The following is a 72,089-nucleotide window of genomic DNA, read 5'->3' on the forward strand; positions in this document are numbered from 1 at the left end:
TGTCAATTTCCAGGTCACGGCTATTATGCACTTGATTCAGATAGCCCGAGACTATATCACCAATGCTTAAGTGAGTATAATCAGTAATGTCCTGCTTGGCTTTTCGGTGTTCGGCAAGTTCTTCCTTGGCGGTACATTTGGCAAGGACGGTAGGCCGCCCTGGTTCAACAAACTGAGACCTCACAATCTCAACTTTCGGTTCATTTGTCTTGACCGGGCTAGGAGTCTCCGGGTCATTTATGTTGAGAGTATCTTCGGCGGGCGGATCAGAGGTTGGCACTGGAATATCAGAAGCCGGATTAGGCAGCGGCTGATGGGTAGAGCTGTCTGGAGCAGACGCATTAATCACTGGTTCAGTTACAATCAGGTCTTGGGACGGCTTATTCTTCTTCGCCCTCTTGCTGGGTTTCACTTGCATGCTGTTAACAAAGGAAGAAGGATGAATATGCAAGCATGGGTAAAGTAAAGTTCAAGGTACATAAGGTTACATTACCTGGGAGCAGTTTTGAAAGCCGGCATGTTTGACTGCATGGATTCACCGGAAGAAGGAGAGGTATCCTGATAGTTGGAGTCACACGAATTGAGAGGATGACGAATTAAGCCCGCTAAAGGTAAAACAGAACGTAAATTGGAGATAACCTCAGCCTGACGCTTCCTGGTTACGTCAGGTAAGCCGGAGGAGAGTTCCGCATCCTTGTTGTTCCGGGTCTGCCTCCGGTTCTCAAGTTGTTGTTGCTTCAAAAGAAATTGAGGATCTTGATAAGCAAGAGCATGTGAAAATCTTACTTTCCGGGTCACCCTTCGGATCTTTTGCTTTGGCAAAGGCTCTGAGTCGGAGGAGATTATAGTTACCTCTTCATTGGTTGCTTGACTATTCCCCGTATCCTCCTGAAGGGATAGAATGTCAGACAGATAATGACAAGGGAATTAAGAAAATTTAAAGATTACCTCTTCATCATCCAAAGAACTATCATCCAATTTGAGTAAGTCGGAGGCGCTGGGTTTCTTATTCTTTGAGGTTCCCATCTTGGCGGCTTTCCTTTCGGTTTTCTTGGTCGTCCTGGCTTGTTTGGCAGCCTCATGGTCATATTTGGCCTTCCAGAAGTTATCATCAGCCTGTGGAAAGGATAAGGAATTATGAGTACCAAAAAAGGTATAACATAGCGAAGAGTATTTATTAAGATTGATAACTTACTGCAGGTGCCGGGTTCTTCTTGCAAAAGGGAAGTAAGCCGAAGGTGTTACTCGTCACAGTGCCCTCCTTCAGCAGTGACTGGGTCGTAGCATCCACCACATCATCTGGTAAGTCGTCAGGGCTATGGCGTAACGGGTTATCCTTTTCGCCTGTGTAAGTACACATTAAACCGGAACGGCGGCTTAATGGAAGTATTCGCCATGTGACCCAGACTCGGACCAGATCGACGCTGTTTAAACCATTTCCCAAGAGAGCTTTGATCTTCTTGATGGTGGGATTGAGAGGCAGACGCTCAACGGCCGTTAGTTTGTCTGTTAGCGGATGGTTGGACTCAAGGCGTAGGGCGCGAAAGCCGGGTAGAGGCTTCTCATCAGCTGGAGAAGTGTCCTGACAGTAGAACCACGTTTGGTTCCAAGATTTTGGGTGACTCGGCAGCTCAGCATAAGGAAAAAGGCAGTCTCTCCCTCACTGGATCGAGATGCCGCCAAGCTCAAGACTGGGCCCGTTGGCACGTTCATTTTGCCGGTTCAAGTAGAAAAGTTCCCTGAACAATAGCAGACTTGGCTCCTCTCCAAGGTACACCTCGCAGAAGACTTGGAAATTGCAAATATTTGACACGGAATTGGGTCTGATGTCTTGAGGTCTAAGGTCAAAGAAATTCAAAACCACCCTGAAGAATTTTGAGCCGGGAAGGGAAAATCCCCCGCTCATGTGATCCGTAAAAACTATCACCTCCCCTTCTTTGGGTTGAGGCTTCTCTTCAGACGGGTCAGGGGCACGATAAGACATGACCTCCTTCTTAGGCAAATGGCCAGACTTAACAAATTCAGCAAGTTTACTCCTGGTAACTATGGATGGGACCCAATTGCAGGTTACAGGGGCCTTGGCCGCCTTAGGAGCCATGACAACAGTTGGCCTATGACAAAATAAGAAGATCCGGTTCAATTTTAACTCGGGAGAAAAATCCTAATTATTCAAGGTGGCGGCTTAATGAGGGGCCTAATGATATAAGGATGATTGTGCAACAATATTTAAGCCGCTACAAGTATCAAGAGCAGTTCAAAATTCTTTAGGTCATGAGGAGCAACTAAGGTTCTGTGTCATTTATTTAAGCCGGACACCTGGACAGTTGTGTTTAAAGGCATTTAACAGAAGGAATTTTCCGGGTGATAAAAACAGGTTTCATAATCTTCTGCTGATATTTAAGATCAAAGGTCTATTCTGATAAGAAAATTTTCTAGACCTAAAAACTGACGCAGATGTGTTCATAGGCTCGAATGAGGCTTTTATACAGAGAAAGAGATCTGCTTTTTATCCAAAACAAGTGCGAAAACAACTATAGCAGCCATATTATATCAGTCTCAGATCAGAAGAGGAGTCTAAGAGGAAAACTAACAAGGGTTTGGCTCTAATGGTGATGAACTCTGACGAACTCGAAGAAGCCCTAATGCGGATCTAAGCAAGGAACGGAAGGGAACTTACGGATCTGGATGGGCTGCGGAGGTTCGTCACATTTCTCTGGTCCAACCAGGTCAATGCAGCGGCCTGAGACGGTGAAGACAGGAAGCTCTACAGCGGCGGCGGCGGAGCTCGAGAGGAGGCGGGAGGAAGAAGACGACTGAAAGAGGGCAGAATGGAAGACCAGGGTCGCTCCTATTTATAAGAGAAGGATAACTGAGGCGGCGCGAGAAACAAGGAGATAAAATTTATTATCCAGCAGCCCTGACGCCTCGATTCTCGGGATGGTCAGTAAAGGCAAAGATTCGTTGGAAGATATGATGGAGTAAAAATAAGTTTTATTGAAGATGACATCACGGTGATTTAACCCGGATCCAGATGATGACGTCACGGCGGGTTAAAATCTTCGCGCAAGACAAAAGACTGAAGGACAGTTCCATAAGGTATTTTAAGATTGACATGAACAGGTTCAAATCAATCTGGGGCCTAATGTTGGGGATATAACTATTTGTGTAAGCCGCCCAGGAGGGGCCGGGTTACGCAAAGAAGACTTACTAAAGAGAAGCCCAAGACCAAAGGTGAAAATGGCGGTTCATAGAGGGCTTAAGGCCCGCATGCGACTTAAGGCCCGTTGTAATAAACCGCCATAGTAATATGACTTGTATCATAAGGTAGACTTAACTAGTCACCGAGCCGGACACTGTTTATAAGCCGGCCGGGACTCTGTAAGCCGCAGGGCGTCAACCCGTGTATATAAGGGGACAACCTGCTGGCGACTTAGGGTAAGAAACAACTCATCGAGAACCGGGAATAGCGTATCTCACTCCCTGGTCATCGAAACATCAATACCAACCCAACTAGACGTAGGCCTTACCTTCACCGTAAGGGGCCGAACTAGTATAAAACCTCTCGTGTCCTTTGTCCCGATCAACCCCTTCAAGCTTCCTAGTTGCGATGGCTCCACAACTAAGTCATTTCACGAGGACATCTGACGTGACAATTCCACGACAGGTGGCCATATATCGAGTTTTCGGGTGCGTTGGAAAGCTACCGGTGGGCCGCATCAGATGGCGGCGGTGGCGAGGCCGGGGACGCAGCGTAGCAACGGCGACGAGCACAATGGCGCACGGCTGGAACCGGTCGCGAGAGGAAAACGGTGAAGCGGGCGCATTCGAACTAAACGGTTAGGCCAGGCAGCATCTACGCGCGCGGGCGAGCATGATGAGCAGTTGTGCCTGACCATTTGGTCGTCGGACGGCTGCCGGCGACGAGGTTGCGTAGCGGCGAGCTCAGGCGAGTCAGGATCAGGCACTAACAATTGAAATCGATGGCGAGGAAAATGAGGAGAGGGAGGCGGAGCTCACTGTGAGAGCGTAGGGTCTGGGCAGCGGGTGCGGGGAGAACCGGTGGAGCAAATCGACGACGAGGTCGCGTGATGGTCGTAGATGAGGAAGAGGAAGAATGCAACGGTGGTGGCGCTCCTGGTCCCGATTCAGTGTCGAGGAAGAAGAGGCGGACCACGACGGAGCTCCCGGACTTGTCGGGGCGGCGAACGGGCGACGATGGTCGCGGGCGTCATGGCGGCGAGGCCATGGCGGAGAGGAGAAGCAGCAGCGCATGGGGGAAGGGGATCTGAGTGGGGAGGCAGAGAGGGAGGGCAAGGGGGAGTGGGCGAGTGGGGAGGGAGACCGAGGACGCGGGGTTGCTAGTGGCCTTATCTTCTCGTTGACGTGGCCGGCAAGGTGGTCGGGCGGGGACGCGACTCGGGCGTGCACTGGGTCGGGTGAACAGATAAGATGACCGGGGGAAGAAGATGGGCTGGGCCTGGTGGGGTGGACCGAAGCCCGGGGGGTGCGGGGTCTTTTCTTTTATTCTTTTGTTATAGCCTTTTTCTTATTGCCTCTGTTTTCCATTTATTTTAGGGTAGTAAAACACTTTATAAAAAAAAGTTGGGTCATCACCATAATTAGCTATGGAAAATATGCAACACTTCGAACATTTTGGTTTTGACATCTGAAAACTTTATTTGTTTGACTCTGTTTTAAATTTGAACTTGAATCGGAAGGGAACAATGCGGGACCTAGCAATAGTAAAAGTGATGACCTGGAGCTATTAACGGGGGATTACTATAGCTTAATTATCCGGGCATCACAAATCTCCTCCACTACAAGAAATCTCGTCCCGAGATTTACGGGGTGAAGTAAGGGGGAAAGACTCGAGAAGGACGAAGCTTAACACAAGATAGGTACCTGGGGGCTATCTCAGTGAACGTGGCATATGTGCATCTCTCGAGTTGAAACTCAAGAAAGTCATCGAGAGCAAGGTAAGAAGTTGCAATAAGAAGCTTCAAGTGGTTAGGCAATCGTTCGATGTCTAAAATAGAGTCTGAAAGGGGCTCAGAGCATCGAGAATAAGTATTGCATTTGATACTAGAACAGATCACAAGGAATGTGGCTGGGGAATTACATACGAAGCCAAATGCGAGGGATGACTTGGAAAACAGGGATGTAGAGGAGAGTCTGGTTTCGATCCTGTGGAACTATGGGTTATGGGCCCACCATGTGGGTTAAAAGCAGGAAGGCGCTAACATTTTGCACGGTCATGATAGCAAGGCAGGTCAGAGGATAGCTTGTCAATTATGTTGGCAACAGCGTTGGTACCAAGTGCGAGGGACGAGGAGAGCCATTTTCCTGCTCGTTAAGATCAGGCGCACCAATAGGCAAAGTTCTCGTCCATCGGTGGCTACCGGAATGTCATCAACAATAGTAACAAGGTCTTACTAACAAAGTTTGTACACCGATGTGTTTACATAAGTAGGGAATTATCACTTCTGAGATATGTTAGGTTACAAGAAAGGTTTAAGCAAAGCAATGGAGACTTGAATCAGTTATCGGTGTTCTCAAGTGTCTAACAACTCAGAACCCGTGGAAAGTTTGAATCGGCGAGAATAATAGTTGATGAAGAACTCATAAGAAGGTACATAGTTCCGTGATATTCTCAATATACCAAAGGGTAATGCTCGAAGGTAGATCATGATAGAGGTTTGACAGGTGAAAATATCTGCAGAAGACAAGTACTCAACTTGTCCAAGAAATGGGATCAAAGAAGAACAATATGGTTGAAACCACGGTTACAAAGGACCAATTCATAGATACCGTAAGATATTATATCAAGGAAATAGTTATTATTACAAGAAGCTTCCATGATAAGTTCCACATTGGGTCCATGGGCATGAACATAAAGGTTCAAGGTCGACTCCCACTTCTCTAATGCACAACTTCCATTCACTCCTCGCATTTGAAGAAGTTGTAGCGTTGAAATTTTACCTAGCGAAAAGCCAGTAGTGGATAACCCGCATAATTTCCGAGTTCACGCGGATTTAGGGAAGACATAGATTCAACCCATAGGGGCATATTAGGATCATATACCACAAACTTTAGTAATAAATAACTCAAGCTCGGAAGCAGAGCATAGTTGACAAGAGCGGGGGATACAATTTACCAAAGGCATTATGTATCCGGGAAAGGCTCACAAGGTTATTGAATATGAAGGATGATGTCCGATAAAAGCCAACAAAGGATCTGGTGGTCCACGAGGGATCTAATGTGAGCAACGGTACTCAACCAGAAGAAGAAAGGATGCAAGGAGATCAGGTTATAGAAGCAACTGACTAATTCAGAGTACAAATACGAAGGAATTATGAACCCAAATCAAGGAATCAGAAGCAAACGCTCTGATAAAAAAATGGATAAGTTGAATAGACTTAGGGCACAATCAATGGCAATCTGATTGGCCGAGAACCAGCTCATGTTCAGGAAGACGTCTGAGCCAGAAAGATAATCTATAAGGATCAACTGATGACTGTGACACAAACATATCAAATCGAAAGACTCAAGATGATAATGACAAAGGATGTCAATGGATACTGCTAGGCATATGGAATTGACCAAAGTGTAGGCATGTAAGACCTTCTATAGCAATAGGCGACATAGGTCCTCGAAAGCTCGGATTGTATTACAAAGTATCTTATCAAGCATAAGAATAACTGGATGAATGGATACTCGATAAGAGTGAGTAATTATCTGTAGGGGTATTCACGCGGCAAGGAACTGCAGGTCAGTAAGCAAAAAAGGATTCCCGGAACATTAGAGAATATTTTAGGACATCTTGTAATAACAAGAGTAAGAAGGTATGAACGACAATGTAGGTAGTTATCCAAAAGGATTATCGGTGGTAGGGATCGCAATGGCGAAGGGTACAAGGGTCTCAGGAAAACATCAAAGAGTATCTTCAGAATCTTCTAGTGTACCAAGCAATCATCGAAAGTGAGGGGCTCTCCCGAAGAAAGTATTTACGAGAACCTAGAGTTAGATTTAACAAAATCTTTTAACCCGAATAGTAGAGAGATTAGAGTCCCAGAGTAAAGGTCGAGGAGTAAAAGATCCTAGTACCACCCAATGGCGACATGGGCCCGTAAGCCACACAGCCATGTTAGTAAAATAGTTTTTCAAAGACTAGACTCAACTTTGGCCAAGGAGTTGGAAAGGGGGATCCTATAGGCAGTCGTCTCTGATACCAACTTGTGACACCCCCGATTCAATCGTACTCTAAACATACATGCAAATGTGTACGATCAAGATCAGGGACTCACGGGAAGATATCACAACACAACTCTAGACATAAATAAAATAATGCAAGCTTTATATTACAAGCCAGGGGCCTCGAGGGCTCAAATACAAGCTTGATACACAAGGGTCAGTGGAAGCAACAATATCTGAGTATAGACATAAGTTAAACAAGGATGCCTTAAGAAGGCTAGCACAAAAGCAACATGATCGAAGAGGCAAGGCCTCCTGCCTGGGACCTCCTAACTGCTCATGGTCATCGACAGACTTCACGTAGTAGCATCCATCGGCGGTGGCATCTGGCTCCAGGGATCCACCATCTGGTTGCATCAACCGAAAAGAAGAAAGAAGGGGGAAAGGGGTAGCAAAGCAATCGTGAGTACTCATCCAAAGTACTCCCAAGTATTAGATCTATACTAAGTATGCACTGGTATGAAATGGAAGGTTTGTATCTCTGGACTGAACTGCAGAATGCCAGAATAGAGGGGAAGGCCTAGCCTATCAAAGACTAGCATCTTCAAGCATCTCCAAGCATCTTGCAGCATGTAGAAGAGTAAAGAGTAGCATTTTAATTTAACAAACATATTGTAACATCAACGCCCAGAGATCCTTCCCCGACTTCCTGCAAGAAAGCAATCTCGGAGCCACATATCCATCACATATCTCAGGTATCCATTTCTAGTAATATAAGATCAGGATATAAGTCTGAACGTCCATTACTGTGGACACGGTATTCGAATATATATCTTCCCTGCAGGGGTGCACCACGTTACCCAACACGCTCGATCACTCTGGCCAAACACACTTTTCTGGGTCAATGCCCGGCCTCGGAAGATCAACACGTCACAGCCCTACCTAGGCTCAGCAGAGAGGTCCCCGCCAGTCTACATCCTAAGCACTCCGGGGTCTTGGGCCCATCGCTTGCAGCACTCCGGGTCATTGTGCGCAAGGGGATACCAGCACCACCCGTGAAGTGGATGGCATGATCCGGCCGGACCACGATGCTGAACTGGACGTCTGACAAAGCTTCGGCTGATACTGCAACGTCGAGGCCCATAACTATTCTCGTCTGGTTGTTAGTGCGTAAAGGCCAAGGGCCAACTCAGAACAAATACCCAAACCATTAGTGCATTGGGGGCTCGCGGAGACGAGCAGAGACTCACGATAAGGTGACCCCGTCGCCCCGTCTCGTGGACTTACGTCAAGGGCCCAGACTGCCCGGCCGTGCCACGTGGAAAACTCGCGAGTGCTCTCCGGGCCCACTCGACTTTCACATCAACTCGCGGGTACCCCTCAGGGACGACCCGACTTCATCAATGGTCTCAAGTAAATTCAAGGTAATCGTGTGTCCAAACATCAAGGGGAAAACCCGAGTAATCACCCTCGGTGAATTCCACTCGATGTAATCATCAAGGTGAACATAAGAGGAACCACCCTCGAGGTTCAAACTTGAGGGGTTGCATGACAGAGCCGTGTCAGGAATGGTGAAGGAGGAACCACCCTTGTTGACCACGACCAAATAGCTACACTACAGAGATCTCATTAGGAGTGATGTATGAGGTGTCACCCTCGGCACTCGATGGTAACTCTGGAGTCGAGCAACAAAAGGGGCGTGATGTGATGTGAGGTGTCGGGCTATGGTCGTCGATCACATCGATCGAGTCGTCAATGATGAAGCAGCGACAACAAGGACAAGGTGGGGGTCACTGATGGATCACTAACCAACCTATACTAAGCAGTTGAGGGTAAGCAGGTACAGTACAATAGCAGGTACAAAAGCAGACTATGCATCAGAATAGGAACAATCGATTAGAGTAGCAAAATCTAATTCAAGCATGAGAGAATGGAATGGGAGATATCGGTATGATCAAAGGGGGGGCTTGCCTAGAAGCTCTGCTGAAAAGTACTGATCGTCAGGGCGTAGTCGTACTCGGCGGCAGCATCAGTCTTGAGGTCTACCGGAGAGAAGAGGGGGAAGAAACAGTAAATACAGAGCAAACATATGCACAACATGACAATAAGTGAGGCTAGAGGTGTCTAACGCAGCGTTGGGCGATACTGGTAAGGGGGGAAACATCCGGGAAAGTTTTCCCGGTTCCGGACGTCTGTCAAACAGATGAACCAGAGGGGAAAGGTTCGATGTTTGCTATGATAGGGACGTGTGGCGGACAAACGGACGGTGTATTCGGATTCATCTCGTCATTCTGAGCAACTTTCATGTATAAAACTTTTTCATCCGAGTTACGGTTAATTTTCTATGAATTTTCAAAGGTTAAAACATTTTCTGGAATTATTTTAAATTAACAGAAAAGGTTTATTGTGTCAGCATGACATCACAGTGACATCAACAGTCAGCATGGCAGCTGACCAGGTCAAACCTGACCAGTGGCTCCCACCTGCCAGCCTCTGTTACTTAACAAAGCTTATTTTAAACTAAACTGAGGTTAATTAGTTGTTGGGCCCCACATGTTAGTGGATGATTAGCTAAACTAATTACTTTTAATTATAAAACCATTTTAATTAGTTGTATAAGCGGTGGGACCGGCTTGTCAGTGGCACTATACTGCCACATCAGCGTGTTGACTAGGTCAACTGGGCCAAGTGGGACCCAGGGTCAGTGGCTGAGCGGTGGGGTCCGTGGCGCCATGTCAGCACCGAGTCAACGCGGCCACTGGAGTGCACCGACGAGGTCGAACGGCGATGAAAACTGCGGCGAGCCTGGATCTCGCGTACGGGTGTCCATATACCGCGTTTTTGGGTGCGTTGGAAAGCTGGCGGTGGGCCGCATCGGATGGCCGTGGTGGCGAGGTCGGGGATGCAATGTAGCGAAGGCGGTGAGCACAACGGCGCACGGCTGGAACCGGTCGCGAGAGGAAAACGGCAAAGCGGGCGCGTTCGAACTAAACGGCTAGGCCAGGCAGCATCTACGCGCGCGGGCGAGCACAATGAGCAGCTGTGCATGACCATTTGGTCGCCAGCCGGCTGCCGGCGATGAGGTTACGCAGTGGCAGGCTCGGGCGAGTCAGAATTGGGCACTAACGGTCGAAATCGACGGCGAGGAAAAGGAGGAGAGGGAGGCGGAGCTCACTGTGAGAGGGTAGGGTCTGGGCAGCGGGCGTGGGGAGAACCGGTGGAGCAGATCCACGACGAGGTCGCGTGATGGTCGTAGATGGGGAAGAGGAAGAATGCGACGATGGTGGCACTCTCGGTCCTGATTCAGTGTCGAGGAAGAAGAGGCGGACCACGACGAAGCTCCCGGACTTGTTAGGGCGGCGAACAGGTGACGATGGTCGCGGGCTTCATGATGGCGAGGCCATGGCGGAGAGGAGAAGCAGCAGCTCGTGGGGGAAGGGGATCTGAGTGGGGAGGCAGAGAGAGAGGGCAAGGGGGGGTGGGTGAGTGGGGAGGGAGCCTGAGGACGCGGGGTTGCTGGCAGCCTTATCTTCTCATCGACATGGTCGGCGAGGTGGTCGGGCGGGGAGACGACTTGAGCGCGCACTGGGTCGGGTGAACAGAGAAGATGACCAGGGGAAGAAGATGGGTTGGGCCTGGTGGGGTGGACCGAGACCCGGGGGGTGCGGGGGCTTTTCTTTTATTCTTTTGCTATAGCCTTTTTTTTATTGCCTCTGTTTTCCATTTATTTTAGGGTAGTAAAACACTTTATAAAAAAAGTTGGGTCATCACCATAATTAGCTATGGAAAATATGCAACACTTTGAACATTTTGGTTTTGACATCTGAAAACTTTATTTGTTTGACTTTGTTTTAAATTTGAACTTGAATCGGATGGGATCAATGCGGGACCTAGCAACAGTAAAAGTGATGACCTGGCGCTATTAACAGGGGGTTACTATAGCTTAATTATCCGGGCGTCATAGACGCTGCCCTTCCTCTCTCTCATAGTCCTTCTTCTTCTCCGCTGGGCTTGGCGAAGCCCTGCTGAGATTTCTCCACCACCGCCGTTGCCATGCCTTCGTGCTGCCGAAGAACTCGAGCTACTACTTCACCATCACTTGCTGGATCGAGGAGGTGAAGGTGTCATAAATCCATACGTGTATTGAACACGGAGGTGTCGTTCATTTCACACTTGATCGAGAGTTCTTGGACGGATCGTGATTTGATCACGAAGACGTTCGACTACATCAACCGCATTTCTTAACGCTTCCGGTTAGCGATCTACAATGGTATGTGGATCCAATCTCTCCTCTCGTAGATGTGCATCATGAGCTAGATCTTTGCATAGATGACATCACGAGTAGAACACAAAGGAGTTTTTGGGCGTTGATATTCAGATTGCTTCCTTCATTGGTCTTATCTTGATTCAGCGATATTGTGGGATGAAGCGGCCCGGACCAACTTTACATGTCCACGTACATGAGACCGGTTCCATCAGTTAACATGCAACTTGTTGCATAAAGATGGATGGCGGTTGTCTCTCTCTCTCTCACCTTAGTTGAACCGGATTCGACAAAGGGGGTCATTGTAGAAGGTTAAATAGCAACTTCAATATCACCGTTGTGGCTTTGAGTAGGTGAGAATGGTTCTTACTAATCACCCATAGCAGCCACGTAAAACATGCAACAACAAAGTAGAGGACGTCTAACTTGTTTTTGCAGGGTATGTTGTGATATGATATGGCCAAAGAAATGATGAGATATATTCGATGTATGAGTTGATCATGTTTTGTATAGATTATCACGACTTGCATGTCGATGAATACGGCAACCGACAAGAGCCATAGGGTTGTCTTTAATTGTTGTATGACCTGCGTGTCAATCATTAAGTGATATGTAATGCTTTACTTTATCGCTAAGTGGTAGCAATAGTTGTAGAAGCATGGTTTGCGTGACAACCCTGATGGAGACACGGTGATGGAGATCATGGTGTCATGTCCGTGACAATGGAGATTATACCGGTGCTTAGAAGATGGAGATCAAAAGCACAAGATGATGGTCATATCATGTCACTTATGATTTGCATCCATCTTGTTTTGCTTAGGTCGACGATAGCATTATAAGGTGACCCATCACTAAAATTTCAAGATAAATTTGTGTTCTCTCCGAGTGTGCATAATTGTGAAAGTTCGTAGTTTCGAAGCACCACGTGATGATCGGGTGTGATAGACTCTACGTTCACATACAACGGGTACAAGCCAGTTTTGCACATGCGGAACACTTGGGTTAAACTTGACAAGCCTAGCATGTACATACATGGCCTCGGAACAAGAGACCGAAAGTTCAAACATGAGTCATATAGTATGATCAACATGGAGATGTTCACCATTGAAACCACCTCATCTCACGTGATGATCGGACTTGGGTTGGTGAATTTGATCATGTTACACTCAGACAACCGGATGGATGTTGATTTGAGTGGGAGTTCTTAAGTAATATGATTAATTGAACTCATTATCTTGAACAATAGTCTAAGTTATCTTTGCAAATTATGTTGTAGATCAGTGGCTCGTGCAGTAGCTCCCCTGAATTTCAATGCATTCCTAATTTTGAATTGTGCACCTAAAATGCCTAGAAAACCAAGTTAATGTACAAAAATGTCCAAACAAGCCCTGAATAATTCCAATTTGTTGACGACACGCCTATAGTTGCATGTTCACTGCAGATGCAAGTTCTACCAATTCAAACACCATCCTTTGCAGCTGTGACCCCATTATGTAATTCAAATCAAGACAAAAAATCAAGTAGACCGCACTCAGTTTATTATCACCAACCGTGTGAGATGCGGTACAAAATATCCTGGAGCACGGTCAGTGTATAGTACGCATACGGCTTGCGCGAGAAGGTGCGTCGGCTACAGTCCACAGCCGGCGTGTCAAGCACACTAGCTCGCTCCCCAAATATCATTTCACTATTCAATTATCGTCGGTGAAAGATGGGGACGTGAACCCGCTTCGTGAGGGCAACTTAGGCGGTCCACTCCGGGGAGAGCGCGGATGTAGCCACCAGGTGCGTGCTAACAAGCTTCATGAGCGCGATCGCAATCTGCGACCGGGCGGCCAAGGCAGCCCAAACGGCCGTTCTTGCTTCTCAGGTGGCGGCAGCAACATCTGGCTCGGGGATAGCAACTGGCGATAGCGGCACGGAAGTTGTCCGCTTTGCAGCAGGGGCCTTAGCCCTGTTGGAGGCCGCCCACGGCAATGTCGAGGCCACCCACGCCCACCTCATGGCGGTCACCACACAAATAGAATGAAGCTTCTCCTACAACGGTCGGCAACCCGCGACCGGAGACTTTGCAATCGCCGAGAATGTTCAAGCAGCCATCCGTTCCTGCATGGCATACCTTGCCACGACGGGGCCTGCCCAAACCAAGATCGCGGCCGCCCACGCCAAGCTCGTGGCGGCCTATTCCAAAGATATGGCGGATGCGGATGGCGAGATGCTTGTTGAGTATGGTGCGATGGATGCCATGGAGCCCCTTCCCCAGGAGATCATTGGGCGTGAGCTGGACATGGAGGAGGCGTAGATCGATGAGAACCAGTCGTAGTAGTACTCTTTGTTTTGTTTAATTAAGAGTGTCGGTCTTTAATTTGTTAGAGTAATGTTTAGGTCAACCAGCTCTGTTTAATTGGTCAAATTGCTCGATTAAGAAGTGTGGGTGTGCTATAGTCTCCTTTGTGTATGCAAATTATGCAATGACGTGGATGACCACTATAACCAGGGAAATTCGAACCAAAATTTTTGACGTTCAAACTCATGTTACTCATCACACGCGGGTTAAGCTATCTGAATTGTTTGTGACATTCACATATCATACACAGTGCTGAATAAGGGACCGTGTCTGATGACACTTTGCGCGCCAGTTTTTTCGCTAAACCGATTCAAAATTTTCGGCTTTCACGGAAATATCTACCTCCTCGCCCCTCCCCTTACCAAAAGCCACATTTCCCCTGTTTCCACCTTCCTTTCCAAGTTAAATCTTCACTCCTTGCTTCCAGCGCCGCCTCGTTGCCGGCGACCCTCCTTCATGCTGCTCGGCCTTGTCTATCCAGGCAGGTAATCCACACCCAACCCCCATCCTCCTCCTCCTTCGACATCCCACATGCCCCGCCGCCGGCACGACACCTTCCACCCAAATCACCGACCCCCTCCACCAAATAAGCGCCACCATAAGCCATGGTGCACGCCATATAGCCAGGATCTCAAGGAGCATTTGGCAGCGGAGAAGCAAATCGTGGTCGCACGCGTGGATGAGGTCCCGATGGCTGCCATTCATGCCGACCCCCAGATCTTGGAGGAGCACCTCGCCGTCGAGGTCACCGTCGACACCTCGCGCACCAACGCCGCAACGCGGTTGGCTGCTTTAAACGATAGTTCGTGGTGTTTTCTCGAGGCCACCCTCGGTGCCTTCGACGAAGACTACGAGGTGTTTTCTCAGCATACACATGGTTACCTCAACTCGAGAGCCAGCAGGTTGGTGCCCGGAGCGGCTCAGGCAACTCACCACTACGACGAGGGCACCCACGATGCGGAGGCCTCGCCCTCTTCCATGTCCAAGGAGCCAATCGTCATCGATATCTCCGACAATGAGTAGCTTGTCTTATTAGATAACTATAAGGACCCATGTTCAGTTTGCTAGCTACTGCCTTTCCTTAACAAATTCTAGTGAATTGTGCTATCTACTTTTACCATGCAATATGTTGCTCTAGTGTATATGTTCTATATGTCGTGCAATGTGGTGCTCACTATTAACTGTTTGGTTAATTAGTTGTTGTGTTTAGTTAACTGTTTGGTTCGATTCTGCAAATGTGATGTTCAGTTCTTGAGGGTGCAATTTTGCATTGTCTTCCATGTGAAAAATAAATCAAAAATTTCTTTACAAAATACATGAGAAACAAATACAATTGCTATATTTCCAAGTTGTCAAGCATGCTTGGTTTGGTTAACTGTCTGATCTTCTTGTATGTTATACATTGTGGAATGTGGTGCTCAGTTAACATTTCGTTCATTTGTTATGGTGTTTAGTTAACTATTTGGTTCAATTCTGCAATGCGATGTTCAATTGTTGTGGGTGCATTCTGTTATTGTATACCATGTGAGAAATAAATCAAATTTGTTTGTACTAAATACATGAGAAACAAATACAATTGCTATATTTCCAAGTTGTTAAGCATGCTTGGTTTGGTTAACTATCTGATCTTCTACTAGGAGTATGTTATATCGTGCAATGTGGTCCTCAGTTAATGTTTGGTTCATTTGTTGTGGTGTTTAGTCAACTGCTTGGTTCAATTCTGAAATGCGATGTCCAATTGTCGTGCGTAGAATTTTGTATTGTTGTGCTGTGAGGAACAATTGAATTTGGCTGCACTTAATACATGAGAAACATATACAGTTGCTATATTATCCTAGTTCTTAATCATGCTTGGTTTGGATAAAAGGGTTTTCCACGTGGCTTGAATTAATCTAATGAATCTGCAATGTGCTTATTTTTCATCAACATATTTTACTAATATCATGCGAACCCTCACTTAACCTGATCACTAACTACCTTATATGGGTTGCTGAGAAACAATGGGAAGCACTGAGGTTTACAATCGAGGTTTGCACATGCATGGTCCTTTATCTAATAGCACATTATTGTGCAATTGCAGGAACCATTCTAATATTTAATTTTTAACAATTTGGTCTTGCACATGTAGGTCCTGCTGTCAGAGGTATTGACCCACTATTCGACCCTTTTTACATATGGGGAAATGAGTTATCCATGAATATCAGTCAAGTCAAGAAACTCAAAAAGATTGTTAGGATAAAGAAATTAGTGACAAAAAACAACAATATCTTTGTCTACACAATGAAGAAGACAGCAGTTCACTACAGGATGGCACTAACTATTATACCTTGCCATTTTATTCCTTTGCCCCATTTTCAATATAGAGAAGATATTTATGCATATCCTTGTTTTCAGGCCTTTCCAAAGCAGTTCACTGATGATTACCTATCAAACCACCTATATGGTCAGGAGGAGAGGAAGGTATTCATACAACACTCACGGTTCAATATTGAAGTGTTCGTGAAGAGCACGAAGGATGGACGGTCAATCATCCACAGGCACTGGCCTAAAGTTGCAAAGGCCTTCAACATCAATGAAGGCTCAATATTCGCCTTCTGCTTCATTTGTTTTGTATATGAGGTACATGTGTCTATGTATCATCTATGATGCTAATTTCAAAAGGTTATAGATGTTGCATGTGAAACTTGGTGGCGGTGCACTTGTGTAATGGGGTAGTTGAGTGCTGAAGCTATATGATGTTGTACTCTGATGTATTTTTTCAATTATGAAAATGTAATATATTATGTGCTTAATATGAAATGTCAATTATATTAATAAATGGATTATTAGTAATGGGATAATTAGCCTGCTAATTGGGGTTTTCTATTGCCAATGGTTATTGAGAAAACACTGTGGGCGATGACCTCAGGCAACGCACACAGTTTCCAGGAATAAACCGTATTGGATTAATGAACAATCACACACGACATCCTCTTGAAAACTGTTTGTGTTAGGCCACCTAGCGCAAACGTTTACCACATAAAAATTGTGTGTGATGGACAGCCTTTGCCACACAGTTTCTTCTACGCGCCGTTTGTGATGCATTCAATAAGGCAAACGATAAAATTGTTAATATGCAATGGAAATGCTATCACAAACGATTTAACAGGGAAAATTGTGTGTGATGTACTTGCGAACAGAAACATTTTCCTTGGAGCGACTCTGTAGGATGTATATATCAGCGGAAACGTTTAGCATGGAATGACTGTGTCGGATTAACTTACGACCGGAAACGATTTCGCCTGTATAATTGATTTTTTAGTAATACTATACGTATAACCGTATTTGATTGCTCGCCGGTCGCACACGACCTCATTTTGCCGAGCGTGTGTGCCAGGAGGGCATATCCCCGATGGTTTCTGGGTCGTCTCGGAAGGACCCCCCTATCGCAGTCACTCACTAGGCGACAGTTCCAAATGTTGTCGCGAAAGGGGTTAAAAAAACCATTTGTATATCACCTCGTTGTACTAGTGGAGGGTCCAATGGGAGTCACAAGGGGCATGCATATGGAGACACACCTGCTGAACAGCATACTGAAGATCCGGCCGGGTGAGAGTCAAATACTAAAGAGCACCAACAATGGACCGATAGAATGGAGCATCCGACGCGGGTGAGCCCTCGAGAGCAGAAACCTTGGCCTTAGTGTCAACAGGAGTAGCGACAGGGTGACACTTGAGAATGCCGGCACACTCAAGTAGCTCATGCACATACTTTTGCTGATGAAGAAAGAAGCCATCAGGTCGCCGAACAACCTCAATGCCAAGGAAATAATGTAGAGCGCCCAAGTCCTTGATGGCAAACTCATCACGCAGCCGGAGAGTAATCTGCTGAACAAGGGCTGCAGAGGAGGCCGTCAGGATGATGTAGTCGACATAGAGGAGCAAATATGCAGTCGTGTCGCCGCAGTGATAGACAAACAACGAGACATCTGAGCGAGTGACGCTGAAGCCCAGTGTCTGAAGAAACCCAACGATACGATGGTACTAGGCGCGAGGTGCTTGCTTGAGCCCGTAGAGAGAGCGGGACAGCAAACACACATGCCCAGGAAGAGATGCGTCGACGAAGCCGGCCAGCTGCTCACAGTAAACCAGCTCCTCAAGTTGGCCGTGAAGGAAGGCGTTGGAGACATCCATCTGATGAACCGGCCAACCTCGAAAAAATGCGAGCTGGAGAACAGTGTGGATCGTGCCCGGTTTGACAAACGGTGCAAATTTCTCAGTGAAGTCGACACCAGCACGCTGCCAAAAACCACGGGCCATCCAGCGGGCCTTGTAGCGCTCAAGTGTACCATTTGAGTGGGTCTTATGGCGAAAGACCCACTTGCCGCTGATGACATTGGTGCGAGAAGGCCGAGGAACCAGTGTCCATGTACGGTTCCGCTGAAGAGCATCAAACTCTTCCTACATCACGGCAAGCTAGTGAGGATCACGAAGGGCTGCTTCGGCGGACGCAGGGATCGGGGACGACTCAGTGGTGGAGGTGGCGAGGAGATACTCGTCGCTGGAGTACCGTAAACCCGGGCGATGAATGTTGGCTCGAGCTCGAGTGACAGGGCGATACGGCAACTCCGGGACAGCCGGCGAAGGGACAACCGGCAAGCCGGCTGGCAAGGCGGGCGAGGTAGTCAGCGAAGGGGCAGCCAGAGCCGGCGAGGCGGCCGGCGAGCCGACAACCGGTGAGGGGGCAGCCGGCAAGGAGGCAGCCAGAGAGGGTGCAGCAGCCAGAGAGGGCGTGGGCGATGAAGTCGGCGTGGGGGCGCGAGGTGCAGCTCGTCCCACGACGTGAGGACCACCAAAGTTAGGCGCGGTCCAAGAGCCGCACGGGGCCTGACGGGGTCGCCGAAGGGCCGCCGGTAGCCGGCGACGACAAGAGGTACCTACTGCTGAAACGGGAACATCTTCTCATCAAAATAAACATGTCGGGAGGTGAACACACGGTGTGAGACAGGATCGTAGAAGCGGTAGCCTTTGGTGTTCTCAAACCACAAAGCACAAGATCAGCCAAATCTCTCTCTGTTATCACCAATCTATAGCACCGGTTTTTCGTATCCCTAAATCTTTTGATATAATCGGAGACCGATTCATCATACTTTTGCTTAACCGATGTAAGATGCGATAGTTTAAGCTCATTGTCACCACTGTAGAAGTGATCATGAAACTTTTGCTCCAATTGAAACCATGTAGTAATAGAACCAGGTGGTAATGCAGAAAACCACGAGAAAGCAGTACCAGTTAAAGATAAAGGAAAATAACGTACTTTCCACTCGTCTCATGAACTTGCCTCACCTAATTGTGCCAAGTATTGACTAACATACTCCCATGTAGTCTTTGTTCCCTCCTCGCTAAATTTAACAAAATCTGGAACTTTATATCCGGGAGGACATGGCACGGCATCAAAAATTTCTAGATATGGTTTCCTGGAAATTCGTGGTTTAGGTAGTTCAATCCCACAATGCTCTCGGAACACCCTAGACATTTCCTCTCTGTCATTAGCCAAAATATCACTTGTATTGAGTGATGTTGCGTGTGGTTGTGGAGCATGGTGAATATGATTTCTAATAGTTGGTACAGTGCTAGTCGAAAGAGATGGTGGTGTGTATGCCTTGAGATCCTATGTGCCCACAAAGCTTCGGACAATAGCTCATGCCATCTCCTTGGATTATCCTCAATCTTCTTCTTGATGAGCTTGATTAATATTCTATTACTAGACTCAGCTTGTCCATTGGCTTGGGCATAATATGGAGAGGAATTGAGCAACTTTATCTTATATGATTCGGCAAATTCTCTGACTTGATGTGACATAAAGGATGAATCTTGGTCCATAGTTAATGTTTGCGGAATGTCGAATCTATGAATAATATGCTCAGTTATGAATTGAATTACCTCTGTATGCGTCGTGTTTTTCAGTGGTATTGCTTCAGACCATTTAGTGAAATAATCAGTTGCCACCAACACGAACCGATGCCCCTTTGAAGAAGAAGGATGAATCTCTCCAATAAAGTCCAATCCCCAACCTCTAAAAGGCCACGGCTTGATAATAGGATGTAACATAGCAGCGGGAGCTAACTGAATATCATCAAACTTTTGACAAGCTTCACAACCTTTATAGTACCGGAAGCAATCATTAACCATCGTCGGCCAATAAAACCTAGCACGTCGTAATAGTCATTTCATCTTGGGAGCCAACTGATGAGTGCCACAAATACCTTCATGGACCTCTTCCATAGCAACTCTCGATTGGTCCTCGTCCAAGCACTTTGAAGAACATCATCAATCGTTCGGCGATAGAGACCATCATCTCTCATTGTGTATTTGAAAGCCATACGCCGAACAGTCCTGTCCACCCTTTTACTAGGATCACACAAATAATCAATAATGGGTTTCCTCCAGTCTTGATTTTCTCTTGCATTAAATATTTCATTAGTGGCCGAGACGGTGGGCTCCGGTTCGGCCTCCCCTATGTTGGCAAGACTAGATATCGGCCTTTGAGAAAAATGAAACATGCCACGATCAACATGATAGCCGGATGCTTGTTGTGCCAACTCATTTGCTCTCCAATTGTCATGTCTAGATATATGAGCAATGCTAAAATAATCCAAATTGGAAATTATATCTAGACATTTATCAAGATAAACATTAAGTGGTTCGTCAAAACATTGAAAGACTTTGGATATTTGTTGCACTACTAATAACGAATCACCAAAAGCCTCAATATGTGTGGCACCTATGGCAAGCAACATCTCTAAGCCGAATAACAATGCTTCATATTCGGCTTGATTATGTGTGCAAAAGTATTCTAAGCGGCATGAGGCTTCAAAAACAGCACCATGAGGAGATATATAAACAATACCAACACCTTGGCCATTGCTACAAACTGAACCATCAAAATATAATCTCCATGGTACTAATGAGACAAGGTTTATATCAATATCATGCTTGTCATCAATTCAATGCTCAACAATAAAATTAGCAGGATTTCAGAGATTCATAAGACAAATCATATTCAATTAAAGCATAAGCCCACTTGCCAATTCTACCACTAAGAATTGGCCTATGCAACATGTATTTGATGACATCGGTTTGACAAGCTATAATGCAAGTACTAGGCACTAGATAATGTCTCAATTTTGTGCAAGCATAATATAAGCATAAGCATAATTTCTCAATAAATGTATACCTTGTCTCGGCGTCCAATAATCGTTGGCTCAAATAAGTAATAGCATGCTCCTTTCCTTCGGTCTCTTGAGTCAAGACAGCACCAGTAACACCTTACTCCGCTGCAACATAAAGTCTAAATGGCTCCCTGTGCCTGGGCGCTTTCATAACCGGAGGAGTGCACAGATATTTCTTAATCATATCAAATGCCTCTTGCTGTTTTGCCCCCCAAGTAAAATTAACATCATTCTTTAATCGAAGGATAGGAGTAAATGCATCAACCTTCCCTGATAGATTGGCTATGGACCTCCTCAAATAATTGACCTTGCCAAGGAATTTTTGCATATATCTCTTGCATGTTGGAGCCTCTACTTTCTGTATAGCTTCTATATTTTTGGGATCAATTTCCACACCATCTTCATGAATAATGAAACCCAGAAACTTCCCAGCCGATACACCAAAGGCACACTTCAAAGGATTCATTTTCAGCCCATATTTCTTCATTCTTTCAAAAGCCAAACGCAAATCGGCTAAGTGAGATTCAAAAGCATCCGATTTGACAACAATATCATCAATATAAACCTCAAGTATAACACCAAGTAAATCATGAAAAATTAAATTCATAGCCCTTTGATATGTGGCACCGGCATTTTTTAATCCAAAGGTCATCACTGTCCACTCAAATAAACCAAGGAAACCAGGACATCAAAAAGCCGTTTTGGACATGTCCTCTTCGGCCATAAAAATCTGGTTATACCCCGCATTACCATCAAGAAAGCTAATGACCTTATGTCCAGAAGCATCATTAATAAGCATATCGGCTATTGGCATAGGATACTCATCTTTAGGTGTAGCTCTATTCAAATCTCTGAAATCAATGCACACCCTCAACTTGCCGGAGCCTTTCTTCTCTACTGGTACAATGTTAGAAATCCACTCGGCATACCTGCAAGGTCTAATAAAATTAGCTTTAAGCAAACGACCGATCTCTTCCTTGATCCGGACATACGTTTTTGGATTAAACTTTTTGGCCGATTGCTTGTATGGTCTAAAACCGGCCTTTATAGGTAACCGATGCTCCACTAGATCTCGGCTTAAACCCGGCATCTCACGATATTCCCATGCAAAGCAACAAATATATTCTTTCAATAGCTCGATCAACTTAGCCTTATGATCGGCTCTTAAATTTTCGTTTACAAATGTCGGCCTAGGAATTGAACCATCTCCTATATCTATCTCTTCTAATGGATCGGCCGATGTAAAACCTTGTCCTAATTTATCCATATCATCTAACTCTTCTATGGACTCATACATATCGTTCTCATTGGACTGATATTCTACAAGACGCTTTTGTAACCACTCTGAGTTAGGATTCATTTAAATACATCATACCTTGGAGCCGATTATCGCCAACCGGCTTTACAGAAATGGGCACGAAACCACTTTTTGTGGCGCTAAGAAAATCATATTCTAATAAGTCGCGCCCCGTCAAGCAAGTAGCATTGGGATGTTGCCAATCCACCGATGCATCGGCCAAAGCAACACAAGCCGAATTATCCGCATGAATGACTTCTACTTCATCATCAACCCATTGAATCAAAAACTGGTGCATAGTAGATGGCACGCATTGGTTCGCATGAACCCAATCGCGGCCTAATATCACATTGTAGTTACCTTGCACATCGGCGACAAAGAATGTGGTAGCCAAAGTTTTGCTTCCCACCGTAAGCTCCACATACATCACACCTTTGGCTTCAATTTTCTCTTTGCCTTCAAATCCATTAAGCACCATGTTGGTCTTTATTAACTCTTCATCATGCAGCCCCAATTTTTTGAAGACCGAATATGGCATAAGATTCACCACAGCACTACCATCGACAAGCATTCTAGCAACCGGCGATCCATTAATATGACCTTTAAGGAACAATGGATTCAAGTGCGTCATTGGTTCTTTTGGCTTCTCGAATATAGCATTTTTAGGACCAAAATCTAGCTGAGCTACTTCCCCTTCTTCATCTATAGCACGAAATTCAGCGGGTAAGTAATACACCATATTAATATCCATACCTTCATGAACTGGTGTAGACTCATAATCAAGCATTTCATCTCCTTCCGCAAGCATGTCCACTGACTCCGAAATATCTTCAAGGGAAGAGGAAGTAGTAGGCAAAGTGGACGATGTAATAGTAGCTGCATCATCCTCTGTTGGTGGTGTAGGTGTTGCTATGATCAATGCAGAAGCTGCAATGTTTTCCTTTTGCTTTGGCCTCCACACTTGTTTTGGGGGTACCATGGGACGGCTTTCATTGAATAATTTATCCCTTAGCTTTTCTGCTTCTTGTTCCTCCTTCTCATGACTCCTCATGCACTGCAATCTCCTTTTTTGCGCCTTGGTCAGACCGGAAGGACACCACTTAGGCTGAGTATATTTTGGATCCCTCGACTTGGCCTTGCTTGTGTTAGCTTCATGATCATTAGCCATGGGGCTTTGCTGGACCGCAGCCACATCTTTATTAGAATAAGTCGGATTATCAACAATAATCGGCTCTTTGATTATTAATTCTTTAGTGCCTATCATAATAGTTTCACCACTAGCATTCTTCTCCATTTGCTTGCTAGGCTCTGAAATTTCAGCACTTGGTGATTTGGCACGCCACACTTGCCGGTTGACCCTTTTTTGATTATCTTGCATTGGCCAATTGACACCATTGTTCAAACGGCCTCGTGTGGGATAAGAAAGCCTCTCATGAACAGGCCTCCTTGGTTCTGCCCAACCCGGATGAAAAGCATAAGGGGCCATTGGGGGCTGCCCCCATCCTCCATTGAAGCCTCCCATGTAGTATGGCACATAGGGGGGCGGCGCCATCCATGGTCCTGGTGCCCATGACCCATATGGCCTTGCGTGATGCTGAAATTCTTCCCTCGGAGGTGATATTGAGCACTTCAAATTTGATGACCGGTTAGAGCTAGAACCGGCCGCTTGATTGGCATACTTGGACAACAGCATATCAAAAGTTGGCTTGATTCTCTTGCGCTGCACTTTAGCTTCATTTGCCTTCCACTTGCCAACCTCTGGACTCTTGGGCTTAACAAATTTGACATGAGTGTTCTCTTGCACTTGTGGTTGCCCCCCGAGTGTAGGATTCTTGATGGTGATCTTGATTACCTCCTTGCCACCGGGTTGCTTGTCAAGCACCACTTGTCTCCCCAAGACCTTGTTGCTCTCCTCATTTTTCCTGGGCTCACCAATGACAATATTATTTTTATTAGCTGATTCGGCTATGTTGGGCCGAATTAACATCTTCTTCCCCTCCAAATCCATGGTGTTCATTGGGAAAGGCTGCTTATCAACTTGCATCTCAGAAAAATTCAACCGTCCGTCATTAATGGCCGATTGTATCTGTCGTCGAAAAACATTACAATCATTAGTAGCATGAGAAAAGGAATTATGATACTTGCAATAAGCACGTCGTTTCAGCTCTTCGAACGGCGGTAAAGTATGAGATATTCTAATAATCTTGGCTTGCAACAAAGCATCAAATATTTTATCACACTTAGCAATGTTGAAAGTAAATTTCATCTCTTCATCACGATTCTTATGAATCGGCTTTAAATCATTGCAAGTAAACGGTTTGGCCTTAGATGGCCAAACAAATTCAGCAGCATAAATATCACTCTCATCGTCCGAGTGGTCACTATCATACTCAACCATATTCACCTTGGGATGATCAGTTTTATATCTATGCACCTCTTTAAGATCTTTGCTTCGGCTTTCTTGAGCCAAAGCCCTTTGCAAGACTTGGTTGATATTTAAAAACTCGTATCCTTCTAGCCTTTCTCTGATGTGAGTTCTCAAACCACTAAGCACAAGATCAGCCAAATCTCTCTCGGTTATCACCAAACTATATCACCTTTTTTTGTATCCCTAAATCTTTTGATATAATCGGAGACCGATTCATCATACTTTTGCTTAACCGATGTAAGATGGGATAGTTTAAGCTCATTGTCACCACTGTAGAAGTGATCATGAAACTTTTACTCCAATTGAAACCATGTAGTAATAGAACCGGGTGGTAATGCAGAAAACCACGAGAAAGCAGTACCAGTTAAAGATAAAGGAAAATAACGTACTTTCCACTCGTCTCGTGAACTTGCCTCACCTAATTGTGCCAAGTATTGACTAACATGCTCCCATGTAGTCTTTGTTCCCTCCCCGCTAAATTTAACAAAATCTGGAACTTTATATCCGGGAGGACATGGCACGGCATCAAAAATTTCTAGATATGGTTTCCTGGAAATTCGTGGTTTAGGTAGTTCAATCCCACAATGCTCTTGGAACACCCTAGACATTTCCTCTCTGACATTAGCCAAAATATCACTCGTATTGAGTGATGTTGCGTGTGGTTGTGGAGCATGGTGAATATGATTTCTAATAGTTGGTACAGTGCTAGTCGAAAGAGATGGTGGTGTGTATGTTGTACCATAGTTCGGCAGCAATCCACTTGGACTTGCCGAACCATAACCTAGAAATGCAGTTGGATTCACTGAACTTGGTGCGTTCATGGCAGGATTAAAGGGTGGAGCAACAAGTTGGTTTGTCTGACTTGGATAAGAATTCAACGGCACGGGCGGCGCCGATAAAATAGGTAAAGTTGGACTAAAGTTTTCCACACCAGCAGACATACTACCACTACCATTATATGATTGAGGAGTATTATTTCGAGTAGTATTATTGTCTATGATAGCTTGGTAAATAAGATCATTATTCCGACCAATAAGAGTAGTAATTTCAGCCGACTGTTCAGGAGAGAAGATTTTGCTTACAGCTGGTTCTACCTGCTCATTGTGAAGAGGAGGAAACTCGATTTCTTCAATTGAAGTGATGTTGCCTTGGCGATCCTTTTTGAACTTAGCAAGGAACTCCCGCATCTCCTTCTCCTCACGCGCCTTCTTGTACTCCTCAAAAGCTTGGCGATGCTCTGCCGATAATTCCTCAAAATTGGGCTTGATGATGTTATCGGCATCCACTTCAGATGGCTTGGGAAGATCGACCATGATGGATGATGATGATTGCTCTTTGGTCCCCAGCGGAGTCGCCAAAAAGTGTGTTCGCACAAGAACACGTCACGTGTAACCTCGACGCCGGGAGTGATGCACCGCAGCTCACGTCGAAGGAGTCTCACCGGAAGCGCGATTCGCAAGTCGATCGACGAGAGCTTTTGAGGACCCGAAACCCCACACTCCCTGGAGGGACCCCGTCGGGGAGTGCGGCGGCTATGGGCTGCCCTAGGTCGGTCAAGCCGCCCCTAGAGCCTCGTTATTCGCAGCTCTCCAACACGAAGAACAATGAAGAACGAGGGAGCAAGAACGAGGGAGAGACAAAACGTAGATGAAAAAGTATTATATGTGTTTTTTGCGATTGTGTGTTATTCAACTGGCCGTCACCTCTCATCTATTTATGAGGCGGCTGGACTTCCCGTACAAGAAAAGGACTAAAAAGTCCATCCAAAACGTCAAAAACCCTAACCTAACTCGGACAGGAATCTTTGAGAATTTTTCGGATCAACTCGGTCTCACCGATTGGTTTTCTTTGGTCCCACCGAGTGAACGTGGCCAACTCTTTGTAAATTTCTGTAATTTCCTGATCAACTCGGACTCACCGATTAGTTTGCTTTGGTCCCACCGAGTGAGCGTTGCCAACTTTCTGTAACTTCCTGTAATTTTCCGGATCAACTCGGTCTCACCGAGTCAATCAACTCGGTCGGTCCGAAATATCTGTGCAGCTTCTGTTTCTGACCTTGTTTTGCCTCCATAGGTTGCATACGACCTCGGATTAAGACGATTTTTATATCAAAATCAACCGATTCGAAGAGACACACAACTTTCATGTTGAAACGTTTTCCATCAGAGGCCATCTTAATTGAGTATCATGTCATTCTTTAATCTGGTATCAACATAAGCATCTCCAAACTTGTCATAACTATTACATCTGAGCTCCGCTATAGACCATCTTCATATCCATCTCAATCTTTTTAAAGAGAGTCATTTAGGGGTGACCTCCAATAATAAGTTTGAATTAGTCTTGATGCAGCCTATGTTAATTTTATGACTGTGCCACTTTTAAGCGTCAACACCATCGACCTATTCACCGACGGTATGCGGGCCTCGCTGCCGCCGCCTCTTCCGACTGTGGTAGCCAGCAAGATCTTACCATTCTGACGACGCCGTTCGTGAGCGATCCGACTGTCCAAATGGTGGTCATCTTCAAGCTCCAGCAGGCAGCGGCGATCTTCACCAACACGGCCAGGAACCACGCATCTTAAGGTGCGTGTCGACCATGGACGCCGACAAGTCCCCGGTCCACTGACGCCTAAGTGCACCTATTCCGCACGCATCCTCTCACAATCCTCCAACTGCTCTCTATCTACACCTTCCAACTTTGCCCTGGTTCCCAACTGTCGGATGAGTTACGCCGCCGGCAGGAGCGGATGCTTCGTGGGTCCTGTTAGACTCATAGACTTGTACGTATTGTAATCTTAGTACATGTTGTATTTGTACCCGATGAGGTACCCTCTTGTTATATATATGTTACAGAGGCCGACCCCTAGAGGTGTCGAAGCCTATAACCCCAAAACCCTTTGTCTATCATGGTAACAGATGCGATCTAACGATCCTGACCTAGCCATGTCGTCTTCCGCTGCTTCTTCCGAGGCCGCCGCCGCCGCCGCTCTCTCCGGCGCGGCCACCCTCGCTGCCCTCTCCGACATGGCGACTCTCTCCGCCACCACCAACTTGCTCGCCGAATCCTATTCGGCCCCTGCGGCGCTCACCGATCCGATCGGGACGGGATCTTCCGTCTTCGCGCCGCCGTTCCTGTCTACCCTTCTCCCAGGAGGACGATCGACGGGACCCCTATTTTCCGGGGCGCCGTCCGCAGCTCTCCCCGGCTCGCCGGCCTTGCGCCCCAACTACGCCGTGCTCGCCCCCTACGCGCCACCGCCGCCGTACGCCTACGACCCGGCTGCCTACGGGGCCTACTATGGCGCTCCCAATGGTGCGATCTACGGCGCTCCCTACGCTGGCCATGGCGCTGGCTATGGTGCTCCTCCTGCTGCTGGATACGGCCCTGCCTACGCGGGGATCCCGCGGCCTGTGCTTCACGGTGCGCCACCACAGGCGCCCCCGGTTGCGCCCCAGTCCTCGCCTGCGGGGGATATCGTCCCCTCCGGCGCGGTCCCTGTGCCGCCGCCCTATGACTTCGCCCTCGACGTCATCTCGACTCCACCGTTCTACTTCAGCAACCTTCTCCCGGTGAAACTGAAGATGGACAACTATCTGTTTTGGCACGCACAGATTCTTCCCCTCCTTCGTAGTCACTACTTGGAGGGTTTTGTCGATGGTACTCTGCCATGTCCCCCGCCGGATCATCACATGCACTGGTAGAAAAAGAGGCTTCCGTCCAGCCCCATTAGTCGCGAAACTGTAGGAACCGCGACTAATGAAGTCTTTAGTCGCGGTTCGGCAGACGAACCGCGACCAAAGGCCTGGGCCCAGGGCGCTCGGTGGCCAGCTGGTGCACGTGAGGGGATTTAGTCGCGGTTGGCCAGGCCAACCGCGACTAAAGGTGCCCAAAGGCCTTTAGTCGCGGTTGGCCAGGCCAACCGCGACTAAAGCTCCTCCCCTATATATACCAGTTCAGCACGCTCACTTAGCCATTTGGTGCCACTTCTCTTCACAAGCTTCACAAGGGGGTGTAGGTTTGCTTTTGGTTCCTCTTATGCACACAAGGTGTTTGATGAAATGCCCCAAGAGGGTGAAACAAACATGATATGAAGTGTTGGAGCCACACTTGAGGTTCCTCATTTATTTTTTCCTCCTCGATCGCGGTTAGCAACTTGAACCTTTCATGCATGTGTGTCATTGATAAAATATGCATGTGTGTTGTTCATTGTTTAATTTCTATTGTTTATAGCTAGTTAGTTTAACAAATGCATGATGGTTAATTATATATTTTATATTATAATAATGCAGATGAATCGGCAATGGATGTACGGTAACCGACTATCCCGCGAGTTCACTACGGGTTTGAAAGATTTCCTCGTAGTGGCTAATGCGAACAAGCAGAAGGGTTTTGTTATCTGTCCATGTGTTGACTGTAAGAATCAGAAGGGTTACTCTTCCTCAAGAGAAGTTCACCTGCACCTGCTTCGGCACGGTTTCATGCCAAGCTATAATTGTTGGACCAAGCATGGAGAAAGAGGGGTTATAATGGAAGAAGATGAAGAAGGGGATGATTTCATCGATGAAAGCTATCTTGCTCATTTCGGTGATACTTTCATGGAGGATGCTGAAGGTGAAGGGGAAGGTGAAGGGGAAGGTGAAGGTGAAGAAGAGGCACGTGATGAGACCGTTGATGATCTTGGTCGGACCATTGCTGATGCACGGAGACGCTGCGAAACTGAAAAGGAGAGGGAGAATTTGGATCGCATGTTAGAGGATCACAGAAAGTCGTTGTACCCCGGATGCGATGATGGTCTGAAAAAGCTGGGCTGCACACTGGATTTGCTGAAATGGAAGGCACAGGCAGGTGTAGCTGACTCGGCATTTGAAAACTTGCTGAAAATGTTGAAGAATATGTTTCCAAAGAATAACGAGTTGCCCGCCAGTACGTACGAAGCAAAGAAGGTTGTCTGCCCTCTAGGTTTAGAGGTTCTGAAGATACATGCATGCATCAACGACTGCATCCTCTACCGCGGTGAATACGAGAATTTGAATGAATGCCCGGTATGCACTGCATTGCGTTATAAGATCAGAGGCGATGACCCTGGTGACGATGTTGAGGGCGAGAAACCCAGGAAGAGGGTTCCCGCCAAGGTGATGTGGTATGCTCCTATAATACCACGGTTGAAACGTCTGTTCAGGAACAAAGAGCATGCCAAGTTGTTGCGATGGCACAAAGAGGACCGTAAGTCGGACGGGGAGTTGAGACACACCGCAGATGGAACGCAATGGAGAAAGATCGACAGAGAGTTCAAAGATTTTGCAGCTGACGCAAGGAACATAAGATTTGGTCTAAGTACAGATGGCATGAATCCTTTTGGCGAGCAGAGCTCCAGCCATAGCACCTGGCCCGTGACTCTATGCATCTACAACCTTCCTCCTTGGTTGTGCATGAAGCGGAAGTTCATTATGATGCCAGTGCTCATCCAAGGTCCGAAGCAACCCGGCAACGACATCGATGTGTACCTAAGGCCATTAGTTGATGAACTTTTACAGCTGTGGGGCAGACCTGGTGTCCGTGTGTGGGATGAGCACAAAAAAGAGGAATTTAACCTACGAGCGTTGCTTTTCGTAACCATCAACGATTGGCCTGCTCTTAGTAACCTTTCGGGACTGTCAAATAAGGGATACAATGCATGCACGCACTGCTTACATGAGACTGAAAGTGTACATTTGCCAAATTGTAAGAAGAACGTGTACCTTGGGCATCGTCGATTTCTTCCGAAAATTCATCCAGTAAGAAAGAAAGGCAAGCATTACAACGGCAAGGCAGATCACCGGCCGAAGCCTGCGGAACGCACTGGTGCTGAGGTATTTGATATGGTCAAGGATTTGAAAGTCATCTTTGGAAAGGGTCCTGGCGGACAATCAGTTCCGAAGGGAGCTGACGGGCACGCAGCCATGTGGAAGAAGAAATCTATATTCTGGGAGCTAGAATATTGGAAAGTCCTAGAAGTCCGCTCTGCAATCGACGTGATGCACGTTACGAAGAATATTTGCGTGAACCTCCTAAGCTTCTTGGGCGTGTATGGGAAGACAAATGATACAAAGGAAGCACGGCAGGACCAGCAACGTTTGAAAGACCCTGATGACCGGCATCCGGAATGGTTTCAAGGTCGTGCCAGCTACGCTCTGACCAAAGAAGAGAAGGTCATCTTTTTTGAATGCCTGAGCAGTATGAAGGTCCCGTCTGGATTCTCGTCCAATATAAAGGGAATAATAAACATGGCGGAGAAAAAGTTCCAAAATCTGAAGTCTCACGACTGCCACGTGATTATGACGCAATTGCTTCCGATTGCTTTGAGGGGGCTCCTGCCGGAAAATGTTCGAGTAGCCATTGTGAAGCTATGTGCATTCCTCAATGCAATCTCTCAGAAGGTAATCAATCCAGAAGATCTACCACGGTTACAGAACGATGTGATCCAATGTCTTGTCAGTTTCGAGTTGGTGTTCCCGCCATCCTTCTTCAATATTATGACGCACCTCTTGGTTCACCTAGTCGAAGAGATTTTCATTCTCGGTCCTGTATTTCTACACAATATGTTCCCCTTCGAGAGGTTCATGGGAGTATTAAAGAAATATGTTCGTAACCGTGCTAGGCCAGAAGGAAGCATCGCCAAGGGCTATGGAAATGAGGAGGTAATTGAGTTTTGTGTTGACTTTGTTCCTGACCTTAAGCCGATTGGTCTTCCTCGATCGCGGCACGAGGGGAGACTAAGTGGAAAAGGCACGATCGGAAGGAAATCAACGATATGTATGGACGGCCATTCTCTGACTGAAGCACACCACACTGTACTGACCAATTCCAGCTTGGTGGCTCCGTACTTTGAGAAACACAAGAATATTTTACGCTCGGACAACCCGGGGAAGCCTGAATCCTGGATTAGGAAGGCCCACATGGAGACTTTCGGCAGTTGGTTGAGAAAACATTTAATGAATGACAATGATGTTGTAGATCAGCTGTACATGTTGGCCAAGACACCATCTTCGACTATAACGACTTTCCAAGGGTACGAGATAAATGGGAATACATTTTACACGATCGCCCAAGATAAAAAGAGCACCAACCAAAACAGTGGTGTCCGCTTTGATGCAGCAACCGAGAATGGGCAAAAGGTCACATATTATGGTTACATAGAGGAGATATGGGAACTTGACTATGGACCCTCCTTTAAGGTCCCTTTGTTCCGGTGCAAATGGTTCAAGCTAACAGGAGGTGGGGTAAAGGTGGACCAGCAATACGGAATGACAATGGTGGATTTCAACAATCTTGGTTACCTTGACGAACCATTCGTCCTAGCGAAAGATGTCGCTCAGGTTTTCTATGTGAAGGACATGAGTAGCAAACCGAGGAAACGGAAAGATAAGAAAACGATCAGTACATCATGCGATGATCCAAAGCGCCACATTGTTCTTTCAGGGAAAAGAAACATCGTGGGAGTGGAGGACAAGACAGACATGTCAGAAGATTATAATATGTTTGCTGAAATTCCGCCCTTCAAAGTGAACACCGACCCAAGCATTAAGTTAAATGATGAGGATGCTCCATGGATACGGCACAATCGTAAGCAAGCAGGGACACAAGGGAAGAAATGATGTGTAATAATTTATTGTACCAAACTTTGTTGAATGGATCATGTGAATTATATTACCCGTGATGTGTTTGGTGTCCATTTTCGAATGATTCGAGATACCACTGATGATACATGAAATTTGGAGTGATTTAGTCATACTCCTGCCTAGGCGTATAATATGCATACTCGTAGTCTTCATAGCCGCCGCCGTTGTACTGGTAGTCGTCGCCTTCTAAGTTGCCGCCGTCGTCGTCGCTGCTGTCGTCGCTGTCGTCGGGCGGCGCTCGTGGCTCGAACTGAGGGTAGCGCAGGCGGGGGATATCGCCGGCCGTGATGTAGTCCATGACGCTCTGCAGAGTCCGGCCGTACCACCATAGCCGACGGCCGGCCTCTGGTATATTATTTTGAATTGAATTAGTTTTATTTTTCTTAATTTTTTGATATATTATTTGTATTTTTAGAATTTTGAATTGAATTAGTTTTATTTTTCTGAATTTTTTGATATAATATTTGTGTTTTTAACATATTGAATTGAATTAGTTCTATTTTTCTGAATTTTTTGATATATTATTTGTATTTTTAACATATTGAATTGAATTAGTTTTATTTTTCTTAATTTTTTGATATATTATTTGTATTTTTAAGATTTTGAATTGAATTAGTTTTATTTTTCTGAATTTTTTGATATATTATTTGTATTTTTAACATTTTGAATTGAATTAGTTTTATTTTTCTTAATTTTTTGATATATTATTTGTATTTTTAGAATTTTGAATTGAATTAGTTTTATTTTTCTGAATTTTTTGATATAATATTTGTGTTTTTAACATATTGAATTGAATTAGTTTTATTTTTCTGAATTTTTTGATATATTATTTGTATTTTTAAGATTTTGAAAAAGAAAAAGTATTTTGAAAAATACCTTTAGTCGCGGTTGGCCTGCCCAACCGCGACTAAAGGTCGTTGCGCGCGGGAACGCAAAAACCCGCCAAAAACCCCTTTAGTCGCGGTTGGTCTGGCCAACCGCGACTAAAGGTTACCCTTTAGTCGCGGGTCGCCTCCCCAACCGCGACTAAAGGGGGGGGCTATAAATACAAGGGCCCGAACCGTCGCCTCCATTTCTCGTCTTCTCTGCCGCGCCGAAGACCTGCCGCCGTCGACCTCGCCCTCGACGCCGCCCGCCGTCGCCCTCGCCCTCGACGCCGCCCGCCGTCGCCCTCGCCCTCGACGCCGCCCGCCGTCGCCCTCGCCCTCGACGCCGCCCGCCGTCGCCCGCCGCCCCCTCTCGCCCACGTACGGCGCCCGCCGCCCCCTCTCGCCCTCGTACGCCGCCCGCCGGCCTCCCTCGCCCACCGCGCCGCCTCTCGCCCGCCCTCAACGCCGCCGGCCGGCCTCGCTGCCGCGCGCGCACGCGCGCGCCTCTCTACAGAGAGCGAGATCGTGGAGAGAGAGAGAATTTTTTTCTTTTTTTTCTTTTTTTGTTCTTTTTAATTTTAACTAGTTAATTAGTTTAACAAAAATGGTAAAATAACTTAAAACTTGATAATTAACAAAAAAACCGTAAAATTTGATAATTAACAAAAAAAACGTATATACGGAGAGGGGGCGGCGAGGGGGGCGGCGATGCGCGCGGTGTTTTTTTAGGGATCGAGAGGGGGCGGCGAGGGTTATACATGTGTGTTGTCCTCGCCTCCCTCTCCGTGACGCCGTCGTCTGCCGCCCCGTCTCGCGCTCTACCGCGACACCCTCTCCCACCCCTTCCTCGCCCCCTCCTTTTGCCACCGCCCTTTCGCCACCGCCACCGCCACCGCCCCCCTTCTTCACTTAATTAATTTGTTTTTACTACATGTTTTCAGGACTGACATAATGGCGGACGATAGAGCTGACCCGATTATGGACAACTATGATCCGGACGGTGAAGCACATATGTTCGGCATCATAAACGGCGATATTCTATATGTGCCGACCGGACAAGAAGAAGATGATATCTCTTCTTATCTGAACCTTGACGGTGAAGATGAAGGGCGCCGTCAGCAAGATGATGCCGAACAAACGTCGATAAACGACGATCTTCAAATGGAAGTAGCAACCACCTCCGGCGCCGAGGTATATATATACATTGAGCCTCTGGTGATACAAACTAACTGATTTGAATAAATATGTGTGTACTAACGCGCGCGACTCTCTTTCTTATTTTAGCCCTCGGCCGGATCGTCGAAACAATCGAGTACGTCGTCAAAGCGTGGCGCAACCAAGACGATGAAACAAGGAGAAACATGCACCATCGAGGTTGTCGACAGTGCAACCGGCAGGCCGCTGGAGCCCCGCAAGAACGCCACCAAGTTTGTCAACCAATGCGGAGCCATTGTTAGAGACAACGTCTCGATCACCGTCCAGGAGTGGAATAAGCCAAAGAAGGCACGAATTGCTGGTTTCACTTTTGTCGATAAGAGAACAAAAAAAGATTGCTTCAAGAAGCTTATGGAACATTTCGTTCTACCTCCGGAATACAACAAATTCGATGAGGAGGGTAACAAGATTGAGGAAAACAAGGAGAGGAGGAGGCTAGTCAAACAGTTCGCTCTTCATAAGATGGCCGACGCATTCCGGAAATTCAAGCAAAATCTAGCCCATGACTTTGTCAAGCAGAACAAGACTCCGGATTTCAAAGGACAATATGAGAAACTGAAACATGATTGGCCAGAATTTGTGAAGCAAAAGAAATCGGAGCAGTTCATTCAAATATCGAAAAAAATAAGGAAAATGCGGCTAAGAAGGAGTACAATCATATTATGGGGCCAGGAGGGTATCGCCTTTGGGAGCCTAGGTGGGAGAAGATGGAGAACGAGCTGAGGGCGCGAGGAATCCGTCCAGGTACGGAGGGATGGGACCCAAGGGCCAAAAGCTGGTGGTACGGGCATGGGGGAACGCTGAACCCGGAGACAGGGGAGTGTGTTTACCGGGGCAAAATAATTAAACCCACCCAAGCCCTTATTGACGCAATGAGGGATGCTCAAGAGGGGAAGATCAAGTTCAACAGAGAGAACGACGCGCTGACAAAAGCCCTCGGGAATCCTGAACACGGAGGACGTGTACGAGGCATGGGGCACATTCCGTGGAAAATAGGGTTCCCCCAGAACGATGACCCGTACGGTTACAGAAGCCGGAAGAGAAAGATGGATCGGGAAGCAGATGTTGTGGCGCGGTTGGCATCGGAAATGGATGTGATGAAGAAAACCGTGAGTGTACTAGTAGCCGAAAGAGATGCAGCTCGGGCGCAGCATGAAGATCATCCAGCGGATCTCAGAAGCCAGCAGCGGAGAAGCAGTGTGGCTTCCACGGAGGCCCCATCGGCTGGTGCAGATGCACCGACGATCGAAATTACTGCACCGGAGCCTCTGGTGGTCGAAATTACTGCACCGGAGCCTCTGGTGGTCGAAATTACTGCACCGGAGCCTCCTCGCTACCCCGTGGACGATATAAAGGAGATGAAAGAATGTCATCTGTATTATCCTATCGGGAACATGTCCATGAAGGTAGCCATCGGCAGTGCTTTACCATGTTTACCTGGAGCACTCCACCACAACAACCCCATTCAAGATGGCTATGCTCGTGTCACGGTGGAGGACATAGTCCAAGGGTTTGAGGACCTGGAGATTGACATTGCTACACCTGAAGGGGAGAAAAGACTTGGAGATGTCAAGCGCCATTTCATTCTATGGCAAAAGAAGTTTATCAAGTTTCCAGGCGAGGCGCCAAGGACAACAAGTCCACCCCCCTACGGTGGTGGTGGCGGTGGCGGTGGTGGTGGTGGTGGTGGCGGTTCACCTACACCTCCGTCACGTCAGCCGACGCCCCCCAGTCCACAACGTCCGGCGGGTGATCAGACGCCGCCCCCCAGTCCTCGTCCGGCGGGTGATCAGACGCCGCCCCCCAATCCACCTCCGGCAAAGAAGCAGAAGCAGTCCTGGATTATTAACCCGGACCCTTATGTACCTAAGACCACAAAGGTACCGGAGCCATCACTGAAGCCTCTCCCCACAAGGCCTTGGGAACGTAGTGCCGAGGAAACTGCCGCGGCCGCGGCTGCTGATCATGAGAAATGGAAGGCGGACTGCAAGAAGAAAAGAGAGCCCGAGCCCAAGCCAGTATTTTCTGATGAGCAAAAGAAGTGGGCTAAGTCATTTTTGAGCACACCGTCCCAAGCCGCGAAGAATCTGCCTGACGACTATGCACGTGAACTTCGTAGGCAGGCACTCATGTTGAAGGAGAAGAAAGAGCGGGCGGAGAACCAGGAGAACAAAGCCTTGGAGGAGGCCGAGAAAACGGAATTAGAAAGTAAAAAAAGCGGGAAACGAGTTGCCCAGCTCGGGGAACAAAGTAAACAATCGATTGCCCCGCTTATAGTGAAAGCCGCCGGTCCGGATGACCCCGATATCATAGCAGCTGCGGCAGCACATGGATTGACTGTAACGAGTGCCAGAGAACAAGCGGCCAACTTAGGTATTACTCTTCGTGAACTGTTAGGCCTTGATGAGGCGCCAGTGAAGGAGGTAGTAATTACATATGTGAAGAATGGGCCTCTCGTCGAGCCTGCGCAGGAAGAGGATCTACCTCCACAAATGAAAGGTCTGCTGAAATGGTACAAGGGTTACATAAAAAATAAAAACGCCAAAGAATATATTTATGCGGAAGTTAGATATGAGCATCACTTCAAACATTACTATGTACAAATTCATCTGAGTGAATTGTTCCAGCTTTTCAATCTGCGCGAGCTCGACAAATCTATCATCAGTTGCTACGTTCTGTAAGTGATTTATTTCTACCCCATCTCGTTCATATTGCCTGCACTATATATATGTCCTAACTATATTGTTGTGTCCGCTATTATACATGCAGAATGAAGATTAAGGAATGCAGAGTAAGGAACATCCATGATGTTGGGTTCATTGACCCACACATCGTTAATGGATATGTGTTGGAGCATCACCCCGCCGACATGGAGGCAGACCTGTGGCAGTTTCTTACAAAGCAGGAACTCAAAAGTGATATTCTATTTCCTTACCATTTTGGGTGAGTGTTTCTGTCTTGAGCACATTCTCTTTTGTTTACTCCATGCATGGTATGTGGCCGGCTAATCGATGAGTTATGCATGACGTACTGTGCATGTATCGTGTCCGCAGGTTCCACTGGATTCTGCTAGTAATTAAAGTTGACACCTCAGAATGTCTCGTCCACGACTCTCTGAATAAGGATCCAAAGCTTTGGGGCGGCATGAGAAGAATGCTGCAGAAGTAATTATTTTCATTCATTTGCGCTCTATATCGATCGGCCTATTTCGTTCATTTCCTAATATCAAGTAACTAATAACTCTCTTGTTCATTTAATTTTCTTTGCCTCGTAGGGTTTGGAGACGGTTCGTAGATACAAAGGTCGGTGAATTCAAAAAAGAGCTAGAATTCAAAAGGTCAAAGGCTAAGAATGGTGAGGATATTCAGCCAGCGGGGACCAATCTATGTGCATACTATGTCTGTGAGATGATCCGGAGATACACCTCTGAGCGGCGGGTTCCGAGTGATACCAATGCTCAGAGGAATAACCTCCGGATGATGCTTAGTCCAGAAGCTCGCTTCCGACCACTTCAAGAGGAACTAGCTGGATGGTTCAGGAGGGAAGTCCTCCATCCTAAAGGAGAACACCATTACGAGGACGTAGAACTTTATATGCATTAAATTATGTATGGAAACTTGTTCAAAATTGTATATGGTCATCCGATGATATTGAATATATATTGTATATTCCTCTTGAATTCTTTTTGGTTCTAATTTCAAATTTGTTTGAAATTGTACATTCATATGCATGTATGTAGTACCGTAGAATATGTGAAACTCCTTCAAAATTAAAATAAAGCACAAAAGAAATAAAACAATACAAATTAAACAGAAAACAGGTTTAGGGGGGGGGGCTAAAACCCTAAACCTGCGGCGGCCTTTAGTCGCGGTTGGCCAGAAGAACCGCGACTAAAGGTCCTCCGCCCCGACGGCCGCCTGGCGCCCACGTGGACGGGCCTTTAGTCGCGGTTCTTAAGCAACCGCGACTAAAGGGGGGGGGCCTTTAGTCGCGCCTGTTTGGTCGCGGTTGCGCAACCGCGACTAATGGCAGTTGCGAACCGCGACCAAAGGCCCTTTTTCCACCAGTGATGTACCGGCCATGGATTGCTCAAGATCAAGCAATCCTCTCGGCGATTCAGTCCTCTCTCACCGAGGGCGTCGCCGGCTTGGTGTTATTTGCTACCACGTCTCATGAAGTATGGGATGCGTTGGAGTCCAGTTTCTCCGCACAATCCTCGTCGCAGCACATGTCTCTTCGTGCACAACTCAATGAGACTCGCAAGGATCATCACTCTGTCACCGTCTTCTTCAACAAGATCAAACGCCTCGCCGACAGGCTAGCCTCCATCGGCGAGCCACTTTGTGACACAGAGTTCACCACATATGTTCTCCAAGGTCTCGATGCCGAGTATGACTCTCTTGTGGAGGTGATCCAGGAACGCAAGGTTCCCATCAAGCCGCAAGAACTCTTCCAGCGCCTCCTCTCAACAGAGCAACGCCTTGCCAGTCGTCATCCAGATGAGCCCCCCTCGGCTAACGCTGCTGTTCGTGGTGGGAAGGGGCGTTCTGGTGCTCGCCCTGCTGCTCCTTCGCCTGTTTCAACTCCTCCTATGGGAGGCAAGGGTGGTGCTCCTACGGCTGCTTCCTCCCAATCGCGTCCTACTATTGTCGTCGAGAACGGGCGCCCATGTGCTTGCTGTGCTGCTTGTGGAGCTGTTGCCCCTTGTCAGCTATGTGGAATTCCTCACCATGTTGCATCTCGCTGTCACCGTCGTTTTCAGCCTGAGTTTCTCGGTCTTGGCAACAACGGCAAGGGCAATGAGCGACAAGTCAACATGACGCAGCATCAAGGAAAGACTCAATCGTATAATGTTGATCCCACTTGGTACATGGACACTGGCGCCACAGAGCACGTGACGAATGAACTGGACAAGCTTGCTATTCGGGAGGCCTACCATGGTCCTGACAAGGTTCACACAGCAAATGGGGCAGGTATGCACATCTCTCATATTGGTCAGGCATCTCTCCTCACACATACATCTCGACAGTTGCGTCTTAAAAATGTTCTTCGAGTTCCTACTGTTGCCCGAAACTTACTCTCCGTACCTAAACTTACTTATGACAATAATGTGTTTTGTGAGTTTCACCCGTTTCATCTTTTTATCAAGGACCGGGCCACACAGGACGTACTTCTTAGAGGGCGTCTTCGTCATGGACTATATGCTCTTGATGTGCCGCGATCTGTCTCCCCAGTTGTCCCTCAAGTCTTCAGTGCTATTCGAGTATCTCCCGCACAATGGCACTCTCGTCTTGGTCATCCAGCTACACCCATTGTTCGACATATTCTTCACCGCCATGAGTTACCGTCAGTTTCTAGTAATAAAGATGTCTCAGTTTGTGATGCTTGTCAGCAGGGAAAAAGTCATCAGCTACCTTTTTCTGTTTCTAGTCATGTAGTGAAAACTCCTCTTGAGATTGTGTTTTCAGATGTTTGGGGTCCTGCTCAGATGTCTGTTAGTGGTCATGAGTACTATGTTAGTTTTATTGATGCTTATAGTCGCTTTACCTGGATTTATCTTCTTAAACATAAGTCTGATGTGTTCGATGTTTTTCTTAAGTTCCAAACACACGTTGAGCGTCTCCTACAACACAAAATTCTTCATGTACAATCAGATTGGGGGGGTGAGTACCGCAATTTGAATTCCTTCTTTGAGAAACTTGGGATCTCGCATCGTGTGTCTTGTCCTCATACACATCAGCAGAATGGTTCAGCTGAACGTAAGCATCGTCATCTTGTTGAGACCGGCTTAACCTTATTAGCTCATGCCTCTGTTCCTTTTCGTTTTTGGAGTGATGCTTTCACTACTGCCTGTTTTCTCATCAACAGACTTCCGTCGCGACTTCTTGGCATGAAAACTCCACTAGAACTCTTGCTTAATGAGACTCCTGACTACACTTTTCTCAAAGTTTTTGGTTGTGCGTGTTGGCCGCATCTCCGTCCTTACAATAATCGAAAGCTTGAGTTTCGCTCTAAAAAATGTGTCTTTCTTGGGTATAGTCCGTTGCACAAAGGTTATAAATGCCCTCACATTCCAACAAATCGTGTATATATTTCACGTGATGTTGTTTTTGATGAGCATGTTTTTCCTTTCTCTAATCTTCCAACTCCTGTGATCACACCAACTGAACCTGTGCATTCATCTCCTTTATTGCCTGATCAATTTGTAGATGCTGCACACTCGCCTCTTTTGTTGTCTAACCATGGTGCAGGAACTGGTAGAGGTGCTCGGCTTGTTCTCCTTGAGGATTCATCCCCTGCTCCGATGGCTTCTTCATCGGATCACGTCGATCCGGCCACTGTGCCCTCTTGCATGGCGCATGCAGGGTCTCCTGCACCCGCGCCCGCCAGCCACCCGGATCCCGCTTCGGTCGCAGTGGAGCCGCACTCCCCGGATCGCATTGATCCTGCGCCCGCTTCCCCCTGCATGGGTCATGCAGGGTCGGGTTTCATCACACCCGCTCCGCGCCCGGCCCTGGCTCGGCTGGAGCTCCCTTCGTCGCCGGTTTTCGCCTCGCCTGCCACCGGGTCGGCTTCGCCTGCATCGCCCGCGCCTACGGACGCGTCTGGCTCCTCCTGTTCGGCGACGCCCGCACCTACTGCCTCGCCTCCTGGCGGTTCGTCAGTGTCGCGGGCACCATCTCCTGTAATACCTTCTTCTCAGGAGACGCAGGCCACTTCATCGACGGTTCCTGAGATCTCCGTCGCGCCAACTGCTCAGGTTGCTCCGCGACCACACACTCACAGCAAGAGTGGTATATTCAAACTGCTTCAACGCACCGATGGCACGGTTGCCTGGCTCGCGGCCTGTATAGCTCACTCTGCAACTGATCCTTCTGCTGAACCCCGTCATTATCAAGCAGCTCTGGGTATTCCTCACTGGCGATCTGCAATGGAACAAGAGTATCAAGCATTGCTCAAAAATGGTACGTGGCGTCTTGTTCCTCCGCACAGTGGTGTCAATATAATTGATTCTAAATGGGTATTCAAAGTTAAGCGACATGCTGATGGCTCTATTGAACGGTATAAGGCTCGGCTTGTTGCTCGTGGGTTCAAACAACGTCAAGGTCTTGATTATGATGATACCTTCAGTCCTGTGATCAAGCCGACGACTATTCGCATGCTCTTGTCTCTTGCAGTTACTCGTGGGTGGTCACTTCGACAGCTCGATGTTCAGAATGCCTTTTTGCATGATGTTCTTGATGAAGAGGTCTATATGCGTCAGCCACCTGGGTTTGTTGATCCTACTCATCCACAGCATTTGTGTCGTTTGGTCAAGGCTCTCTATGGTCTCAAACAGGCGCCACGTGCTTGGCATGCACGTCTTGCTTCTGCTCTCCGTGCACATGGTTTTGTTCCATCGACAGCTGATACTTCCTTGTTCATGCTACAACGCCCTACGGTCACTATGTACCTGTTGGTGTATGTTGATGACATCATCTTGATCAGTTCGTCGGTTCTTGCTGCCGATCGGCTTGTTTCTGCTTTGAGTGATGATTTTGCCATTACAGATCTTGGTCGGCTCCATTATTTTCTTGGCTTAGAGGTTTCTCATTCGGATGCCGGTCTGACTCTTACTCAGCATAAGTACTCTCTGGATTTGCTTCGTCGTGCTGGTATGCTTCAGTGTAAGCCTGCTTCCACTCCCATGACAGCTTCTGATAGACTCTCTGCACTTGATGGTACTCTTCTTCCTTCGGATGAGGCTACAACGTATCGCAGCATTGTTGGTGGCTTACAGTACTTGACGATTACTCGTCCTGATATCTCTTATGCGGTGAACAGCGTCTGCCAGTTTCTTCATGCTCCTCGGGACACTCACTGGACTGCTGTGAAACGTATTCTGCGCTATGTTCGGTTGACTGCTGTTTTGGGTCTGCACCTTCGGCCTGCCCCTTCCGGTAGTCTTTTCGCGTTCTCTGATGCAGATTGGGCTGGTAGCCCTGATGACAGGCGATCCACGGGGGGATATGCAGTGTTCTATGGTCCTAACTTGATCGCCTGGAGTGCTCATAAACAAGCTACAGTGTCTCGTAGTAGTACTGAAGCTGAATACAAAGCAGTTGCCAATGCCACTGTTGAACTTATCTGGGTTCAGGCCTTGCTTCGAGAGTTGAGAGTCCCTCAGCGTCATCCACCTGTTCTTTGGTGTGACAACATCGGTGCTACGTACCTTTCTTCAAATCCGGTATTTCATACTCGAACGAAACACATTGGAGTTGACTATCACTTTGTCAGAGAACGAGTTTCACAGAAGTTGCTTCAGATCAAGTTCATTCCATCAAAGGACCAGCTTGCCGACATCTTCACGAAGCCATTGCCATTACCTCAGTTTGAGGGTTGTCGTCGCAATCTTAATCTTCTGAATTCTTCAGACCATGGTTAAGATTGAGGGAGGGTGTTAGACTCATAGACTTGTACGTATTGTAATCTTAGTACATGTTGTATTTGTACCCGATGAGGTACCCTCTTGTTATATATATGTTACAGAGGCCGACCCCTAGAGGTGTCGAAGCCTATAACCCCAAAACCCTTTGTCTATCAGGTCCCGTGATCGATGCTATCGGGAAGGCTTCTGTTGAGCAGCGGATTACAGATCTCCATTGATCTGAGCAAGAAAGATGGCAAGCCTTGACAAGGGATATTATCAATGCGATACGCCGATGCCCATTCTTCATCTATTTTCTGCGAAATTTATCGTCCAAGTGCATTTGTTTCGCTGCTGTATGGCTTAGCAATGCTCAGTGTGGTGCTTTGGCTGTAGAAACCTCATTCAAATGGAAAAACTTAGCATTTCCTGATTTGGTATTGCAACAACCAAGTACACCCATGCCACATACGTAAGGCCATTCGCCAAAATCAGAAAGAAAGATAGAACAAGCGATCATTTACTTCATACAGTAACCAAATCTGCACAGACAACATTTCCATCATCACTTGTAACAAAGCAACATGAATAAACGCATCTAAATCGGCTACACAGTGTGAATCGGTTTGATCTGTGCCACCCCTCATAGAAGCACTAGTAGGTAGGTAAGAAACAGTTAGCAGATGAGCTAAATTAGTCATTTTGTTTAGCTACAACCTGACCTTGTCACTCAGGATAGTGACACCTGACCCTGTAAAAATTCTAAAAACTTATGAAATCCGTGCCATTCTTTTCTTTAGATGGCACTCCCGTCCCGTGCCCCCTCCACGTCTAGCTAAGCCTGCTACATCTATGTACACTTTGTTATTCGGTTAGCGAAGCCGCGGTGGTGGTCTGGAGCCGCTCAACAAGGGACTGACCCATCAGCACCGTCCTGCGCAGGAAGGTTGAGATCTGGTAGCGCGAAGCTGTCATGTGGGGACTGCTGCTGCTGCTGATCAAGCTGCTGCTTTCCCTTCTGCTCCTTCAATGTGGCTTCATTCCGTGAGTTGGATTGCTCTATTCTTATCTGCACAATGCCAAGATTCTTTTTTTTGTTAGATGTGCCTATATCACAGCACAGACAAAATTATTAGGATGGAAGGGGAGAAAGCATGTTTACATGTATCTTTCACACCTGTTGCATATATAGTACATAAGAATTCATAAACAGCGACGTGAGAATAAAATAGCAAAGGAAATTGGGGCCATTCATTGACTACCATTGACTAATTTTTACTAGAAAAGCATTGGTCCCATGATTTCAAATCTACAAGACCAGCACAAGGATAAACCACAGCTTCCTTGGATGTATATGCATTGAGTGCTTTGATAATGTGTAGCCATTACTTTTCCTATTACAAATACCGCGTCTGCTCGTGTACTAGGGAAAGGCCAAGCCAGCTACAACATACCAAACAAACGTGGCTCGTGTACTAGGGATAGGGATGGAGACCACACCTACCACACATGCCACAGATGAGAAAATAAGATGGTCACTGGACACCCCCCAAGATCACCACGCAAGGTCTAGGAATTAATCAGCATGAAATACACATCAATAGGCCCAAAAAGTTTTTTTTTACTAAGAGAACTTATGACGATACGCATGAAAAGGGGTAACTTATTCAAGAGAACAAGTTACTATCAAGGTTTCTCCTGGAGAGTCTCTCTTCCACTATCAATTTTCTTTTTACCAGTTTTCTCTTATTGTAAAGAGGGACCAGCACCAACTCCTATTTAAAATGGCCGAAATACCCTTAAATCCAAGTTGCAGAGTTGGTTGCAACTACAGTTGAACTGAATCAAATGGAGTTAAGTGGGCTCTGGTATCTTAAAAACGTAAAAGAAGTAGTTCCTTTTGTTGGTAGTGTGTTGTATGCACAAACACCCTAAAACAATGCCACTGTTGAATGATTACCGTTTTTAGAATTTGTGGCTTCTACATGTGCGACATAGTTGGTTATGTTTTGCATAAGTTACAGCGACTTAAGCGCACACAAGTCCTTCCAACGTTATGAATCCAGCTATCAAATGCGGCCACTGTCTCAAAAGGGGACCGCTGAAAAACATTATTTTAAGGACATTTCGCTATGACTGTTCAGTCATCACTTAGCTAGGCATTTTTTGTTTGCAAGGGTACAATTTTTTTATTCCAAATAAGAAAAATCCCGATTTGGTTTTGGGGACTCCCTGTTTTGGGGAATTAAACCCTCAAGATCAGCCCCGACTTTGAGATGACTTACAGTCAAGTCCTGTAAAGTTAGTCGCTAACAATTTGATCAGGCATTATCTATCACTTAGGATGCGCATTAATAGCCAAAAGAAGGCATCCACTTCTACTAGCAAGGACTGGTCATGGTTCATCGGTGCCTTGCTCACAGCAAGGCACTGGATCTCATTCCCTGGTCATGAATGTAGGCAAAGAAAGAAAGAGACAGTGAAAAGACCAGGACGTGTTTGGTACAAAAAAAAGAATCATTGGAGTGAATGGAAATGACAGCGCCATTTTAATCAGAAATCGGACACTTGTCTAGCCAGGTAATCATGGCATTTAAACAAAGATCTGTGGTTGCCTCTATTGAGTTACTGTTGGCTGGATATGAAGTTATTAACTGAACAGGTCATTGCCTACAGTACAGTAGTACCAAAAGTTATTCAGAAAATTTCAAAAAAAAGTTATTCAGAAAGAAAATAGAGAAATCTCCACCAAATAACAATGTAAAATTCCCATTAGCCATATGATCGAGCCGTGAAAAAGATTCAACAAAAGACAGAAACAAATGGCCAATGAAATGAAAAAAAGACACTAGCCACCAAACCAACACCCTGTACACCCTACAGCATCTTTAGGCGGGGATAGCCTACAAACTAAAGCGCTTACAAAACGATCAACGGGAACCATATGGACCACTAACTTGGGAGGCATACAAAGCTCCCATGCCATAACAATATAAAACTCCAGACTTATGCTTTAAGCTAGAGCTAGAACAAAACAGGATGCATTTTTCATAAGCCGTTCCGCCGGAAAGATACCCGTTCGTTGGCGGCCCACGCACCCTATCTGGGACAGAAAAAGAAGAGCGCAAACAGATAAGAAAGTTCACCTCAAGCTTGTCATTTTCTTTCGACAGCGCGGAGCAAGCCCTCTGCAGTTCCCGCATCTCCTGCTCAAAATCCAAAAACAAATTCCAACGCTCTGTTTAGTAATCCGGCTGTAGCGAGCTCAGACAAAAGGCGTAAATTTTTAGAAAGATCAGTAAATCTTATCATCACCTCGTGTAGGCTCTCGTTCTCCACGGCGAGCGACCGCACCAGCTGCTGGACCTCCGGCAGCCTCTGCAAATCACGGCAGTAACCAATCATCAGTGCTGCTACAAATTAAGCCACTGAAACAGACCCAAAATGATGTATTTCTGGCGCTATATTCCTGTGCTTTTTGGTCACGGGGCTATCTTGGTGATGAAGCAGGTCTTTTTGGCTAGTACGTACAGCTTTTGTGGCTTTGGCCCTAAGATTCCCCCTTTCTTATTCGGCCCTCATCACACCCTTTCGGGCGGCAGGCCGAGATGTGCTGCTGCTCTGCTGCTTTATTCTAAAATCTAAACTAGTAGTACGTACACAGATGTAGTTCAACCACCACTACGACGGCCTTTTTCCTTGTGACGACTAGTGGCGTGGCACTCGCCGCCGGGTCAAGGCCAGCCCCTCTCTCTTTTTGCCGAGCGAGACCGGTAAAACAAGGCGCGTACCTACGTACGTACACAGTCGTAATACTTTTCCACTGCGAGTGCAGGACACCACGCATGATATGCATGTACACCATGAAATAATTTACCACGTAATCCGGTACGGTAATTGTTACGTATTTGATGAAGGAGCTCACCATTTTCTTCCGTTGCCTCTGACCTGCGGGCCGTGGAGGCGGGGCCTGGAAGGTCAACTGCGGCCGTCGGATGGAGCCCACCTGCAGAGAGGGGTAGTGAGCAGTTGTAAGCAACCAAACCAAACCAATCAATGAGCAGCGAATCACACTCCAACTTGGAGGATGGAACGACAGGCCACAGCTGCCTCGACCCAACACATCACGGACGGACACGAGACCGATTCACGCATCACAGGGGAGACACACACACACACAACACAACACAAAGCATGCTTAGGAGTAAAGATATTGCTATTTTTTCGATTGAAATGAATAGTTCGAAGACACTTCCTTTCTGACAAAAAAATGTTTAAGATATTGCTCCCGTTCCAAAAAAAAAATTACCCCCGCTCGCCAATCAGGCAACAGCAGATTTTTTTTTTTTTGAACCGACGCAACAGCATGATGAGGCACGCGAATGAGTGACGAACCATCACAAAAAATATATTTTTTAAATACGGCCACTTCTTCTTCGACCGTATCGACCGACGTTACCACATCTACATGGCCCATTTCTGGTCAGGCAGGGAACGCCATCGGCCGGCGCAACCAGCCACCACACGACGCAAACGCCATAACAGAAGTCGCCGTCCCTATTCGGGAATCGGCATCCATCCAGGAAGCCCACTGCCACGGCGGGCCCTCGCTCCCCGCAAAAGGCAAACAGGAGAAAACTACCCGACGGGACGCCCCGTCGATCACAAGCACGGCGGCGCCGGCCGGCCACGGGGGTAGCAGCGGCGTGGCCTATGCTATGCACGCCATCGATCCTGCCACCCACTTGGATCCCGGGTTTTAACTCGGCGCTTTTGACTCTGCGTACACTCAACACCAGAGAAGGGGGGTGGCGGGTGGGGACCACACCCTGCAGGCTCCCACCACACGAGCAATTGCACCGGGGGATAAAGGACATGGGAAAATGACCACGCTGCCCCCCACGAGGCCCCTCGCTTTAATGCCCCCACGCTGTAGGGAGCCGAGGGGTAGCTCGGGGATACGGAAGGGCATGGTCGCGTGGAGAAATGCCGAATTGAAGCCCCGGCCGCACCCACCGGCTGCACCGCGAGTTCCCCGAACTGCCCCCCCTTCGCCCGTACTAGGAGTCAACTGCTGCGTGCATCACTCCAGCATAAGCAAATCCGCACGCACTTATGGGAAAAAGATGCTGAATTTCGGTTTCTTCTTTTATGGCTTTTTTTTGTCCTGGAACTGGCAATGGTTTTGCAACTGAAGTAGTAGGAATTCGGGAGGAGGAAGAACCGAGGTGATAGGCGCGAACCAATGCGGATCCCCGGAGCAGAACGTGGCCAAGCGAGAGGGGATTGAAATGGTGTGAAATGAGGAGGAGGAGATGAGATGGAGACGGTGGAAAAGGCGGTGTTCAAATCACGAAGACGGGAAGGGATCTTTGCTGGTTGCTGCAGCTGCTGACCAGTAGTAGGGGCAGTTTCGTCATGCGGCAGGGTAAAAAATCGAAAAGGGCAAAAAGAAACCAAAGAAAGGAAAGCGCAGAGATAGGAGAGAGAGACGCTGGTGGTGGGGGAGGGAGAAGAACCCAAAGCAAAGCGGGGGGCGGCGGCAGGGACGTGGGAGACGTGGGCGTGGATGGATGGATGGATATGAACGCACGCACCTTCGTCGCCTTCGTCGTAGTCGCCGGCGCGGTGGCCGCGCGGCGGTGCCACGGCGAGCAGAAGGCGCCGTCCTCGCCGCCGCTGGTGGACGCGCCGGAACGGAGGGAGGCGGAGCCGGCGCTGTAGTCCAGCGGCGACGCCGGGCTGGACCGGGCGCACCTCGCCTTCCCCGCCGCCGTCGCCGACGACGACGCCGGAGAGCGGCGGCGCGAGCGCTTCCCGCGCGCCACGGCCGGCCAGGACAGCTCACCCTCCATCGGCCTCGCGCGCTTGCTCCACGGCGGCGTCCACCCGGCCAGGTCGGCCCCGCGCAGCGAGCAGATGATGTCGGCGGCGACCGCGTCGTCGGCGGCAGCTGCGGCGGCCATGTCGCGCGTGCGTGCGTCCTAGCCCGGGAAGAAAGAAAACCACGACGGCCGGACGGAGACGGAGACACCCCCGATGCGCCGGTGGAGTGGATGGAGAGGGAGGAGGAGGAGGGTGGAGGTGGAGATGTGGGTGGGAGCAGGGCAGGGAAAGGAATGGGAAATATGGGGGGCGTGGAGACGAACCAAGGCCACGGCGTGGTGGCCGGGCCTTTTAAATGCCGGAATAAAACCGCGGACTAAAATAATCCCCACCCCCGCCCCGCACACACGACACACACACACCTCGCCTGCCCCCGCCCCGCACCGCCACATCGCAGCACATAACTTGCCCTCCCACCGACCGACGGGCCCCACGGTCAGCAGGACCCACTCGTCATTGACTAACCGCGGTGAGCGGGGTGAGGTGGCCGCCGTCCGACCAAGGACAGGATGGGAGCCGAAGCCGAGCCTTTCTTCCGTCCGCGCACAGTGGCCACCGCGGAAATGACGGGCGCGCCCCCGGTGGGCCCGCCCGTCAGGGACCGGAGCGCACCGGGGTGGAACTGGAAGAGGCGCCAGGCGTAGGACGCAAGCCAGGAAGGGGGGGGGGGAGCGGAATGGGAGTTTGAGCTCCGGGCGGGGGCAGCGTGTCAGTGACCCGCTCCGGGTTCGGTGTGACGAGGAGAAGCACGATGGATGGAAAGCGCCTGAGCCTCGGAGAGGAAATTCTTTTTTCTTTTCTTCGGATGAAAAGAATAGGAGCTTGCTTCTGGAGCTGCCCCTCCTCTCTCTTTCTCTCTCGTTCTGCTGGCCGCTGCTGACTGTGAAGTTACTGCGCACATTCCCACGCACGCAACGCAAGCCAGCAGGCAACAGTGTTGGTCGCCGGCGGATGGTTCTTCTCTGCCTTTCTCTCGCTGACACCAGGGGCCCATTTGGCAGCGCCAGCGCACCAATTCTCATTTTAAATTCCAGTAGGGACTTTGGAGAGCACACATGTTTCTCCCTCCATGCAGGTTGGATTTTCCCCCCTGATTCAGTCACTGCAGATAGGTTGTGTTCAGGGTAGAAGAATTATTCGATACCGTAACCCAACTCGTACTGAAATCTCAAAGAAAAACACGTAAAAACACGGCTCTGTATTTGCCGCTGGGCCTCTGGAGTCTCCTCTAGTTCCTGCGCAAGCAAGCTAGCTGGCGACTCCAGTCCTGATCTACTAGGCTACGACGAAGAATCTGAAACCAGTCCAATGTTTGGATATATAAATAAGTAAAATCGAGCTAATGTGGGTCGCACTCGCCGCTGGTCTTTTCCGTTTTCACCCTCCGCAGCTGGCGTTCTAGGACTGAACGAAACTGCCCTGCCCGGTCTCCACCGCGTGGAACGACTTCCCGATCGCCATCGCTGCTTCTTCTGACCAGTTCTTCCCGGCCTCGAAGTGGAAGCGCCGCCGCTGGCCACAGATGGGCACGCACGCTCGCAGCATCCAGTTCCAGCCGCTCGGTAGGTCCGCCCATGTCTTATACGGATGTACTAGTACATATATGCTGCGCTGCTTTCTCCGGTGAACGAACAAAACAGCCAAGCTAGAAGGAGATGTTCATGCTTTCACCTGTACTGGCTTAATATACTTTTTGTTGTCTCAAGAAAGAATACTCTTTGTGAGTGAAGTTGGGTTAGGTTAGGAGACGTTGACAGTGCTGCTGCACACACTGCAATTCAGGCACGAATTCAAGGTGTTTTGTTTCGTCGGAATTGAACTTTATTCAGGTGTCCAATTCATTTGTGTGATTAGTCCATAGCTCCATGAATATCAACTCAAGTTAGTATTTGCTGTTACAGTACGCGCATGGGCATGGCTCGGGGTGGCTCGCAGCCATGCAGTATGGGCATGGAAATATTCATGGCGACCAATCACGCATAGTGTGGACGTACTCGTACAACTGTAGCTGTAGGAGGCGTGGGTGAGAAGACAGGAGTCGTCAGATGGTCGGTCGAGAACGAGTGGCCGCCGGCCACATGCACCAGGGCAACTGGGCAAGGGAGCTGAGGTGACTCGTAAAAACCTCGGTAGATGCGATGCGATGCGATGCAGGATGAGTAAGGCCATCTCCAGCGGCGCTTCCAGGAAGGCCTCTTCAGACGTTTTTTTCGTGCCGGCGTCGAAAAACGGTCCAGTCGCGTTCCCAGGAGCTGGATTTTCGCCGGCTTGGGCCGAAAACAGCGCCGGCGGACCCAGCCCGAACCCGGCGCGTTGGGGGACGCCCGGGGGTTGGCGCGAAAAAGCCGCGGGCCCGCCGCGTCAACGACACGGCTCTCTTCTCGGCCCTTCGTCGTCCTCATCGCCTCGTTTCCCGCGGCAAATCAATGCCAAAGCTGCCACGCGCTGCCGCGCCGGTCAGCCTGCATTATTGATGCCTCACGGGGCGGCGCAGTGAAGACCGGACGACGCGCGTCCCTCGCCCTCCCTCGCCCGCCACGCGTACACACGGTGGCACGCGCGCCTCGGCCTATATATGACGCGCCCCGGCGACTCACACTCTCCCGCCCTCGTCGTTCCTCCCTCTCCTCTCCTCTCTTTCGCCGTCTCCAGTTCACACCCATGGCCGAGCGCTTTCCAAGCGACGGCGCGGCGGCGAACGGCTTCGTCCGCCGCCATCTTCATGAAGACGAGGCTCGCCTCCTTTATGAGGCCGAGTACCCGGTCCCGCCGGACATGCGGGTGCCCGGGGCGTGGAGGATCAGCGCGGGCGGCGTGCCGGTGCCCCCGGTACCCACCGGCGCGGCGCGGCGTGCGGAGATCGCACGCATCCGCTCGAACCTGCCGCGTGCGGCGAGGGAGGGGCCACGGTACGTCCCCGACAGCCCGCTCTGGGACCCTTACTTCCGCCTTCGTCACGCCCAGCGGCTCGAGGCCACCAACGGCGTCGTGCCCTCCGGCAGGCTCAACGCCGCCGGCCGGCGTCGGTGGTGGGGCGTGCCCGGGCGCACGTTGGAGGCCGTCCTCGAGTACATCGAGGGCGGCAACACGCCGCGCCTCGAGTACCCCGCTCCCCCTTCCTTCTCAGGCCGCCGGGGAAGCTCCTGGACCCCGAGGCGCATGGAGACCGGGGGGTCCTCCTTCTCGTCCGGCGGCTCGCCCTGCCTCCGCCCCGTCAAGCCGGAGCCCCAGGGCACGCCGGTCAGCGCGCGCACCCGCAGCTCCGGCGTCCGCATCGACGCCAACGCCTCTCCACCCACCGGCCGCTTCGTCCTTGTCGAGCCCAAGCCGGAGCCCGGTCTTCCCACGGAGTACGAGGAGATAGCCCGGCGCGGCTTCTCCGACGAGGACGCCATGCGGTGCGCGCGGGACGACTACCTCCGCGACGAGATGGTCCAGCAGCGCCGGGCCCTGGAGGAGATCGCCGCCCGCAAGCGTGGGCGCGAGGACGAGCACGACGTCGTGGTCCTCGACAGCGACGACGACGACGACGCCCCGGGACCGTCCAACCCGCCGCGCCAAGCGGGGGAGGGATGCAGCAGGGACGACGGAGGCGTAGGCGGGGGCGGTGACGACGACGACGACGACGACGACGACGGCGGTGACTACACGCGGTTCTACAGCCTCCTCGGCATGTAGAACCGCGTGGGCGGGCGGCGAGGCAGGCGGCGAGGGAGACGGCGGGGGTAGCCCGCGGTAGTTTTTTTTCTTTTTGTTGTAAAATATATTTAAGTTTGAACGAGCTCGCCGATGTTTGCGTTAAATTTGAGTCGTTTTTGCGCCGTATTTGACTTTTTTGACTAACCGTGGGCGCCGCGACTGGGGGCATCACGCCCCCAGTGCGCGGTTTAGCGCCGGTGCGCCCCCAGGGGGGGCATCTCCAGCCGTTGAGCCCCCACGAGGCATTTTTTCGCCGCCTGGAAGGCTACCGATGATAACTTTTGCCTGGGTGTCAAAAAGTTTCCACTCGTTGCCCCCCCCCACCACACACACATCTGTCTCTCCCCCGCTCGGCCATGGAGGTGGAGGCGGCATGACCCTGCTCCTCCTTCTCTCTACCTAGCAGCAGGACGCCACCAAAGAGCACGCGCAGCTCCCGCCCGCCCAGTAGCAGCCGCAGCTCCTCCAGGTAGCCCGAGTCCATGGACACGTCCCGCTCGATGACCTTCACGTCGTGGGCCTTGATTGCGGCGCACACCGCGTTGCACTCCTCGAACGTCTTGCGGATGCCGCGGAGGGTGGTGGTGTAGAGCACGACCGCGTCCGCACCGCCGGGCGGGCACTTGCCCTCTGCCACGATCGCCGGAATCACCTTCGGCTGCTTGCAGACCCGTCGCGTTCGACGCCGCCCCGGCCACGCAGAGGCGGGCGCGAACTCCGCCCCGGCCACGGGCGCGGGCGAGCTCCGCCACACACAGGCGGGCGCGGGCGCGGGCGAGCTTCGTGTCTGCTCTGCCCGTGCGTCCGCCTCGAGCGCGGCTCCGCCCCGCTCAACCGCGCCGATGCCGCACCGATCTTGTCGTCCCTGCTCGCGCGCTGCTCCGCCCCGCCTCGGGCGCGTCCGACCTCCTACACACGGCTCCGCGGCGCTCCCGGCCGTCCCTGGCCTGGCCGCGCCCGGCCCTCCGCCCGCCTGCGTCGTCGCGCCTCCTTCGCGCGGCTCCGCCAGTTCCAGCCCAGTGCCCCGCCGCTGGACCGCGCCCCGATGGCTCCCTGCGCCCGTTGCCGCGGCGGGCCCGGCCGGCTCCCATTCGCCCCGCGGTCGGCTCGCCGCTAGCCGGCCGCGCCGCCTCGGGCCGGCTCCGCCTCTACACGCGGCCGGGTTCTACGCCTCACCTCCGCCTGCTTCGCGCCTCGCCGGGCCGCCTCGCCTCCGCCTGCTTCACGCCGGCCGGCTCCCGCCGTAGCCAGCTGCCCGTCGCGGCCGACTGCCTAAGTCCCGTTGGGGGCGCGAACGAGCTCTTCCTCGGGGCGAGTGAGGGAGAGAGAAGAGAGTTTGTTTTTTCTTGCATGTTGCATGTGGTGGGCCTATGCAGGAGAAGGAAGGAGAGAAGATGGCAGTGGGCCTTGCAACAGCTAAAAATAGCGCCGGCGCCCCCAGCTGACGCTCAGTTTTCCGTGTTTCGCTTGCCAGCGTCAGCCGTAGTTTTCGCTACTACCAGCGCAAAATGAGTCCGTGGGGGTGCGGCTGGGACCATTTTTGACCGCCGGTGCAGAAAAAATGCTCCCGAGGGGCTTCCTGGAGCCCTAGTGGAGATGCTCTAAAGTTCGTGGTACTTCCTGAGAACCCACCAACACTCGAGTGATGATGGTACTACTAGCGTTCAAGTAAGCTCACACGCAGACCGGCAAACCGATCGAGGTCGTGATCACTGATAACTAAATGAGTTCATCAGCTCAGACTTTGACTCGTTTTATATCGTTGATGGGTATTGTTGCGCCGTCTAAGGGCCTCTTTGATTTATAGGATTTTAAAAACATATGAATAGGAAAAGTATAGGATTGAAGTGTCATGTCCACTTGAATCCTATATATGATTAGCAAGAAGTGTTTGACTTCACGGAAAATACAAAAAGAATTATAAAAAGAGGTTGGAGTGGATGTTAAATTTCCTATGAAATGTAATACAAAACATTCCATTGGAAAAATTCCTGTGAGATTTAATCCTATCAATCAAAGGACAAACGTAAGAAAAATTCCAAAGGATTTCAATCCTTTAAAAATCCTATAGAATTACTTTGAATCAAAGGAGCCCTAATTAGAAGGCAGCTGACGAATTTGAACTTGTACAAATCCTAAGTACTAAAAAAAATACTACTAGCATACGTAGTACTCGGCTGTTGGTATGATTAAACGATCGACGCCAGCTGTTGGCCTCCCAAGCATCTCGAGCGGAGATGGTGCGTTGACTCCTCCTCCTCCTTCCCTCGCCAGTGCGGCCCATAAAAGGGGAGAGCCGAAATGCATATGGTTTGCACACTAGTTAAAGCGAGACGATGACGCCGTGTACGACGGGAGAAGCAGGCACGTTAGTGGGATGCTCGTAGATATCGCTTCCACTACACACACACCGAAGAAAAATCGCACATATGTAATGTGCCCGTGATTCTTGTGACAAAACGCGCACGTTTATTTGAGTTGCCGGCCAGTGCTGCCACGGCTGTCTGCAGACCGCGACGTCGACCGTTCGAGTTCAGTATCGGCAAAGGTGACACGGACGCGGACACGCTGGCCTAATGCGGGGTCCCGTATATAGTAAGTGGGCACCGTACGCTCTCACATGCGACCTCGGAGAGGCTAATCACATGAGACCAATTCCTTTCTCGATAAGCCACGCTATGATGATCGTGCTTTTTATTCTGGCACGAACGTTGCAGGTGGCAAGGCTTCTCCCGGTGGGCTTTATTGCGTGTTTACCTTCAGATAATTACGCATAATTGACCCCTGAATAAGTGCTCAATAACACCATTTCGTCAGAGGGATTTTTTTTAAAACTATGATCTTTTTTATAGCAAATTCGGAAACTATATGATCTAAAGTGTTATTTGTAAAACTATGACTCTGTCGGCCTCTTTTAGGCCGAAGACCAACTTTTCAGCCAGCACTAGACCGAAATAGGCTTTTCGGTCTCCTAATGGCCGAAGATGGGCGCAGCTGGGCCGAAGAGCTGTTTTCAGCTTTGCTCAGGCCGAAGACCACTCTTCGGTCATCTTTTGGCCGAAGAGCTCATAAGCATACTGCACGGTAGTCCGGCGTACGGCACGGACGACCTAAACGTGTGCACACACGTTAGCCGCACCGAGATTTGATGCCGATGCATGTGTTTAGTACGTGGACAGCTCGCCGGCTGGCTGCTTGTGTGCACGTATTCGTATACATACACGTGTGCCGGCTGGACTATATCAGATACGTATATTGTACTCGTATGCCAGTACTTCTCGGCCAATACATGTGCGCATGTTGGCGGCTTGCGTGTGTGCTAGTACGTATGCACCAAGTTCTGGTGCATGCATTACTATCTCGGTCCTGATGCATGCATTGGCCACGTACGAACCGCATGCAATACCGATCAGCCCTTCGATGCATTAGTCTAGCATCATATGTACGCTACGCATGCATCGATCACCGGCCAGGCGCTCTTCGGCCAAAAGATGACCGAAGAGTGGTCTTCGGCCAGAGCAAAGCCGAAAACAGCTCTCCGGCCCAGCTGCGCCTGTCTTCGGCTAGTAGGAGACCGAAGAGTCTACTTCGGCCTAGTGCTGACCGAAAAGTTGGTCTTCGGCCTAAAAGAGGCCGACGGGGTCATAGTTTTGCAAATAACACATTAGGTCATGTAGTTTTCGAATTTGCTATAAAAAATGTCATAGTTTCAAAAAAAAATCAGAAGAGGGGGACTGAAGTGAATGTTGGTTCAGTTATCTTTATGCTGAAGCCAGAAAACTGATGCTAGATTACTCTCGTGTCAACTAATGAAACGATGCTAGATTACTCTTGTGTCAACTAGATTGCTCCTGCGTGTAGAAAGGTACTTTCGATGTCGCACCCTCATCCCAGGAGCCTATCGATGTACTCCATATATCACCGAAGTACGAAATGTGTTGCATGGAAGAAGGGTTTTTATTTCAGTATAGTATACTGTAATGTAGTACTACTTCCTTTCCGTCTCGATGCCTATTCTTGTGCTGTCTTTGGCGTTGACCGTGAGCACAGGAGCACGTGCATCGACAAACGCTGATATATTCCGCACGACGCACGTACAGATCCCAGCGTTTGTTACAGTAACCGGCAGCTCGATCCGCGCATGTATATCGTATCATACTAGTATCATTCTAGCACTGCTCCTACCCTAGGAAAAAAAATAGCAGTACCCCAAACGTCTTGATCATTCGCTAGTGTATTCTACTTGTAACGAACGAGACGACTCCTCTGGAAAAAATAGCACGAGAGAAATGCCGTTGACTATTAATTTTGAATTGAATTTAACAGAGCACTTAACGGTGCTACTAAAAAGGTCACAAATGTGCTGATTACATGCCGATTGGAGGAGAGTCCACGTGAAAAAGGGGTCCACCAAGTCGTGAAGCGCTAAGGCGACAGGAGGCGATCGTCTAGGCGATTGCGTTCCTGCGCTAGGGTTAGGGTTTTGACGCACTTGGGTGGTTGGAATACGGCAAGGGTCGGGGCGGCGACGACGTCTCCCTGGTCCAAGGCCGGTGTGCTTGCGTCTCCTCGCACCGGAGAGGTTCTCATGGCAGGAGAGGTAGGAGGAAAGGGGGCGGCTACGGCAAACCGATCTAATTCGACCCCATCTGCGGCGGCGGCGGCTAAGCCACCGGCGAGGAAGGATGGCAGATCTGCTAGTAGGGAGACTGGCAAGTCCCCTGCGGAGAGCAAGACGCCGGATCCAGCTGCAAGCCTTTCGGCGAGGTTAGGAGGCATGGTACTCATGGACAAGGAAGAGGAAGGCTTTGTTTTTGAAGATCCAAATCCACAGGTCCGTAAAGATTACCGATGGTCTGCTGTGGGCAAGGTTTGTTCTCCCCGACCAATGAAGATGTCTGTAGTTGAGAAAACCATGCCAAGATCTTGGGGACTGCACCGGGAAGCAAAGTTCGCTGAGATTGGACCTAATATTTTTTAAGTTCACTTTGGGTCGGGGGGGGGGGGATTACCGACATGTCATCCACAATGGCTCGTGGCAATTTGACTTCAGCGTGCTGGTGATGAAAAAATATGAAGGCGACAAGAGGCCGTCAGAGATGATCTTTGATAAAATTGATATTTGGGTGAGGATTTTGGACTTGCCGCCTGATAAAAGGACTGAAACTTTTGGTAGAGCCTTGGGGGTTTGGTTGGGAGAGACAGTCAGGGTTGATGTGGACAAAGAAGGATTGACTAGAGGACATAATTTCATAATTAGAACAAAGATCTCGGTTTTTGAGCCGCTAGTCAGAGGCATCTTTTTAAAGAAGAAGAAGGACGATAAGGAGAAGACATGGTTTGATTTCTTTTATGAGAAGATCCCGCACTTCTGTTTTGATTGTGGGAGGCTGGTTCATGTTGGGGGGGAGAGTGCGAGCCTCCGGTTGACTCGACGCTGCAATGGGGGGGGGCTAAGGGCGTCTCCGGGAAGAAATAATTCTGGCAAGGATGGATCGGTGCGAGGTGCGACCAGCAGCAACAATAGTTTTGGTGGCTCTCACACTGGTGAGGCTGCTAGGAACAATAGCGAGCACCCTAGAGTTCGAGACTTACCCACTAAAAGGAACTTGCAACCTGACTTTTCTCGTACCTCAGATGGGCGCACGGGGGAACACAGAGTACACAACGGGGGAGAGGTTTGTAGCCCAAACAAAGCAAGAGACAAAACTGATACGCCTCAGGGCCGTGATCTCAGGGAGAGTCTTGAAGCTCGACGAGAAAATGAACTTAGAACCAAATTAATGGAGCAGCAGGCAGGAAGTCAGAAGGGAGGGCGTAGGGAAACGGAGTGGGGAGGAAGGTACCAGGATAAAAGAAATGCCCCGAGCCTAAATTATGAGCAGGGAAGCACTAACGGGTACCATGCACATTTGGGTCGGGTCGACCCACTTGGGGGGGGGCGACATGCATGGAAACCGGCAAAGGCGTAGGGGCTACTACGTGAGGAAGGACATGAGGGATTCAAAAGAGGATCACCGCTCGGGTCCATATGCATGGAGAGAGGATGAAAACAGAAAGCAGAGGCCGAGACAGGTGTGGATAACGAAGGGAGAGGCAGAGAAGTTGGGCAGTGAGGATGAGTTCATTCGCGAGACGAGGCATACAACATCCTCAGTGTTTGACCGCATCTAAGACGGAGATGATCAAACGGCGGACCCTGTCAATCAGGGCTGCCAGACGCAATGAATCTTTTGGCCTGGAACTGTCGAGGACTGGGGTTGAACTCGACAGTGGGCGAACTGAGGGATCTGATAAGGTCCTACAACCCAGCGGTGGTTTTTTTATGTGAAACAAAGAAGACAACAAGGGCGATGGAGAAATTGAAATGGAGTCTAGGGTTCAGATGTGGCATGGCAGTAGATTGTCAAGGAAGGAGTGGAGGTCTGGCTTTGTGGTGGAGGGAGAGCGTGCAGGTTACTTTGCGGCCATGGAGCCAATATTTTGTTGATGTAGCAATATCTTGAGAGGGTAAAACCTGTAGATTCACTGGATTCTATGGGGAGCCAAGAACGGAACTTCGTAAGAAATCATGGGATGCAATCCGATACTTGAGAGCTCAAGACAATATCCCATGGATTTGTGCAGGAGACTTCAATGAGGCTATGTTCCAGACTGGCCAGCTTGGGGGAAATAACAGGAGTTTTGCGCAAATGGAAGATTTTAGAGACTGCTTGGCCGATTGCGGCCTAGTGGATCTTGGTTTTTCGGGTTACCCTTATATGTGGGACAATAAACGCGATGGAGCTGAAAATGTTCAAGTCAGGATAGATAGAGCAACTTGTAATGAGAGTTTTATTGATCTCTTCCCTGAGACGATGGTTGAGCATGTGATGACTGAGGAGTCCGATCACCAAGCAGTTCTGATTCGGGCCGTGGAGACAACTCCTACCAGCAGACCAGCTGGTGATAGACCTTTCCGCTTTGAGGAGGCATGGACCAGGCATGAGACTTACGACGATATGGTGGCTGAAGCTTGGTCCTCATCGGATGTGGGAGCGCAAGGGGTGCAGGCATATATGCAGCGACTAGGCCGGGTAGCAAGCTCCATGCAGCGTTGGGCTAGGGCGGTCTTTGGATCTATTCGACGTCAAATCAGTAAGCTCAAATCCCAGCTTGTGGCAGCCAAAACTCAGGCAGCGGTGTCGGGGTGTTCACTGGAAACCCGGGCCATTGAGGAAAAGTTGAGAGAAATCTATGCAAGGGAGGAGTTGTTCTACCATCAACGTTCCCGTGTGGACTGGCTTAAAGCCGGTGATCAAAACACCAAATATTTCCATAACAGAGCTACACATAGAAAGAGGAAAAATACCATTAGGGCGCTTCGGCGGGAGGATGGATCTCGCTGCACGGTGGACGAAGAGATGAGCGAACTTGCTGCCTCTTTCTGTTGGAAATATGCCCTAGAGGCAATAATAAAATGGTTATTATTGTATTTCCTTGTTCATGATAATTGTCTATTGTTCATGCTATAATTGTATTAACTGGAAACCGTAATAATGTGTGAATACATAGACCACAAACATGTCCCTAGTGAGCCTCTAGTTGACTAGCTCGTTGATCAACAGATGGTCATGGTTTCCTGACTATGGACATTGGATGTCATCAATAACGGGATCACATCATTAGGAGGATGATGTGATGGACAAGACCCAATCCTAAGCATAGCACAAGATCATGTAGTTCGTTTGCTAAAGCTTTTCTAATGTCAAGTATTATTTCCTTAGACCATGAGATTGTGTAACTCCCGGATACAGTAGGAGTGCTTTGGGTGTACCAAACGTCACAACGTAACTGGGTGACTATAAAGGTGCACTACAGGTATCTCCGAAAGTGTTTGTTGGGTTGGCACGAATCGAGACTACGATTTGTCACTCTGTATGACGGAGAGGTATCTCTGGGCCCACTCGGTAATGCATCATCATAATGAGCTCGATGTGACTAAGTAGTTAGTAACGGGATCATGCATTACACAACGAGTAAAGTGACTTACTGGTAACGAGATTGAACGAGGTATTGGGATACCGACGATCGAATCTCGGGCAAGTAACATACCGATTGACAAAGGGAATTGTATACGGGATTGCTTGAATCCTTGACATCATGGTTCATCCGATGAGATCATCGTGGAACATGTGGGAGCCAACATGGGTATCCAAATCCCGATGTTGGTTATTGGCCGGAGAGATGTCTCGGTCATGTGTGCATGATTCCCGAACCCGTAGGGTCTACACACTTAAGGTTCAATGACGCTAGGGTTATAGGGAAAGTTTGTATGTGGTTACCGAATGTTGTTCGGAGTCTCAGATGAGATCCCGGATGCCACGAGGAGTTCCGAAATGGTCCGGAGGTGAAGATTTATATATGGGAAGTCATCATACGGTCACCGAAAGTATTCGGGGGTTTGCCGGTATTGTATCGGGACCACCGAAGGGGTTCCGGGGGTCCATCGGGAGGGTACGCCTGCCCCGGAGGGCCCTATGGGCTGTATGTGGAAGGGAACCAGCCCCTAAGTGGGTTGGGCGCCATCCCTCCTAGGGCCCATGTGCCTAGGGTTGGGGGGACCCTAAGGGGGGCGCCCTCCTTGGCTTGGGGAGCAAGCCCCCTCCCCTTGGCTGCCCCCCCTCTAGATCTCATCTAGAGGGGTCGGCCCCCTTCCCCCTTCACCCTATAAATAGAGGGGAGGAGGGAGGGCAGCAGCACCACATCGCAGGCGCAGCCCTCCCCCCTCCAACACCTCTCCTCCTCCGTTTGAGCTTGGCGAAGCCCTGCCGGAGAACCGCTGCTCCACCACCACCACGCCGTCGTGCTGCTGCTGGAGTTGTCTTCCCCAACCTCTCCCTCCTCCTTGCTGGATCAAGGCGCGGGAGACGTCATCGGGCTGCACGTGTGTTGAACGCGGAGGCACCGTTGTTCGGCGCTAAGATCGGAATCGACCACGATCTGAATCACTATGTGTACGACTCCTCCAACCGCGTTCTTACAACGCTTCCGTTTCGCGATCTTCAAGGGTATGAAGATGCACTCCCCTCTCTCTCGTTGCTAGTCTCTCCATAGATTGATCTTGGTGATGCGTAGAATTTTTTTAATTTCTGCAACGATCCCCAACAGTGGCATCATGAGCTAGGTCTATGCGTAGTTTCTATGCACGAGTAGAACAGAAGTTGTTGTGGGCGTCGATTTTGTCAATTTACTTGTTGTGACTAGTCTTATCTTGATTCAGCGGCATCATGGGATGAAGCGGCCCAGACCGACCTTACACGTACGCTTGCGTGAGACAGGTTCCACCGACTGACATGCACTAGTTGCATAAGGTGGCTAGCGGGTGTCTATCTCTCCCACTTTAGTCGGATCGGATTCGATGAAAAGGGTCCTTATCGGTGTCAAAACGGGCGAATCTCGGGTAGGGGGTCCTGAACTATGCGTCTAGGCGGATGGTAACAGGAGACAAGGGACACGATGTTTTTACCCAGGTTCGGGCCCTCTTGGTGGAGGTAAAACCCTACTCCTGCTTGATTAATATTGATGGTATGAGTAGTACAAGAGTTGATCTACCACGAGATCAGAGAGGCTAAACCCTAGAAGCTAGCCTATGGTATGATTGTTGTTCGTCCTACGGACTAAAACCCTCTGGTTTATATAGACAGCGGAGAGGGCTAGGGTTACACAGAGTCGGTTACAATGGGTGGAGATCTACATATCCTTATTGCCAAGCTTGCCTTCCACGCCAAGGAATGTCTCATCCGAACACGGGACAAAGCTTCAATCTTGTATCTTCATAGTCCGGGAGTCTGGCCAAAGGTCATAGTCCGGCTATCCGGACACCCCCTAATCCAGGACTCCCTCAGTAGCCCCCGAACCAGGCTTCAATGACGATGAGTCCGACGCGCAGATTTGTCTTCGGCATTGCAAGGCGGTTTCTTCTCCAAATCCCATATACCTGTTGAACAGTGTTCGGCTTCTGATGAATGCTGTGCTCCTTGGCTTCTGCGCCCAATAATGGCCATCTTCCATGTGTCAAAAGAATGCGAAAAGATAGGATGTTTTTTCATTTACCCCCCTAGCTGCGCCAAGGGGCCGCCTATAAAGAGGCGGGGATTTTAGATCCGAATCACACCATCTCCCCTCCGCGAGCATTCATCGGAGTGCATTTGACAGAGATCCATTCCATCATGGCTGGTCAACGCAGCTCCTCCTCTCGCACCCCCAGCCTTCAGCCTGGAGATTGGGAGAGGTGTTCCGTCCCGCACAGCGAGCTAGTAGCGCTCCAAACCAAGGGGCTTCTTCCCCCAGCTTACATGGTCCCAGTTCAAGCCGGGATTGCCACCTATAATGGCAGAGAGCAAGCGGAGAGCGTCCCCAATCCCTCCAAAGGAGAGCGGGTATGCATTGTCCCTTACTTAATAAGAGGGCTTGGATTCCCAATTCATCCATTTCTCCGGGGGCTTCTGGAAATCTATGGCCTCCAGTTACACAACCTTACGCCTGCCTCCATATTGCATATTGCGGGCTTCGTAGCCCTTTGCGAGATGTTTTTGGGCATCGAGGCCCATTTCACGCTGTGGAAGAAGTTGTTCTGCCTCGTGCCCCGTTCTCAGAGGGGGTTGATATATCAAGTGGGCGAAGCCGAACTATGGCACATCGCCGAGACCGGATATCTATCCGGGACCCCAAAGAAGGCGTTCGAAGACTGGCCTTCAGAATGGTTTTACATAGAAGACGTCCCCCTGCCGGACCCTGTACGGATCGGCCTCCCTGAGTTTGATAATGCTCCCTTGAAGAAGCGCCTGAGCTGGCGTCCACGGAGCCCTCAGAAGGAAAATGACAGGGACGTCCTTTACCTGATGAGCCGGATAAGGTTCTTAGCTCATTCCGGACTGACCATGATTGAGGTCATGGCCACATGCATTATGCGGGGGGTGCAGCCGCTTCAGTACAGAGGCCACCCCATGTGGGATTTCAACGGGGAGGATGACGCCACCCGGTGTGGCCGCAAGGGGCCGGATTCGGCTGCCACTCTAACGAAGATCTTGTCCGCTTTGTACAAGGGGGAAGAGGAGGAATTCCTCCACGTCAACCCATAGGGCCGATTTTCATCACACAAAGTATTTAATCATGCACAACCCCGATGACGAGCCAAGCAATTGTTTCATACTTTAATAATCTCAAACTTTTTCAACTTTCACGCAATACATGAGCGTGAGCCATGGACATAGCACTATATGTGGAATAGAACGGTGGTTGTGGAGAAGACAAAAAAGGAGAAGATAGTCTCACATCAACTAGGCGTATCAACGGGCTATGGAGATGCCCATTAATAGATATCAATGTGAGTGAGTAGGGATTGCCATGCAACGGATGCACTAGAGCTATAAATATATGAAAGCTCAACAAAAGAAAACTAGTGGGGTGCATCCAACTTGCTTGCTCACGAAGACCTAGGGTATTTTGAGGAAGCCCATCATTGGAATATACAAGCCAAGTTCTATAATGAAAAATTCCCACTAGTATATGAAAGTGACAACATATGAGACTCTCTATCATGAAGATCATGGTGCCACTTTGAAGCACAAGTGTGGTAAAAGGATAGTAGCATTGTCCCTTCTCTCTTTTTCTCACATTTTTTTATTTGGGCCTTTTCTCCTTTTTTTATGGCCTCTTTTTTTAGTTTATTTTTTATTTCGTCCGGAGTCTCATCCCGACTTATGGGGGAATCATAGTCTCCATCACCCTTTCCTCACTGGGACAATGCTCTAATAATGATGATCATCACACTTTTATTTTTTTTACAACTCAACAATTACAACTCGATACTTAGAACAAAATATGACTCTATATGAATGCCTCTGGCGGTATACCGGGATATGCAATGAATCAAGAGTGACATGTGTGAAAGAATTATGAACGGTGGCTTTGCCACAAATACAATGTCAACTACATGTTCATGCAAAAAGCAATATGACAAAAGTAATGTGTGTCATATGAATGGAATGGTGAAAAGTTGCATGGCAATATATCTCGGAATGGCTATGGAAATGCCATAATAGGTAGGTATGATGGCTGTTTTGAGAAAGGAGTATGGTGGGTGTATGGTACCGGCGAAAGTTGCACAATACAAGAGAGGCTAGCAATAATGGAGGGGTGAAAGGAGTGCGTATAATCCATGGACTCAACATTAATCAAAAGAACTCATATATTTGTTGTAAAAATTTAGAAGTCATCAAAAACCAAAGCACTACACGCATGCTCCTAGGGGGATAGATTGGTAGGACCATCGCTCGTCCCCGACTGCCACTCATAAGGAAGACAATCAATAAATAAAATTGTGCTCCAACTTCATCACAAAGCGGTTCACCATACGTGCATGCTACGGGAATCACAAACTTCAACACAAGCATTCTTTAAATCCATAATCACCCAACTAGCATGACTTTAATATTACTACCTCCATATCTCAAAACAATTATCAAGCATCAAATTGATCATAGCATCCAATTCACTTTCTATGATAGTTTTTATTATACCCAACTTGGATGCTCATCATTCTAGAACCAAATTAAAACCATAGAAAATACCATGTTGTTCTAAGAGACTATCAAAATAATATAAGTGAAGCATGAGAGACTAGCAATTTCTATAAAATTAATCCACCACCATGCTCTAAAAGATATAAGTGAAGTACTAGAGCAAAAACTATCAAGCTCAAAAGATATAAGTGAAGCACATAGAGTATTCTAGCAAATTCTAATCAAATAGGCTTCTCCAAAAAGGAGTGTTACAGCAAGGATGATTGTGGTAAACTAACAAGCAAAGACCAATATACACGACGCTCCAAGCAAAACACATATCCTGTAGCGAATAAAAATATAGCTCCAAGTAAAGTTACCAATGAACGAAGACGAAAGAGGAGATGCCTTCCCGGGGCATCCCCAAGCTTAAGCTTTTGGCTATTCTTGAATATCTTGGGGTGCCATAAGCATCCCCAAGCTTAGGCTCTTACCACTCTTTATTCCATAGTCCATAAAAGCTTTATCCAAAACTTGAAAACTTCACAACACAAAACTCAACAGGAAATCTTATAAGCTCCATTAGTGAAAGAAAACAAAACCACCACATAAGGTACTGCAATGAAATCATTATTTATTTATTTTGGTGTTAAACCTACTGTATTCCAACTTCCTTATGGTTTATAAACTAATTTATTAGCCATAGATGCATTGAAATAAACAAACAACACACGAAAAACAGAATCTGTCAAAAACAGAACAGTCTGTAGCAATCTGTAACTAACGCAAACTTCTGTAACTCTAAAACTCGTACCAAAACAGGACGTACTGTACAATTTGTTTATTGATCAGCAGAAAAAAGAATCAACGCAAAATCTCTTTTTTGTGATTTATTGAATTTTTTCTTGTGAGCACAAAGTTTCTATTTTTCAGCAGAATCAAATCAACCATCATCATAGTTTATCCTATAGGTTCTACTTGGCACAAACACTAAACAAAAGATAAAAACACATCTAAACAGAAAGTAGAAACAAAATTTAACACTAAACAGGAACAAAAACAAAGAACATAAAGAAAATTGGGTTGCCTCCCAACTAGCGCTATCGTTTAACGCCCCTAGCTAGGCATAAAAGCACGGATAGATCTAACGAGTGCCATCTTTGGCACTTGATTCATAGGTAGCACGCATGATAGATTCATAAGGTAATTTGAATTTCTTTCTTGGAAAGTGCTCCATGCCTTTCTTTAAAGGAAATATGAATCTAATGTTCCCTTCCTTCATATCAATAATCGCACCAATCATTCTAAGGAAAGGTCCACCAAGAATAATAGTGCAAGAAAGATTGCAATATATATCAAGAACGATAAAATCTACGAGCACCAAATTTCTATTAGCAACAATAAGAACATCATTGATCCTTCCCATAGGCTTTTTAATGGTGGAATCCACAAGGTGCAAATTTAAAGAGCAATCATGAAGATCATGGAAGTCTAGAATATCGCATAAAGTTTTCGGAATTGTGGAAACACTAGCACCCAAATCACACAAAGCAAAACAGTCAAAATCTTTAATTCTAATCTTTATAGTAGGTGCCCACTCATCGTTAAGTTTTCTAGGTATAGAAACTTTCAAATTAAGTTTTTCATCATAAGATTGCATCAAGGAATCAACAATATGTTTGGTAAAAGCTTTGTTTTGACTATAAGCATGAGGAGAATTAACAACGGATTGCAACAAGGAAATACAACCTTTTAAAGAGCAATTATCATAATCAAATTCCTTGAAATCCGATATAGTAGGTTCAATATTATTAGAAGTTGAGGATTCTCCAATCTCTCTTTTACCAAATTTAACATTAAGATCTAAAGACTCTGAATTTTTGGGACGCCTTCTAGGCAAAGTTGATTCATCATCAGTCCCATAATCATAAAAATTCATATTGCAAAACATAGGTCTAATAGGAGACGCATCAATAACTTTAAGATCCTCATCATTATTTTCATGTAATTTTTCTGGTTTAGCGGCCATCTTATTGACTAAGGTGGCTTGCTTGTCAGAAATTTTGGCTATAGCATTTTCAAGTCGGGTAATTTGAGCATTAACACCATAGAATTCTTTATTCATATCATCAAGCTCTTAGTTCATAAATCCCAAAAAACTTTTTTGTTCATTAAGCTCTTTTCCTAAGAAATTATTGTGCTCAAATTGCAAATTCATAAAACTTCTAATATTCGATTCAATCTCATCCATCCTTCTGAGAAGGTGTTCAGGCCCCTTAGGCGTAGCCATAAGGTCAAACAGCAAATAAGCACACAAAAGGAGGCAAGTGAAAAAGAGGGGAGAAGATTGGGAAAGAGAGGGCGAATAAAATGGCAAGGGTGAAGTGGGGAAGAGGAAAACGAGAGGCAAATGGCAAATAATGTAAATGCGAGGGAGATGATTTTGTGATGGGTACTTGGTATGTCTTGACTTGAGCGAAGACCTCCCCGGCAACGGCGCCAGAAATCGTTCTTGCTACATCTTGAGCTAGTGTTGGTTTTCCCCGAAGAGGAGAGGGTGATGCAGCAAGTGTAGCGTAAGTATTTTCCTCAGTTTTTGAGAACCAAGGTATCAATCCAGTAGGAGGCTCCTCAAAAGTCCCACGCACCTACACAAACAAACTGAGAACTCGCAACCAACGCAATATAGGGGTTGTCAATCCCTTCACGGCCACTTGCGAAAGTGAGATCTAATAAAGATAGTATGATAAGATAAATATATTTTTGGTATTTTATGATATAGATGCAAGAAAAGTAAAGATGCAAATAAAAGTAGATCGAAAGCAAATATGATAAGAGATAGACCCGGGGGCCATAGGTTTCACTAGAGGCTTCTCTCGAGAGCATAAGTATTACAGTGGGTGAACAAATTACTGTCAAGCAATTGATAGAAAAGCGAATAATTATGACGTTATCTAGGCATGATCATGTATATAGGCATCACATCCAAAACAAGTAGACCGACTCCTGCCTGCATCTACTACTATTACTCCACACATCGACCGCTATCCAGCATGCATCTAGAGTATTAAGTTCATAAGAACGGAGTAACGCATTAAGCAAGATGATATGATGTAGAGGTATAAACTCATGCAATATGATATAAACCCCATCTTGTTATCCTCGATGGCAACAATACAATACATGTCTTGCAACCCTTTCTGTCACTAGGTAAGAACACCGCAAGATTGAACCCAAAGCTAAGCACTTCTCCCATGGCAAGAAAGATCAATCTAGTAGGCCAAACCAAACTGATAATTCGAAGAGACTTGCAAAGATAACTCAGTCATACATAAAAGAATTCAGAGAAGATTCAAATATTATTCATAGATAAACTTGATCATAAACCCACAATTCATTGGATCTCGACAAACACACCGCAAAAAGAGTTTACATCAAATAGATCTCCACAAGAGAGGGGGGGATCATTGTATTGAGATCCAAAAAGAGAGAAGAAGCCATCTAGCTAATAACTATGGACCCGTAGGTCTGCGGTAAACTACTCACAACTCATAGGAGGGGCAAGGATGTTGATGTAGAGGCCCTCCATGGTCGATTCCCCCTCCGTCAGAGTGCCAGCGAAGGCTCCAAGATGGGATCTCGCGGATACAGAAGGTTACGGTGGTGGAAATTGTGTTTCGTGGTGCCCCTGGATGTTTTCAAGGTCTGTAGGTATATATAGGAGGAAGAAGTACGTCGGTGGACGCCCGAGGGCCCACGAGACAGGGGGGCGCCCTCCTATCTCGTGGGGCCCTTGGAGCTTTCTTGACTTGCACTCCAGGCTCTCCGGATCAGATTTGTTCCAAAAATAACGCTCCCGAAGGTTTCATTCCATTTGGACTCTGTTTGATATTCCTTTTCTTCAAAATACTGAAATAAGCAAAAAAAAAACAGCAATACGGGCTGGGCCTCCGGTCAGTAGGTTAGTCCAAAAATGATTAAAATATGTAGAATAAAGCCCATAAGCATCCAAAACAGGTAATATAATAGCATGGAACAATAAAAAATTATAGATACCTTGGAGACGTATCAGCAGCCTAAGAACTCACCTGGATAGGGTGCCGCGCGGCGTGGAGCCCATGGTCATCGGATATGAGACGAGGTACCTCGGAGGCCTTGAACAACACCTTCCACGTGTTTTTGTGCTTCATGCCATAGAGCCTCTGGAGCGTCTGGTGTTCGGCCGGGACGAACTCCCACAGATTAAATGCCCGCCTTTGGCAAGGCAGAATCCGGCGAACGAGCATGACCTAGATCACGTTGACAAGCTTGATGTTCTTGTCCTTCATGCCCTTGATGCAGTTGATGAGTCTGGTCAGCTCTGCAGATTCGCCCCATAACAGGCCCTTTTGTCCCTAGGAGGTGAGCTGCATAGGGGTTCCAGATCGGAACTCAGGGGCTGCCACCCAGTTGGTGTCGCGCGGCTCGGTGATGTAGAACCACCCCGACTGCCACCCCTTCACGATTTCCGCAAAGGAGATGTCAAGCCAGGTGACGCAAGGAATTTTGCCCACCATGGCTCCTCCGCACTCTGCTTGCTGGACGCTCATGATCTTCGGCTTCACGCAGAAGGTTTGCAGCCATAAGCCGAAATGAGGCTTGATGCGGAGGAAAGCCTCGCATACGACGATGGACGCCGAGATGTTGAGGACGAAGTTCGGGGCTAGATCATGGAAGTCTAGCCCGTAGTAGAACATGAGCCTGCGGACGAAGGGGTGGAGTGGAAACCCCAGTCCACGGATGAAGTGGGCAAGAAACACGACCCTCTCATGGGGTCCTGGGGTTGGAATGACCTGCCCACCGTCTGGTAGCCGGTGTGCTATGTCTGCGGCCAAGTATCCGGCCGCCCGAAGACTTGCGATGTTCTTCTCCTTCACGGTGGAAGCCACCCATTTGCCTCCTGCTCCGGACATGTTTAGCTGTGCGGAGAAGACTTGAACTAGGGCGCTGGAGCTCGAGAAGGCGAGAGTGGGCAGAGGAGGAAGAAGGCATGGATAAGAATGGGGAACTCTTATCCCTTTATAGAGGAGATAAAAGCGGTGCACCTCCCCACTAGCCTGTTGAGAATCGCTTACTTCCCAAGCGCCACGATTGATGGCACGGAGGGATTACCCATACCCGTATTAATGAGAATCCCGTGATAAGGGGACATGATCTCTGCTTTGACAAGACATGTCAAGGAAACCGCCTCGCAATGCGTGCTGTGGCTGGTTGTGAAAAAACGGTTCGAACAATGACCTGGCTATAATGGCATGTCACGTCGTCTAAAAGTTGTCAGCTGAAGTATCATTCTCTCTATGGTGGTATGTGAAGATCATTTTGCAGCTCTGGACACGGCCTACGTGTTCGATAATAACCTTGGAGTATTCGGAAGGAGGAACCCGCCTTGCAATGCCGAAGACAAGACTGCACGCCGGACTCATCGTCATTGAAGCCTGGTTCAGGGGCTACTGAGGGAGTCCTGGATAAGGGGGGATCCGGACAGCCGGACTGTACACATCGTCCGGACTATAGAAGCGTCAAGATACAAGACTCAAGACTTTGGTTCGTGTCCGGATGGGACTCTCCCTTGCGTGGAAGACAAGCTTGGCGATCCGGATATTATATTTCCTTCCTTGTAACTGACTCCATGTAAACCCTAGCCCTCCGGTGTCTATATAAACCGGAGAGGATGGTCCTTAGAAGGCCGATCACAATTACAAACATACCATCATAGGCTAGCTCTTAGGGTTTAGCCTTTACGGTCTCATGGTAGATCTACTCTTGTACTACTCATATCTTCAATATTAATCAAGCAGGAAGTAGGGTTTTACCTCCATCGAGAGGGCCCGAACCTGGGTAAACATTGTGTCCCTTGCTTCATGTTACCATCAGCCTAAGACGCATAGATCGGGACCCCCTACCCGAGATCCACTGGTTTTGACACCGACAATCGTCATCATCAACCATCCTCCATCACCAATTTCATGATGCTCACCGCCGTGCGTGAGTAATTCCATCGTAGGCTTGCTGGACGGTGATGGGTTGGATGAGATTTACCATGTAATCAAGTTAGTTTTGTTAGGGTTTGATCCCTAGTATCCACTATGTTCTAAGATTGATGTTGCTATGACTTTGCTATGATTAATGCTTGTCACTAGGGCCCGAGTGCCATGATTTCAGATCTGAACCTATTATTTTTTCATGAATATATGTGATTTCTTGATCCTATCTTGCAAGTCTATAGTCACCTATTATGTGTTATTATCCGACAACCCCGAAGTGACAATAATCGGGATACTTCTCGGTGATGACCGTAGTTTGAGGAGTTCATGTATTCACTATGTGTTAATGCTTTGGTCCGGTACTCTATTAAAAGGAGGCCCTAATATCCCTTAGTTTCCACTAGGACCCCGCTGCCACGGGAGGGTAGGACAAAAGATGTCATGCAAGTTCTTTTCCATAAGCATGTATGACTATATTCGGAATACATGCCTACATTACATTGATGAATTGGAGCTAGTTCTGTGTCACCCTATGTTATAGCTATTACATGAGGAATCGCATCCAACATAATTATCCATCACTGATCCAATGCCTACGAGCTTTTCACATCTTGTGTTTCGCTAATTTACTTTACCATTGCTACTATTACAATCACTACAATACTGCTATCTTTACTTTTACCGTTGTTACCATTACTATCATACTACTTTGCTACTAAATACTTTGCTGCAGATACTAAGTTATTCAGGTGTGGTTGAATTGACAACTCAACTACTAATACTTAAGAATATTCTTTGGCTCCCCTTGTGTCGAATCAATAAATTTGGGTTGAATACTGTACCCTCGAAAGCTGTTGCGATCCCCTACACTTGTGGGTTATCAAGACTAATTTCTGGCGCCGTTGCCGGGGAGCATAGCTCTATTCTTTGAGTCACTTGGGATTTATATCTGCTAATCACTATGAAGAACTTGAAAGATCAAAGAACTAAAATTTAGTCCTCAACTACGAGGGGAGGTAAGGAACTGCCATCTAGCTCTGCACTAGATTC

The 72,089-nt window shown here is 48.1% G+C and overlaps 1 protein-coding gene across 1 annotated transcript; it reads right to left on the reverse strand.

Moving 5' to 3' along the window:
- Positions 1-43,384: 43,384 nt before the first annotated feature.
- Positions 43,385-49,043, reverse strand: LOC123136530 (uncharacterized). Its single transcript, XM_044555930.1, has 5 exons — positions 48,484-49,043; positions 46,812-46,892; positions 46,202-46,264; positions 46,033-46,092; positions 43,385-43,955 (listed from the first exon to the last, which is right to left on the reverse strand). Exons 1-5 carry the CDS (start codon positions 48,850-48,852, stop codon positions 43,791-43,793), a joined length of 738 nt encoding a protein of 245 aa, XP_044411865.1. The 5' UTR covers positions 48,853-49,043; the 3' UTR covers positions 43,385-43,790.
- Positions 49,044-72,089: the final 23,046 nt, after the last annotated feature.

The sequence above is a fragment of the Triticum aestivum genome, chromosome 6B, assembly GCF_018294505.1.
Source record: "Triticum aestivum cultivar Chinese Spring chromosome 6B, IWGSC CS RefSeq v2.1, whole genome shotgun sequence".
NCBI lineage: Eukaryota > Viridiplantae > Streptophyta > Magnoliopsida > Poales > Poaceae > Triticum > Triticum aestivum.

Excerpts from the sequence above, each read along its gene's own strand:
- LOC123136530 (XM_044555930.1), bottom strand. The coding sequence starts at position 48,852 with ATGGCCGCCGCAGCTGCCGCCGACGACGCGGTCGCCGCCGACATCATC. Across the intron at positions 46,093-46,201 it reads AGAACGAGAGCCTACACGAG|GAGATGCGGGAACTGCAGAG; the intron begins GTGATGATAAGA and ends GATTTTGAGCAG. Across the intron at positions 43,956-46,032 it reads AAGAAAATGACAAGCTTGAG|ATAAGAATAGAGCAATCCAA; the intron begins GTGAACTTTCTT and ends GGCATTGTGCAG.